The sequence below is a fragment of the Lytechinus pictus genome, chromosome 6, assembly GCF_037042905.1.
Source record: "Lytechinus pictus isolate F3 Inbred chromosome 6, Lp3.0, whole genome shotgun sequence".
NCBI classification, from domain to species: Eukaryota; Metazoa; Echinodermata; class Echinoidea; order Temnopleuroida; family Toxopneustidae; genus Lytechinus; species Lytechinus pictus.
The window spans coordinates 10,305,251-10,377,339 of NC_087250.1; the positions used below are offsets into that span (position 1 = coordinate 10,305,251).

Here is a 72,089-nt window from a genome sequence, read left to right on the forward strand (position 1 = left end):
ATTTACTGATAAATTGTTGATTAAATGATTGATAGGAAAAAGTTGATGTCCCAATTCAGAATTAATCATTAAATCAACATTCTGCTCTGGACTTCACGCGTACATGACAATAGCCATCAGTCTCTCAACAGGAGGGAGGGCGGGAGAGAGGGAGGGGGCGGGGGCTGAATGTTCTGTTGACCCTTATTCCATCAACCTACTTCTCTCACTTAAGTCCTATCTCACCCCCTATTCTCCCGACGCCCATGAACACATTGCTGAGATCCACATGATAAATTTGAAATGCTGCCCAAAAAGAGATCCAAATGATAAAGTTTAAATGCTCCCCAAAAAGTGTACCTTGTGTTCACTCATGCATTGAAGTTCAATTTAATAATTTATAAAATTTGCTTAAGCAACCAAAACTGGTCATGGTTGATCATTAATTTATCACATCGCCCTTAACTTTGCAAGTTCGAAAGGATTTGCCTCTCAAAAACTTACATAAATTGGAAGGCTAATTCCAGCCCACCCTAATTTTCATACCCTTTGTTTCAGTGGGCAGTGCTCGCTCAAGCATGAATAGTTTTCCAACTTTTTGGTGTCATTTGAAAGTTGACTTTATTGGCTTTTCATATATGTAAGTCTTTTTCCCCAAAGTGCTACATTTTTTATTTGGCAGCCATTTCAAAAGTGTATAGTTTTTTTTGGGACGCACTGTACATCATATCTAGAAAATTTTTGAACATGCATTTTAGATATGGGCATTGCTGGCTTTCCATACATGTAGTTTCCTGGGGCCCCGTCTTACAAAGAACTACGAACAGGATCCCGTCTTACAAAGAGTTACGATTGATCCAATCAATCTCAAATGTATGGAAATCCATCAATACCATAATTTTTCTTGAGGAAATTTACACAATGTCCTTTCAAAACAAAGAGAAGCATAACGAATTGTCAAGAAACAGTGAATATACGAATATACATCATTTCTAGAAAATAATTTTTAAAAATTTGCGTTTTAGATGTTGACGCTGCTGGCCATCCATAGTTGTGATCGATCAGATCAATCGCAACTCTTCATAAGACGGGGCCCTGCTGATCAACCTCAACCATATGGAAATCTAACATCAGAATTTTTCAACAGGAAATTTGCAGTGTGTCCTTTTTGTAAACAAAGAGGAGCATACTAAAATTGTAAAGAAAATTATGAATGTATGAATATACATCATATCTAGAAAACATTTTGAGCGAGCATACATTTTATGTAATGACATTGTTGGCTTTCCGCAGCTGTGGCTGACTGGATCAATCGCAACTCTTTGTAAGAAGGAGCCCTAGTCTATTCCCCCCTCCCACCCACCCCCTGACGACTCACCAACTGCTCCATTGGCTACATTGTATTTCAGGTTAGATGATTGAGCCTTATGGGAATTTCAGGTGCTATTTTTCAGTTTTCCAGGGGCAGATTGACGGAAAGGGTCTTTCCAAGGATCGTGTTTCATGTTGCCCATCTTTTATGATGCGCTGTATGTGGGATATTTCAGAAATTCATGATAAACAAATAAAATTCGTAGGCTAGCATTAGAATGAATTTTCATACAATTTCTTGAGATATCACATTATTTTATGAACAATGATTTTGTTTATTCTTACAGACGAATAAAATATGTTTGCAGGTAATTTATTGAAAATGCGTTTCACATGGCGCATCATAAAAAATGGGTGACACGAAAGACAGTTCTTTTAAAAGACCCTTTCGTGCAATCGGCCCCTGGGCTCTCAGTGGCATTTTGGGGGTGAATTCGCCCCGAACCTCCTTGTAAACCCTACCCCCCTTGCTGTGTGCAACCTATACTGGAAAGGAAAGGAGTATACACTATACATGCTAGAGCATTATACAAGAGTTGACAAATACATTTATATACATCATCTACTGAGAAATATTGCATTATAAAAATAGATTACTTGTCATTTTTTTTTAATCTGTACTGGCAGTGTGTACTTAATAACGTAAGGAAGCATCACGTATGTATACTCGTCATTGTCATGGAATAAAAACTCTTATAAAATGGTGATATGCATCCTAATTAAATGATTGGTTGAACTGTGTCATGTGACCATTCAGGCATGACTCTCACAATTGGGTGAATTCACAATAAGGCCTAACGTGCGCCAGCTATTGGATGCATCGGACAGGCCAAAATTCGCAATGTCTCATGGGTAAAAGTTGAGTGCACTGGAGTGCATGCATGTGATATGCTGCGCTGGCCGATGCGGTACGGCCGGCTTGCATAAAATTATGCTGTTTACCAGGATCCAGGAGGTGGGAGAAAAATTCTCTGCATATTTCTTTGGGAAATTTAGACTGTTTTCGGTGAATTCTTCCTCCGCTTTTAACCAATGGTTTTCATTTTTGAAGCATCACGGTCACAATACAGTACACAAGGACTGTGCGCTGCCTGCTCCTGCATGAAGTGTCGACCCCGAAGTTAGAAATTGGCCTGTCTGCTGCATCCGACCGATGGCGCATAGGAATGTGAATCCACCTAATTCACTATATGTAAAACAATACCCCAAGGATACTAAGGGTTAATACTGACTAATCAGTACTCTATGGATGGGATGCTAAATCAAAGCATCTCCAAATTGAAAAAGCAATATTTTAGAAATATGGCATTTGTGGCAATCTCATATGCCCGAATTCGCAAAGGTGGTCTTGAAAACCCACTGTTGAGTCCATGGTTTATGCAGATTTCCTGTATAAATTACGCTTAATTTGGGGCACATCGGGCACGTACATAAAAAATTCCAATGCTGATGCGGGCTTTTGTCACAGTGCGCCAAATTGACGCCTGTTACCATGGTTAGATACAGTGGACTCGTGAATAAAATAGCGTGGATAACCACGGCAACAGGGGTCAATTTGGCGCACTGTGACAAAAGCATGCATCAGCATTGGACATTTTTAATATACGCCGTAAAATAAGCGTAACTTAAACAGGAAATCTGCATAAACAATGGACACAACCGTGGGTTTTCAAAACTACCTTTGTGATTTCGGACCATTTAGTCTGGGGAAATAGTCTCCTTATTACTGTAGAGAAATCTTTACAGGCATAAGAAGGTTGCCACACATGTCACAACCTAAGAACATAAAACTTTTTTTAGCTGCTCTCAGTATTCTTAGTATCTCGAAATTTTTGAATTTTGAGACAACATCCTTGCCATGACTTGTTTCATGTATTAAATTCCCTATTCTTGTATTAAATTACGTATTCGACTATCCCAATATTGATGACTTGATGAATGGTTCAACAACGTTTGGCACAACTGTAGGCACTTTTTAGATGCAATAATTTGGTAGAGTTTGTTCAACATTCATCAAGTTACTTTGCCCGACATTTCCCTTTACTTAGAACACATTATTGTGTTTTGTTTCTGTTTTCAATCTCATTTTCATATTGTATTTCATATTTGTTCATAAAACAGACATACGGAGTACCATCAAACTACTTTTAACCCTAATAAGAGTGGGGGTGATTCAGCCCCCCTCAACATTTTTTTGCTCGCTGACTTTTTACTTTCGAAACTTGCGCAACTTTTGAGATCAAAACTGCGACCCCCGGGTACGTGGTTCCAAAATTACGCAATATTTTGTAAACGCATGCAGACCCGAAATTGCTCAAAAACATGAATTCGTATACAAATCCAATGCAAAGTGTTTTTAGACAAAATTCATAAAATATAAAATCATTTTTCCTTTTACTGTTAAAAATCAATGAATTTCATCTTGTTTACAGTCAAAATAAATGTGATGTTGGAAATTTTTAGGGTATTGATCAACTTCCTATAAAGAGTCTGTGAACCAAAATTTAGCATTTTAGGGGCATCATTTAGTTACTTAGAGCAAACTTTTGTTTTACACATAAATTAGCATTATTGATTAGCAATATGAGATTTTTCGCAAAATTTGATGTTATAGTTTTGTAGGTTATGCCATGGGTAACGCGCTTGCCAATTTTCGTCGCGATCGCACAATCGACAGCCGAGATCATAAGGGGGAGGGCTGAATCAGCACCCCCCACCCCCCGTCTTCTTAGGCGTCATAATAGCCCAGTCTATTTAGGGTTGAAATCAACTGAAAGAGAGGAAACTACACAAATTATTACTACACCAAGCCATCTTCCCATGAATCACCTACACAGAATATTGTGTATTACATGATAAGGCAGTCTGAATATCATCTCTAAGATATGACTGACTGACACAAAATGACAAATAGAAATCTGTCTTGCATTCACGATTTCAATTTCAGACAATACTAAAACCAAGGAAGATTCCTAAACACAGAAGTATTGAAATACTGACTTATACTTTTGCACGTCCATTCAAACGTTGTTTGCATGATTCTATATTCCTGTTGAACTTGGGACATTTGACAGACTTAATACGACAGAGTGATTTACCTCACTTAGTGTGGTTAAACCGAACGACCTTTGACCCTAACTTCCACAATGATGAGATGTACAAAGCAGGTTACTAAGGTCACTTTGCTTACAATGTTCATTAGGTCAAAGGTCAGAGGTCAGATAACAAAACACAGATCGTATCTACAGCAGTAGCAACCCATCTCGACCTCACATTAACTCAGAAAGGAAGAAGTAATAGATTCCTCCACGACAACAGTTGCACATTGAAGCGAGGCGCTAGGTTGGAAACAGGGATATCCTCAGGAAAAGCTTTGATTCTCCTCTCCACACAACGAGCCCCGTTTCATGTCCGTACTAGTCCCAACAAGTACTGATACCGATTCACTTTCCGCTCATGCGCATGGCATTGTACGCCATCATCTCCCCTGACATGGCAAGTGAGCCCCCTATCGCACCCTCCAAGGCCTGCATGCCGTCGGGGCCGATCAAGTTCATCTCCGGGAGCCGCTCCCGCCGCATGATGGTGTCGATGGCTCGGCAGTGGGGCGTTGGGCAGGGTTCCGGAGTGTAGGTGAACATGCGGCCCGTCGGGTAGATGATCCCATCCTGCCGGACTAGCATGATGTTGACCTGGGTCGGACGCTGTATGTACCTCCATTCGCCGCAGAGCGCCGAGATGTCTGGCACCACGCAGAACATGAGGTCGGCATTTCTAGGAGAGGAGAATAAACAGAATACACAACATATGGCTGTCAACCTTAATTGTGAACAAATCTTATTCTTTTTTATTCTGTGAGGACAGTGTGGTCCGTCGGGGCTTCGTTGTCTAGTGATTACGACTCTTGGCTTTCAATCAGACGGACGTGGGTTCGAATCCCAGCCATTGGTTTAATTTCCTTCAGCAAGAAACTGATCCACAGTGTGCTGCACTCAACCCAGGTGAGGTAAATGGGTACCGGTAGGAAGTTATTCCTTAAAAAGCTGTGTGCGCTATGAACGCCTAGCTTAGCCGGGTAATATAGGAGCGCCTTGAGCACCTAACAAGGTGGATATGTGCGCAATATAAATACCCTATATTATTATTATTCCAAGCCATGGCATGTTTTCCTTCAGCAAGAAATTTACCTACATTGTGCTGCACTCAACCCAGGTGAGGTGAATGGGTAGCCGGCAGGATTAATTTAATTTAACTTAAAAGTCGACATAGCTGGCTTTCCATAGCTGTGGTTGATCGGATCAATCGTAACTCTTTGTGAGATGGGACCCAGGCATACGTTTTTTAAAGGAGAATGAAACCCTTGAAACCAGCTGAATCCATATCAAAGAGAAAAATCAAAGAAACATATTGTTGAAAGTTTGAGGAAGATTGAATGAATAATAAGAAAGTTATGAGCATTTGAATATTGAGATCACTAATGCCATGTAGTTCCTCCCATTGGCAATGCGACCAAGATCTGTGATGTCACGCACGTACAACTCCCTCATTACTTTAGTTCTTATTTCACTTATATTCTCACTTTTATAGAGTCTATCACAAGGTGAGGTGTTCTCTTTATGAGAGGACAATTAAGTACAGAGGTTTCACAACATTATATCATTGATGAATCGTTTGTCATGATTAGAATGAGCAAAAAGAGATGTTTTGGGGTATATTTTCAGTGCCCAAAAGGGGAGAGTTGTTCATCTGTGACATCATAGATCTTGGTCGCATTGCCAATGGGAGGATCTCCATAGCATTAGTGATCTCGATATTCAAATGCTCATAACTCTTCTATTGCTAGTCCTATTTTACTCAAACTTTTGTTGATCTTATTCTTTGATTTTTCTGCTTTCACAAAAGCTAACTTGCTCCAAGAGTTTCATTCTCCTTTAAACTACATGTACGGTATCTTTGTCATTATTATAACTAGCCTTGCTTGTGATTGGCTTCTCAGCCTGGTTACCATGGTAATTGCCATCATGGCAAATTTACCACAGTTAGAACTCTTAAAGGAAACCAAAACACAAGAAGAAAAGCAATCTTATTGGAAAGAGTAAAACAAGAGGAACAATTTAAAACCAGTTTCATCAAAATTGGTTATGAATTAGGCAAGTTATGGACGTTTAAGAAGTCCTGTTTGTACTTTCTATGGGGATCCTCAAATTGGCAAACATGCTTCAAAATGGCTGATTTTGTGGACAACCTTCCATTTGATTTGTACACAAATTTTCAGATTATCCCCTTTATTCTACATATTTCACATCATCTCCTCCTGACCTTGATATCTGTGGTGTGAATTATATTTTCCCATGACATATGTTATGCTCAGAATGATCTAATATGCAATTTTAAAGATAAAAGGGAAAATCTGAAAAATTGTGTACAAAACAAATGGAGAGTTTTGGTTTCCTTTAATCAAACTGACCCTTGAATACAGACTGGTTGAAGACAAACTGATTGGAAACAAACTAGTATTAGACCATATTGGATGCGACCAACCATGGCCCAGTCTTACAAAGAGTCACGATTGATCCGATCGACCTCAACTACATTGAAATCAATCCATGTCATAATTTTTTTTCTCCAGGAAATTTTCATAATGTCCTTTATACACAAACAGAAGCACACTGAATTTTCAAGAAAACAATGATTTTACATGCATGAATATCAGGGTTCCCAGCTTTTCAAGAAAAAAAAATCCCTGATATTCATTTAAACAAATTCCCAGTTTCGCATGTTTTCGAAGTTGTTGCAGTGAACCACATGTATTTTCAGTATAAAAACTGTACTGCAGTCAAAGAGGCTACACTAAAAAACCACCATAACCAGTCATTCAATGGATGTTGTTTGGATATGCAACAAAATATAGCAGAGTCTGACTGAATACCATGCTTTTGTCTTTTGGATCGATCAAAATTAGCTGAGTTTTCCCTGACTGGAAAAAAGTAAAATAATTTTCCCTGATTTCCCCGATGGGCTGGGAACCCTGAACATACATCATATCTAGAAAACATTGTAGCTGTTGATGTTGCTGGCTTTCCATATTTGCCGTTGATAGGATTATCAGAACTCTTTGTAAGACAAAACCCACAAGGTAGACAAAGTGGGGTAGACCAAGAGGCAATTTCCCAAAGAACTTACCTATACATCGTTTCTGCTTCGACACATCCGAACCACACCCGTAGATCCGGGGCGAAGTTCTCGCCTCTCAGTTCGAGCATCGCTACATCACCGCCGCCATTAAGCTGAGAATGCAAAAGGAAAGAAACAGGTTGATGACATTTTTGTGGGGGCGTCCCATGCCTTCATAAAAGCTGTGTTCATAATTAATCTATAAAGACTGATTAACATAAAGTATATGTAAAATCAAATCTGTATACATGTTTAAATCTAAACGTAATATACATAGCTTTATAGTGTCCTTACCTGTTTGATCCTCACATTTTACATTGTATATATCTATTCATGTGATTTTTTACCTAATAAATAAATTGAAAAAAATTGAATTGAATTGAAATCTGATACAAATGGTCACAGTGTAACAGGCATTCTAACTGGTCACATGCCTTCATAAAAGCTGTGTTCATATTAATCTAATATAGGCTGAATAATATAAAGTAAGTGTGAAATCAAAGCTAAATACATACACAGAGCTGCCAACCTTGTGCAAGCAAAAAAAGGAATCATTATGGCCAAAAAAAGGAATTTCCAACAAAAAAAAGGAATGTGTTAAAACGAACCTTAAAACCACACACGACAAACATCCAATGCAAAAACTATGTATGCAGTGAACAATTAAAAAAAAATTAATCTCTAGGCCTAGTCTGGGCTAAGTAACGGAGTGTTACAAATTGGACCCTTAGTCTTGGGCCGTTTGATATAATCTACCAACTTTAATTAAGTCAGTAGCAGGGCTTGAATTAAGAATTGAGAGGGGCAAGGCCATTTTTAAATGGGCACTTTCAGCTTAAAGGCAACCGGCAAAGTGGCCTTGGATGCCCAAAAATTTCAAGGGGTATCAAGGCCATTCTAAGGGCATGAAGGCCACTTTTATTCTAGTCAAATGGGCACCTAGGCAAATTTTTCCAAAAATGACAAGTAGGCCTTTCATTTTGTAGTGCAACCTACTCCGGCACTTATCAAAGTGAGGATTTGTCGAGAAAAAATTATTTCAGGGGCACCAAAATCAGTTCTGGTGAACATTTTTAGGGCTCCATTTTTCTGGGGCTTCCTTTCCACTTCTAAAATAATTCATTGTTTTATGTTGAGTTTCCTGACAAAACTACCAAATTGTAGACTAAGAGAAATTAAAAAAAAAGTTGACATCAATTCAGACTTCTCTTCCCAAGTAACATTGTTTTTGCCAAACAGTACCCTTTAAAATTAAAGTGTCATACAATGGAAGTGTACATGTAACATTCCACAAATATAGAAAAAAATTTCATAAATTAATCTAATCTAAAATTCAAATAGATCTATAGATAAGAAGTTGAAATCATTCCACAAAAGTCCCATCGTAAATCACTTCACGATGTGCACAGCTCAGCCTCAATCACACTGCACGCACACTCAATCATCCCCAGCAGTGACAGCACTATAGAGCAGACATCTAGGCCGCCAGAACCGGGGAAGAAATCTTCCCATTCCTGCTAAACTGAATGCTAAAGTGCCGACTTTTTAAATGAATTCCAAAGGCAGGAGGACATCTCTCTAGTATAAATCATGTGAAACTATCAATAAATGTTGAATATCACCCAGAATTATTACTTCAGGGGACAATGAAGAGCTTTCCAGGTCTTCTCAAAGCCGAATTCATCGTATTTGTTTGATACGAGTTGATGAAAATCAACCAGACAGTACCGTTATCCGAAGGGAATTGATATAAATCAATTCAAGAAAATAGCCTCAAAATTTCATTTCTTTATCACTACAATTAATTTTAAAGTATATGAAAAATATATTTTGATGATTCAATCTTTAATATGTATGATGAGTATTTTTGTAAAATTTTGCAAAAGGAATAATAATTTCCCTCAAACCTCAAAATCTCCCTCCATTACAAATGGACTCTTCTCTTACTACATTTGGGGAATTACCCTACCCAATTCATCGTACTCCTCGCTCTGCGCTGCAAGAACAAACGTTGGCTCCACTCACCTGAAGAGTGTTGGCCCGTGCGTAAAGACAATGTATTAGCAGTAACGTTAGATCTAACATTCGGCGGAAATCCGATTTTCGGATTGTTTTTTTGTACATAAAACATCACTTTATAGGAAAGAAATTACATGCAAATTTAAGATAAAATATATAAAATTCAGAAATATCGTACCTTAGACCGCAGTTACTGTTATTTCCTTTCAAATGATGATCAAAACATAATCATCCTCGATCCTTTTGTTTGTCATCGTAAGTTGCCATCTTGGATGACGTCATCATCCTTACAGACGTATTTACCAGTCGCTATACATCGCGATTCGTACCATGCATGCCGCTCGCATATTCAACTAACGTATATGTACGTGCACGCTATCAAATTATTAAAGTGCGTTGGAAAACCGGCCGGCGGGCGACTACGCACGTGCAAGTACCAGGCTCATCTCGGGCTCAACACGCACGTCACATACATACAATTATGTACACACATTATCAAAATTGTCAAAAAACGTAATTTGAAAAGAAAAACCATAATGCCGTAATTTGAATGAAAAAACGTAATGATTACGGCAAAAACGTAATGGTTGGCAGCTCTGCATACAGTTGAGGCCAGAAGTTTACATACACCCAGGAAATTCAAAGAAAGGTTGACACTTGCCAAACATCATAAATTCACTGTATCTTATAAAATATTTGTGCTATCATGACAAATTTGATATCAAACAAATGAGTATGTCATGCCCCTTCATTACATTGCTTTGTCATCAGGAAAAAAAATTAGGTGTCATTTGTGCGAAAAAAATCTTCATATACTACGTTTGATACATCGTGAGACAACTGGTTATTTCTTCTACTCAATCCTTCACCACGATGAACCTCTTCCACAAATATCTTCATATTTTAGACAAATTAAAAATAAAAACTTTACAAAAACAGTTCATATTTGTGCTAGTTACTTCTCAACAAAAAATTTCAGATTACACTTTTTTGTTCAGTGGTGACATATCATGATATAAAATGTAATATACATAGATTTGACACAAATACATGTATTACTTTTTGGCACGAATATTACTTTTTTTTCTTCAAGGAATGTTCCACCTGAAATGTACTTTAATCCTAAAGGGCATCCCAATCATGTGAAAGAGCTTAATAATACACTCTGTCATTTGATACAAATTAGTCAAGTAGTTATATTTCTGCAGATATAGTAAATTTACGATGCTTGGCAGGCGACCAAATTTCATTGAATTCCATGGGTGTATGTAAACTTTTTGCCTCAACTGTATATGTAGATCTAATACCTCACTCACATTACCCTACGGCGGCCGTAAGGTGAGTTGAAAACAGCCATTTTCATTCAAACCACCTACATGTATATGCAGCTTATACAAAAATGTTAAAATGGCTGTTTTCGACTTGGCCTACGGCCGCTGTAGGGGAAATGTGACTAAGGTTTAAGCGTAAATGAACACAACCTAGTGAATGCAGTGCTTACACATAGATCTGTCACAAGGGGTACAGGTGTGACAGGCATCTTAACGGGACCCATGCCTTCATAGAAGCTGTACTCCGCCCTGTCTGTACTGATAATGGTCCACGATGCCCCGTCGTTGATGATCTCCCTTTTGGGGTCCTTCGGCGATGGCGTGGCCTTGGAGAAAATGCAAAAAAGAACAAGTTTATAGATTTATACCATTTTCAGTAACTCCGGATGAAATTTTGCAGATTCGGTGCATTGAAAAAAAATCAACAGTGTAAAAGAAAGGAATACGGCCTTTTCGTTTGGTACACACATTCATCATAATGAACAGTAATTTCTAACTCGTACTTACTTGAATTATATTCCCCCAAAATGAAACCTATTGTGTAATTATGATACATACAGTATAATAATTCGCCATTAATTTGAAGTTTGCGTGCATGATAATGATGAAGCAAAAAAATTGACTTAATTTTCCTGCCTTCAAAATTCGATGCATCGATGTTCGATCAAAATAAAGCTGTCGTACACCGGTTTACAAAATAATCGATACGACTCCGTCCTAATTCAGAGTGCATGTTAATAGCTGAAATCAATGTTTATATATAATGTAACACTCCCTTGGGGTCTGTTACACAAAACTTAGCAATCGATCACAGAACAAACACGCATGACAGACTGCATTGACTACTATGTACAAAAAATTACAAATATCAATCGTAAGATCAGTCACTGTGTTACGTGACCCTGGTCAATACCTGGAACTGTATGATTCTTTCTTGGGAGAGGCAGAGGTACATCTTGTCGGTGTCTTTCATGTAGAAGGCACATTTGTGGAGTTGTGAAACCGGGTCATCGGCGTCCATCAGAGCCATTTGCTTATCAACTTTCCGAATTATCTGGAGAAAGGCAGAAACGATCAAAGAAATGCGAAAAAATTATTGTGTCAACTTTGCGGATTATCTGGAGAAAGGCAGAAACGATCAAAGAAATGCGAAACAATTATTGTGTCAACTTTGCGGATTATCTGGAGAAAGGCAGAAACGATCAAAGAAATGCGAAACAATTATTGTGTCAACTTTGCGGATTATCTGGAGAAAGGCATTAACGATCAAAGAAATGCGAAACAATTATTGTGTCAACTTTGTGGATTATCTGGAGAAAGGCAGAAACGATCAAAGAAATGTGAAACAATTATTGTGTCAACTTTGCGGATTATCTGGAGAAAGGCAGAAACGATCAAAGAAATGCGAAACAATTATTGTGTCAACTTTGCGGATTATCTGGAGAAAGGCAGAAACGATCAAAGAAATGTGAAACAATTATTGTGTCAACTTTGCGGATTATCTGGAGAAAGGCAGAAACGATCAAAGAAATGTGAAACAATTATTGTGTCAACTTTGCGGATTATCTGGAGAAAGGCAGACACGATCAAAGAAATGCGAAATAATTATTATGTCAACTTTGCGGATTATCTGGAGAAAGGCAGAAACGATCAAAGAAATGTAAAACAATCAATCGGTTTATTTCCAATTCGTCTAATGCCGATTCGTCCCATTGCCAACTCATCTACTATCATTTGGTCTACCATCAGTTCGTTCACTATCCACATGGTCTAATTGCAAATTCGTCCACTCACCATTTCGTATAATAACCAGTTGGTCCAATAGCCATTTAGTCCTTTTACCATTTGGCCTAATTGGACTAAGTGTTAATTGTGCAAAATGAATGAAAATAAAATAGATATTAGACCAACTGGTTATGAGACGAAATGGTCTTAGATGAAGTCGTGATTAGACAAAGTGATGATTGGACCAAATGGTTGTTAGACGAAATGTTGATGGACGGAATGGCATTAGACTAAATGAAAGTAGACCATGTGGTGAGTGGACAAGTTGGCAGTAGAAGTATTGACAATTTACCACACAATCATTGTAGTGATGGCGATTGGCCTAACTTTTATCATGTTTTGTCTATTTTTTTCTTCTTTTTTTTCTAGGTAGAGATAGAGGTTGAGGCAGAGATGACGAGCTAAACTCTTATACGCAACATTTATGCAACAGTGTTTCTTAGCGATTCATACTATTGGTTCCATGATATTTGCTCCAGCGACAATTGCTCCGCGCTAAATTCCACACATGAAACGAAAAACCAGCTTGAGACCTGGGCCCGTCTTTACAAAGAGTTACAATTGATCCAATCAACCACAACTATGGAAAGCCAGCAACGTCAACATCTTAAATACATGTTTGTTCAAAATATTTTCTAGATGTGATGTATAATCATACATTCATGGTTTTCTTAAAAGAGCAGCATACTTCTCTTTGTTTTTAAAGGACATTGTGTAAATTTCCTAAAGAAAAAATTATGACATTGATGGACTTCCATATACTTGAGGTTGATCGGATCAATCGTAACTCTTTGTAAGGCAGGGCCCAGGTTTTAACACTATACCCTACCCTAAACCTAACATAAAACCCTATTGCAACCCTAACCCTACATCTCAAGACGAAATCAAGCCTGGAGCAATTGTCACAGGAGCAAATGTTGTGTCACCATACAATTACCCGGCTTTAGCACGGCTACTTTCATGGGGGGCTCGAGCGAGCATTCAAGGATTCCTAGCAGGTACCCATTTGCTACACCCGTGTCACAGAGAAGCACATGTAGATAGATAAACATCTTCCAAGTGCTGCAGGGAGATTTGAACACCAGACCCTGTGGTTCAAAGTCCGGAGACTCTTATGTGAGGCTCCCACTGCCGATCAACTCGGTTAATTCCGATTAAGATATATATATTTTTCATATTCATTTATAAATTTCTGCCGTTTGGATATAATCACCCATCTCAAGCACTAGTGAATATTCACTAGTGCCTGCGATGGCTGAAATTGTATCTTCTATGGCTAAAAAATTAAGTTTAAAAAGCCTGAATTCATGTTTTAGTCCAATACCTCAGTCACCATTTCCTCTACTGCCGCCGTACAGCAAGTCGAAAAAAAAAAATTTATCTAATTTTATTCAAACCACCCATATGTAAAGAAATGTAAAACGGCTGCTTTCGTCTCGCCGTACGGCCGCCTTAGGGGAAATGTGACTGAGATATAACAAGTGGCATCCCTTATCATAATTACATTGAGAAAAAATGTTATAAGATAACTTACCAATCTTGGTAACGCCATACCAGTTATTGTATCGACTAGTTTGATGGTAGAGCCATAATGGATATAGCCTTCCCGAACGGTAAACTCCTCACTCTCCGATTCATCATCGTCCACTACAAGAGATACATGTAAGTATTATTTTTTTTTAATAAACTAATTATTTGAAGTATTGTGCTTTACTGGGAAACGGCCCAAAGCAAATTAAAGGTAACAAACCAAATTCGTTTGCGTTTGGTCCCAAGAATTAATTCTGACCATTTTTTTTTTTTTTAATCAAACATCATCATCGTCCACTACAAGAGATAAGAATTATTTTTACAAATAAACTAATAATTTGAAGTATTGTGCTTTACTGGGAAATGGCCCAAAGCAATTTAAAGGTAACAAACCAAGTTCTTCTGGTCCCGAGATTTAATTCGGATTTTTTTTCTTTTTAGATCGAACATGCCATCTTATTTACTACATGTAGGGGCAAGTCAGTAAAGTCTTGACAGGATTCATCTTTCCTAGCATGCCTTTAAATTTGATTATGTCGTCGAGAGCAGACTGCAAATGCAAGTAAGAATACAATCAGAGAAGCTTAGGTATTTGTTCCTATTTTATCCTGACAACAGTATTTACAATTCGGTGGATTCACAAAACGGTGCGCCATCTATCGGTTGCAGCGGACAGGCTGAAATTCGCTATGGCTAATGGGAAAAGGTCGGCACCTCTTGCACACGCTGGTAATAAAGTGCATGCACGAGATTATTCAGGGCTTGCCGACGCGGTTTGACCGGATATGCTGTTTACTAGGGTCCAGGAGGTGGGAGAGAAATTTGCCCTCATATTTGTGAAATTTAGGCCGTTTTTGGTGAATTACTGCCTTACGAGCTTCTTTTTGAAGCATTACAGTACACTAGCACTGTGCGCTGCCTGTGATGTTGACCATGATGTTAGACAATCAGCCTCTTCGCTGTAACCGATGGATGGCACACCGTTTTGTGAATCCACCTAATTGGGGGCAAGCACCATAAAAAAAAGAAAGATCGTAAATGATCACCATTTCATACTTACAGAGATGAATAGTGAAGGCTCCCCACTGTTGAGAGCTTGCCTTGAAGTTATTGTTCTCTACGTGTAGATACCTGGTGCTCACGGTCTGCGATCTCAATCGATTGAAGAGGGCCACTGTCGACCCAGACTGAATACATACTGAAATTTGAAAATAAAAAGTATGATTATCTACTAAAGGCAACTTGAAGGACAACAGCTGCAACCTCAATCGATTGAAGAGAGCCACTGTCGACCCAGACTGAATACATATTGAAATTTGAAAAAAAAAGTGTGATATTATACTAAGGCAACTTTGACCCTTAACAGGTCGGGCTTTTTGGGTGTTAGCTGACCGCCGATTGGCATGATAATAGTGTGGGATGTAATCTACAAGGCTATTTTATTCATGAGTCCACTTTTCAGATGGTGGACTCATGAATAAAATAGCGTATATTCAACCATGGTAACAGGCGTCAATTTGGCGCACTGTGACAAAGGCGCGCATCAGTATTGGACACTTTTTTAGTACACACAGTAAATCATACGTAATTTATATAGGAAATCTGCATTAACCATGGGTTCAACCGATGGTTTCAAAAACCACCTTCATGAATCCGGGCCAATATGTCTGAGAAAGGCAGACAGACAGAGAACACAGAAAAAAAAAACTACAACAAAGGTTATACTTACAGTCAGCATTTTTCAGCGATTGCTTTTTCTTGGAAGGTTTCGAAATGACCTTGATCCTCTTGCTGTTGAACATGCCGATATCCTCCCCGTTTCCGTAAAACATCTTCACGCTCAGAAAGAAATGCTTTCTCTTGTCCGAGTCGGAAATGTATAACGTCTTGGCGGCACAGTAATCCTGTAATAATCACGATTAAAGATTACATATTCAAGATTAAAGTTTATTGGAGGAAACACATGTTCACAATAGAATAGCCCACCCCCCAAAAAAAATGATATTAATAAAAATAATTATCTATCCTCCCTGTTTCCGTAAAACATCTTCACACGAAGAAAGAAATCTTTTCTTGTCCGAGTCTAAAATGTATAACGTCTAATCCGTAATAATAAAGATTCAAGATTAAAGTTTTTAGACCATTGGAGAAAACACATGTTTACAATACAATAGCCCCCCCCCCAAAAAAAAAAAAAATAATAATAATAATACAACAAGTGGAACGCCTCTGGCAGTCTCGCCTGCATTATGCAATTTAATATAGCAGCAGTGCTAACTTTGAAAACTACTATAAAATAATCATTCACAAAAACATCATTCATATAATGACATAATACCACGTTCATTGACCATAAATGACATTTGAACGGAGACTTAAGACTGTCAACTACACCCATGTCCACATTTCATTCACTCTATCCATAAACTTTCAAAGTTATGATGGCACTTCAACAATTACCCCAACATGGCCTAAGTTTATTGACCTTAACTGACCTTTGACTTGGTTTTGTGACCTGAAACTCACAGGGGATGTTCAGTGATGCTTGATTACTCTTATATCCCAAGTTTTATTAACTAGATCCATAAACTTCAGAGTTAGGATGGTAATTCAACAAATACCCCCAACACGGCCAAAGTTCATTGACCTTAAATGACCATTGACCATGGTCATGTGACCTGAAACTCGCACAGGATATTCAGTGGTACTTGATTAACCTAATGTCCAAGTTTCATGAACTAAATCCATAAATTTTCAAAGTTATGATGGTAATTCAACAAATACCCCCAACTTGGCCAAAGTTCATTGACCCTAAATGACCATTGACCTTGGTCATGTGACCTGAAACTCAGGCAGGATGCTCACTAATACTTGATTAACCTTATGTCCAAGTTTCATGGACTAGATCCATAAATTTTCAAAGTTATGATAGTAATTCAACAAATACCCCCAACTTGGCCAAAGTTCATTGACCCTAAATGACCATTGACCTTGGTCATGTGACCTGAAACTCAGGCAGGATGTTCACTAATACTTGATTAACCTTATGTCCAAGTTTCATGGACTAGATCCATAAATTTTCAAAGTTATGATAGTAATTCAACAAATACCCCCAACTTGACCAAAGTTCATTGACCCTAAATGACATTTGACCTTGGTCACGTGACCTGAAACTCGAGCAGGATGTTCACTTATACTTGATTAACCTTATGCCCAAGTTTCATGAACTAGGTCCATATACTTTCTAAGTTATGATGTCATTTCAAAAACTTAACCTTCGGTTAAGATTTTGAAAATAATTTTCCCAACATGGTCTAAGTTCATTGACCCTAAATGACCTTTGACCTTGGTCATGTGACCTGAAACTCAGGCAGGATGTTCAGTAATACTTGATTAACCTTATGTCCAAGTTTCATGAACTAGGTCCATATACTTTCTAAGTTATGATGTCATTTCAAAAACTTAACCTTAGGTTAAGATTTGATGTTGACGCCGCCGCCGCCGCCGTCGGAAAAGCGGCGCCTATAGTCTCGCTCTGCTATGCAGGCGAGACAAAAATTATCTATCCTCCCTATTTCTGTAAAGCATCTTTACACGAAGAAAGAAATGTTTTCTCTTGCCCGAGTCTGAAATGTATCAAGTTTTAACGGCACAGTAATCCTGTATAACAGTGATAAAGATTCAAGAGTTATTAAAACCGTTGCAGAAAAGACTCTCTGATGTCCCGGCCTTCGAAACACAAGGCATTTTCACGTTTCCGTACCAAAAAGGTTAGCAATTAATCATATGCTTGATTTTCAGGATTGATTGTACATTGTAGTCAATGCACAATCAATTGGAGAAAAACGTTCAAAGATCATTGCTATGCCTTGTGTTACGGGCCCCAGATGAGACTGAGGAGGAAGCATTAGCGTCTGAGACTCGAGACGAAACACTCACTAATTCCAATCAAGGCACTGACTTTACTACCATCCCCCTCCTTTACTTTCCCTCACATCCCTTTTGTCCCTTCCTTGTTCTTTTAATCCCCCCCCCCTCCTTATCCCCTCTAAACAATTAACCTTTTCTTCTAATTTTGAGTTGCAGCATATGTATCTTGATCACTGTTACCGATTCCAATAATGTAACAGATGTGACCAGAGTTTCCCAACCCCTGGCCCTCCGTACCCCTCCTCCAAGCTACCATTCTGAGTTGTTGCACACCATGGCGCCCGTATTCTGAAGTCGGGTTTAACTTAAACTCAGGTTTAAAGTTGTGGTTTAAGTATGGGAAGCCAATTGTTACATAAATCACTAACGATAGAGATATCATATCTCAGCTCATTTGGCTCTCAAATCATTCATAATTGTCTAGGAAGTATATCAGATTATTGTCTTCACCATCAATGAATCAGGAAAGAGCACAGTAATCATAAGAAACATACAACTTAATTAAAAAATTGATACTTTTGGCTTCCCATACTTAAACCACAACTTTAAACCTGAGTTTAAGTTAAACCCGACTTCAGAATACAGGCCCATGAATCTTGTAAAAGGACTACCCTCTCCCCACCCCTCGCGCTCCATCCCCACCCCTTTCCCAGCCACTAACTTACCTTTCCTTCTAGGTTGAGTTGTTGCATGTCTTGATCACTGTTACCGATTCCGATGAAGGCACAGACCTGGCTTCCCGCTTCCGTCTCTCCGTCCTTCAGCATCTGTTCCCGCTTCCTCTTCCAGCCGGGATTCAGAAGATAGATACAAGGAGGGGGGCAGAAGAATCTATAAAAAAAAAAAAAACAGAAAAAATAGTTTAAAGGGGGAGTGAACTGTGTGGTCTCTCATTGACTGTGTGTTATAAATACATAGTCTTAAAATATACGTTTTCAGATATCTACTAAAAATACTTCAGAGAATAAATTGACCTATAATTGTATTTGTATATAGAGAAACTAAAATGTTTTGAGAGGAAAAGTAATTGTTTTGCTACTTGGTAACATAATTATTGCGGTATAAATGTATTGAATAGTTAAAGGAGACTGAAACCTTTGGAACAAGAATGCTTGTGTGAAATGCTTGTGTGAAAAATCAGAGAAACAGATCAACAAAAGTTTGAGAAAAATCGGACAAATAATGAGAAAGTTATGAGCATTGCGATCACTAATGCTATGGAGATCCTCATATTGGCAATGCGACAAAAAATGTGTGATGTCACTTGTGAACAACTCTCCCCATTACTGTAGTATATATTTCACTTTAATAAACTGCCTCTTTTTTCACATCTATCAGTAGAGCATATACATGTATTCTTTCTATAGGAGGGCATATAATACAGATTTTAAAGAATACATCATGAATATAGTTTGTATCACCATAATAAAAAGCAAGAAGAGACATCTTGGGGGTATTTTTTAGTCCATCAAAGGAAAGTTGTTCACATGTGACATCACACATCCTTGTCGCATTGCCAATCATAAATGTGTGATTTTTAAATAGCTGGTCTAAATGGATTTATTTTATGCTATTGTATGATCTCAAAAGAGTCCCCTATAAAGTTCATTGAAGAAACAATGAAAAAAAGTTGAAAAAACAAAAAAATACATAAGAAATTGCAAAAAAAAAAATATAATACATAAGAGATTGATCTGATATCGCAATCGCAAGAGAGTTTCTACACCAAACATTTTAGAGCTTTATTCAGGGAGTAAGGATAAAAAAATAGCAATTTGCATGACATACATTACTATAAAATTTTGTAGATTATGTCCCAGACAACCTGCGTGCCAAATTTAGACATGCAGTCAACGACCGAGATCTCAATGGGGGGGGGGGGGGGGCGTCACTGCACCCTCCCCCCCCCCCCTTTGAGATCTCAGCCATATGTTCTCATGGGCCCGTATTCTGAAGTCGGGTTTAACTTAAACTCAGGTTTAAAGTTGTGGTTAAAGTATGGATAGCCAATTGTAACATAAATCACTAACAGTAGAGATATCATATTTCAGCTCATTTGGCTCTCAAATCATTCATAATTGTCTAGGAAGTGTAAATAGAGTATCGTCTTCACCATCGATGAATCAGGAAAGAGCACAGTAAATATAAGAAACATACAACTTAATTAAAATTTTGACACTTTTGGCTTCCCATAATTTTAGCACAGAGTTAGACCATGGCCTAAGTTAAACCTGACTTCAGAATATGGGCCATGATCTCCCAAAATTCCTCAGCCTACACTGGCACTGTAACTAGATGTACATGTACTTACCTTTTCTCATTCCCGTAAGATTTCTGGGCTACTTTTGCATGCTGTATGACGACCGTCTGGTGGCACCTGTCCTCTAAGTAGTTTTTCATTGATTCTTTGGTTAATCTTTGGCCTCTATAATAATGGAAAATGATATCAAAGCAAAGATAAATATTCAGACCTGCCAACCTCTGGGAAATAAAAATTGTATTCTGTGATAAAAAAGTGTATTTATGCGCACTGCTCTTGCAGATGAAAAAAAAAACATTTAAAAATGTGTATATATCACCCAGGTTTTAACAAAATGATTGAAAAAAAAGTTACCTGAAATTACATTGATCTAATAACCATATTTGTGTAGGTTTTATGAAATAGATACATATAGAGATGATTTTTCTCAATAAATTACGATACAAAAACATATTTTTAAAAGAAAAAACGTAATGCTGTATTTTGGTTGCAAAAATGTACTTAATACGCCAAAAACATACTGGTTGGCAGGTCTGCATGTAGGCTAAAAGCAGAGCTGATTTCAGGTATTAAAATGAATTCATCATATCAATATTGCCATTATCGAGGCTCACAAGCTGTCAAAACATAAAGATAAATAAACAAGTATCAACAAATTTTGGAACAATGTGACAATATACGTTCATGAATAACCTTTGGCAAGAATTTAAATAATGATAAAATTAATATTAAAAAAAAAATGAATTATTAAAAAAAATATAGACAAATCAAAATATTAAAAGAGTACACTGTAAGAAAGGAATGATATGGAATAAACTTCCAAAAGAAATCCGCTATGTTTCTTGTCTCACCACTTTCAAAAGTTCTCTGAAAACCTGGTTATTCACACAAGCTTTTATGTAATTGTTATTCGCCCCCTCTTAGGTTTTCTATCTTCTTTTTCTTTTTCCTTTTCTTTTCTTTTCTTTATTGCGCCATGAGCATCTTTTTATGATAGATACCGGCGCATTACAAATGTTCATATTATTATAAAACAACTCTCATAGTCCAAACTATTTATTTTTAAAGTATTTTATTTCATACCTTGAAAGTAGTTCATCCGGATGCATAGCTGTCGTCCCAGCATTGGGAGGGGAAGAGCTGGGGGCGGGGCTAGGAGGGCTATGTACTGAGGTTGCTAGGGTGTTGCTATGGTGAGGGCTTGACGTCCTGGCGACCATGCTCAATGCTTGCGAGTGTGACGGGATACCGGCTGAGCCTGAATTTAAGAAAATGGATAATAAAAATGGAGATGACCATTTAATACATAAAAGTATCTGTAAATAAAATGAAATGAATATTCATGTATTGCATTATAAATACAGATATAATATTAACAATAAAAATAGTTAATAATACAATTTATTATTGATAATAATGAAAAATATAATTATTGTATTAATAAATAATAATAAATGTACATATCATAACAATAATGAGAAGCAATGTTTTTTATGATAACAATAATAATAAAAACAGGTGCACATGACAAAACCTGATTGCCCCATGTGCATTGTGCATCATTATCAACTCAAATTTATCTAATGACTTGAAAATAACAAATATACCAATTATTCAAAATGGTGTACATGTACATCATGTCACCATCTTCCCATCTACAGGTAGATCAAAAATAAATAATAAAAGTATCTTTTCTTATAATAAGTTTTACATCAGATTATTTAATTTAATTCACAATCAGGTGCGGCCCTCAATACACGCATATAAATGTACATGTACAGCAGAGGACTCCACTCCCTGATAAAGTACATTACACATGTACACCTAGCCATGGGAAATGATTTTGAATCCATAATTCTGTATCGGGTATCCCCTGTCTATGAGGCAAACTCCCTTACACAGTGTAACAAATGATGGGAAAATCGAGGCCCAATGACATCTGTACAATGCACTCATGATCATCATCACATGCCTAGTCTGATTTGCAGACTCCTTTTTGGCTGGCTTCCTACATGTACATGTACTGTATATCTGGCCTCTCAGACCTGTCCCCTTCAGAAGTTGACCATAGACACGCAATCACGTCCAAAATACTGTACCTTGCATGTTGCCTTGGACCTAGTCTAAAAAATATTATCTACATGTATTTATTGCGTGAAAATTGCTAAATTTATGCCAATGTACACTGTATGCATAATTAGTACAGTATGCTAAATCATTCTTTTTGCATAATTATTATGCAAAATCATTCTTTTTGCATAATTAGTATGCAAATACATTCTTTTTTCTCTTACATGTACAGTACATGTACCTCCAATAAAAAGCTCCAAATGTTCTCATTTTTGGTGTAGAAACTCTGATTGTTAGCCGATGTTCTTTAAAAATTGTGATATCATATCAATTTTCTATGTGCATACATGTTATTGTATTGTACTTTGCAACCTTTTGATTTTCATGTTTTTTCAATGAAATTTGTCACTGATACATGTACATGTGTACATGTGGTCCCACACAGCATCAGATCAATATTTTGAAACAGTAAAACAGGGCTCCACACTAACCCTTTGTTTCTACTGGTCCAACCTGTTCATGTCGGACTAGTTTAGATACCCAGTTTTTCCATTTTTTCTGGTCCAAACCTAAAATTTACTGGTCCCCCCAAATAAAGGAAAACTTAAATTAATTTTGCTGTCTTTTATTGCTTTCAATGCCCCCCCCCCCCCACCAAAAAGAAAATGTGCCTAGTACATACACAAAATAATTCATGAGAGCCATTTTTGTAATATACAAAAGAGGAGAAAATATTATTTGTATCAGTTTTACTGGTCATGTCGGCACAGTAAATCTAGCCATTTCTGAAGAAATACTGGTCCAACAGCAACTCTTACTGGTCTGGGTCCGCCAGACCAGAGCCAGTGTTGCGCGTTGAGTAAAAGCAAAAGTAATTCATGTTTGGTTGAAAACACATTTTGTATTTACATTGTACACAAAATTATTTTTGGGGGCAATTTTTGGTTTGACATTATAAAGCGGAACTTCAGAACCGCAAATTTGAAGGTACGGGAGATTCAAAGGAAATAGGCACAGAATATTAAGAGAGCTTTTCACATTCCAAAATATTACCCGAAAAGTCGAGGGAGGGTCTCCAAGCCGACCCCTCCCCCAAGGCAATGAAGGCATACCGGTAGTCACATGTACATGTAGGGTTCAAGATGAAAAAGAGGTTTACGAGAGCCTCCATAGTGGCAAAGCCCCATTTAATGTACATGTACCAATTAGCATATTAAAATGTTGAATGATAAACAGGGCCCCGTTGCATAAAAGTAACTTGCCATCCAACGCTAGCTACATGTACCATGGTAACAGTGATCAACAGCCAATCAGAATAAAGGATTCCATGCAAGTTGGCAAAGCATGGCAAAGTTAACATACGTGTAATGGTAAATTTAACTTTTATGCATCAGGTTCCAAGAGGTCTGTTTTACAAGACTATCCACAGGCCATTGTGTTTTGTGTTTCACCTACTGGAAATATGATCCTTTCTATATTACCATTTTTTAATTAACTTCAATGGCAAAGTGCACATGGGTGAGTTTCTACAAACTCTAGATCTACATGCATGTAACATTTTGCATCTTTCATAATGACTTTTACTTATTGTTAAAGGGGAAGTTTACCCTGACTAGTTTGTTGTAAAATAATAGCATTAAAAATTTAAAACGATAACAAATTTAAAATATTGCTGAAGATTTGAGAAAATCCATTCAATCTATTCAATAACGTGGAAGAGCCGTGGTGTAGTGGTTCTGACTCTCGCCTTGTAAACAGAGGGTCGTGTGTTCGAATCCCACCGCGGTCTAGCGTCCTTTGGCAAGGCGTTAATCCACACTTTGCCACTCTCGACCCAGGTGCTAAATGGGTACCCGGTAGGATGCGAAAGATATTGTATGTTTGATTTTGCCAGCGCCATAATGAGGCTGCGATGAATGCAAGGAATGCTCCCCAGGGAGTGGAAATTGTGCACTTTTCGTGCGGGATTGAAATGAATCCAATGACCGGGGTAATAATATGCTGTAACGCGCTTTGAGCCATTCTGGGAAAAGCGCTCTATAAAAATTGGCTATTATTATTAGGTGGTCTGTCAACGACAGATCACCTTTTATGTTTGTCCAAATTTTCTTTCTTTATTTATTAGGTGGTCTGTCTATGACAGATCACCTCTTATGTTTGTCCGAATTTTCTTTATTTTTATTTATTTCTTATTTTTATTTCCTCCATTTCTTGTGGACAGCAAATCTCAGAAAGTTCATATTCAATAATCATCAAAATATCACCACATATCAACATCAATAAGACCTCAATTCTGCAAGAATCTTAATGTCATGACGTCATCATGACGTCATCTAGACGCCATTTTGTAAAATCACATTATCAATCATATCTCCATTATCAATTATCAAAAATAAATCAAATTCACATGACATAAACTTCAGATCAAGGGTCATCAGGTCATGTCATCAAAGGTCACCTGAAGGTCACGACGCGCGCGTACGCGCGCGTCAAAATTTTAAAATGCTCAAAATCACTTTTTGACCAAAACAGAGTACGTTTTAGGTCATTTTAAGCATTTCAAAAAATTGCGCGCGCAAACGTATGCGCGCGCGTTTCCGCGCGTAACGCCTCAATGCAACTCAGAAACACCGTTTTTTTTATTTCATTGCATTGATCATATAATTTTGAGCAATTTGATACCTTGATCAACCTTCTACGACCATTAATAAGGAAATTAACACCCGTTAAAGTTTGCAGCACGTGTGCGCGCGAGCTCTCACTATAGGCCATATATGGGCAAAAACATGCCTATAGAAAATCCGCTGTAGCTCTTCAGAACGCATGGGGACCCCCAATTTTTTTTTCATATTTTGATAGAGTATGAACTAGAGATATAATTTCATGTCTCATTTGACCCTCAATTATATTATGACGTCATCAAAATGGCGTCGGAATTCAAAAAAATCCATTTTGCCTATTATGACGTCATTATAATTATGCAAATCTTGCTCTAACTCCGTGAATATTGGTCAATTTTCACCCAATTTTTGATATGTTGTAGCTTAGTTCTTACTCTTTCTGAGTTATTGCCTTTATTTTTCATTTTGATAGACAAATCATCCTCAAAAATTGCAAATAATAATGGCATGTCATTTTTACTCATTTTGCGTGTAATCTCTATGGGACATGACTTTTTCTCAAAACTAGATTCTACATTCTTCTATTTCGTAAGCCATATCTCCAATTTTTGTTGCTAGTTATCCCTGAGCTTTTAGTATGTTGTAGCTGAGATTCTAAGCTTTCGGTTGCGTTTCCTTCATTTTCCGATCAGATGTCGGGATCATGCCCGTAATTCACTTGCAAGATTGGATTTGAGATTCTGGTGTTTTGCTTACGTGTTAAGTCTATGGGAAATATTCTAGCTCAATCGGTTAGGCGTCAGACTTACTTCTCATTCCATCATGCAGGCAGGGGTTCGAGTCCGCGGGTGAACATGATTTTTTTTTTTTTTAGCTATCTTGCCCCCGATCAATTATAAGAATTCTAACAAATAATAGCTAAAATATTGCAAAATAAAACAGATTATAATTACTTTTTATATCATATCTATTTATCTGTCTGTCTATCTACCTACATCACATCTCTCTGTCTAATATATATTTTTCTGTTTGAATACGTCCCTCTCTCTCTATCTATCCATATGTCTGTCTGTCTATCTACCTACATTGTATATCTATTCTGTCTGTTTATCTATCTATCTCTCTCTCTGTGTGTCTAATACGCTATATTTATTATTTATTTATTTATTTATTAACAATATTTCAACAGGATACCCAATCAACAAAAAATTGCTCTCCCTTGGGGTCCTGCATATTAAAAAAACAATCACAATATATCTTGTTATAAACATAAAATTAACATGAGAAAATGTACATACATTATGATATATAATTATATTTAATTATTATATATATGTATCTATCTGTTTAGATATGTCTATCTATCTAGCCATCTATATATCTGCCTGTCTCTATCTATCTATCTATCTATCTATATATCTGTCTGTCTGTCTCTCTATCTAGCTATCTATCTATTCATCTATATGTCTGTCTCTCTATCTATCTCTGTCTCTCTATCAATCTATATGTCTGTCTCTTACGAGATAGCTCGTAATAGCTTCATGATATGTCTGTCTCTCTATCTATATGTCTGTCTAGATCTATCTGTCTATCTATCTATCTGTCTGTCTCTCTTTCTATCTATATGTTTATCTATGTTTTATTAATATAACCACCAATCATCTCTCTCTCTCTCTATCTATCTATATATCTATCAATCAATCTATCGATCTATAAGTCTGTCTCTCTATCTATCTATATGTCTGTGTCTCTATCTATCTATATGTCTATGTTTTATTAATATAACCACCTATAATTGATCTCTCCATTCATCACTCCATCCATCTACTATAATTATATATCTTTCTTGTATGTATCTGTTTGATTATGTAAATCTGTTTGTCTATCTATTTTTCAATCTAATATCTGTTTAAATATTTTTTTCCTGTTTATCTATCTATACGACAGACCACCTAATTCGTCCGCATGACGAATTAAAATCTAGTTAATATTAAAAGTTTTTGATCTGTGATGTCATTCATAAACAAGCAGTTTCCCCATATGATATGTAATATAAAATGCATAAATTTCAAGAACTTTTTTAATGGCTTGTGATGACTTATTTTTTTTTTTTTAATTCTTAGGAGCATACTGTATAAAATGATTTGTGTATTGATATACTGGAGGTACAATTAAAACCATTTTCAATTTTCTGAGAAAATGCCATTTATTTTTTTACCATACAAATTACAATATAGGAAAGCTGCTCAAATAATTAGAATTTGAATAACTTTTTTATTCCTTGAATTATTTTCCTCAAACCTTTGCCAACATTTGTTTTTCTTCTATTTTTTAGATTAATTTTTCATGGTGAACTTCCCCTTTATAAGAGGACAGGTCCACCCAACAAAAAGTTGATTTGAATAAAACAGAAAATTCAAATAAGCATACATGTAACACTGAAAACTTCACCCAATTTGGTTGTAAAATAAGAAAGTTATGACATTTCAAAGTGTTGATTTTCATGTACATCCTGTACACAGTATGCAAATGAGGGGACTGATGACATCCCAACTCACTATACATGTACAGTATATTTCATATGATTTTTTATGATCTCCTTATTGTCACGTGAAATAGTTTTATTCCACCCTGAACAAATGTGGGAATGTCATTGTTTTGACATTTTGTGGTTCAAGCAAAATTGTCCTTATTGTCAAATCTGTAAACTTTGATGAGATATTCTATAATTCAAACAATAAAAAATTTTTTTTAAAGATATAGTGTGTGACCAAGGAGATATCACCTTTGATATCTCCTTGGTGTGACATCACTGACTCTCTCATTTGCATATCACTGTACAGTATCAATATACAAATAATGCACGTAAGCACCTGCATGCAGGACCAAATAAATAATGAACGATGTGCGAGAAGAGCCAATGGATATACCGCACCGAGGTCCTCTATGCACAAGAATGCGTGTATTGTTTGTTCCCCCCCCCCCTCACCCATGTTACTGAGTTGCCCCGAATGCTATATTTGATCTAAATTCTAGATCATTCCAGAATCGCACTATCCTGCACTCTGATGTCAGAGTGCAGGATAGTGCATTTGATATGACATCAGAGTGCAGGATAGTGCATTGTGGATGAAATAATAGTGCAATTCGCTGAATATCACGTGCTATATTTGATCTAAATTCTAGATCATTCCAGAATCGCACTATCCTGCACTCTGATGTCAGAGTGCAGGATAGTGCATTTGATATGACGTCAGAGTGCAGGATAGTGCATTGTGGATGAAATAATAGTGCAATTCGCTGAATATCATGTGATCCGAATTGGACCAATCAGATTACAGAACATTCTTGCGAGTTGTATAATGTTGTACTGTACATACTATACATTAACTTTCTTCTTTTAAATCTGATTTTGATAAAATTTTCAGAATTATGCTCATTTGGTTGGTGCCATGACATTGCTCCGACGACAAGTGCTCTGCTGCAAATTCCACACATTAATGGAATGACCAACTTCAACCCTGGATTTAACATTATACCATAGCCTATCCTAAACCTAACATAAAACCCTTTTGCCACCGTTACCCAACATCCAAGAAGAAATAAAGCCTGGAGCAATTGTCGCCGGAGCGAATGTCGTGACACTGATTTTTTTCTGTGTTGATTCAAATCAACCTTCTTGAAAACTTGACCTTTACAATTTAATGCATTAAAGTTCAAACTAAAAAGGATCTTCTTCAGGTTAATGGGGAACAAGGAATACAAAAAGTAATACGAATGAACACAGTGCAAGAGATACATGTAAATGTAGGCAAGTAATTACATGTAGCTTTGCTTTAAGTGTAGCTTTTTAAAGGTAATTAAAAAAATTACAAATTAAGACTTGAACAATCAAAACTGAAAACAAATACATACATGTAAGTATATACATGTAGTACATGAAAGCTGAAAAATAAAAAATCAAATTGATAAAAAAAATTAAAAAGTTCATGAAAAGAGAATGAAGCTGATGACTGAATGATACTGAAATTGAAAAAAAGACAAAGTAATTACTGTTTGAAAATCTGAATTGAAATAATTTCAAAAACAGAATACATGTACCTTAAAGGTCAAGTCCACCCCAGAATTTTTTTTTATTTGAATATAAGAGAAAAATCAAACCAGCATAACGGTGAAAAATTCCTCAAAATCAGATGTAAAATAAGAAACTTATGACATTTTTAAGTTTTGCTTATTTTTCACAAAACAATTATATGCATAACTCAGTGACATGCAAATGGGTCAGTCGATGATGTCCATCACTCACTATTACTTTTGCGTTTTATTGTTTTATTGTTTGAATTATACAATATTTCATTTTTTATAGATTTGACAATAAGGACCGACTTGACTGAACCATCTGTAATGTTCAGAGAGGAATTAATCGTTGTTTCACTTGAAAATGAGGAGAAAATTAGAATATTTCATATATCATCATATAATAAACAATACAAAAGAAATAGTGAGTGGATGATGTCATCAGTCTCCTCATTTGCATACCAACCAGGATGTGCATATAACTGTTTTGTGAAATTAAGCGAAACTTTAAAATGTCATAATTTTCTTATTTTACATCCGATTTTGATGAAATTTTCAGTGTTATGCTTGTTGGATTTTTCTCTTTTCATTCAAATAAACTTTTGTTGGGGTGGACTTGTCCTTTAATGATAAATCTGTTAAACTTACCGTGATATTTCATGGAATCGTTCGCCACTTGAATGACAGTACCGTATGAGATACCCGAAGCCCCGCCCACGGCGCCCATTATGAGTTGATGTTGACCCCGTGACATCATGTGCAGGTCATCGCTCAGGTCCCTCCCACCGGCGACGCCCATACCACGTTGCGATAGGTTGAGGGCCTCGTACGACGCATGCTGATTCATACTGGTGCGTTATGAGTTGCATATATTGAGTTTCTAAAGTAGTTGAAGTCCGATTGGAGCTTCGCATGTGTTCACAGACAAACTTTAGTCCGGTCGCTATGTCAGGTCGCAATGATAATAGCTGACATGACTAGTCTTTTGTCCAAGTTTCAATTGATTTTGAGGTGAACAACTCCAAAGAGCTCCTGAAAAATATATATAGTTTTACTGCTCAGTCCAGGATGCCTAATTTTGCGTAACATTTAGCAATCTAGGCACGTATTATACAATGTTTGCTTTGACAAAAATTACTTGAAAATATCTCAAAGTGGTATAATAAAATGGAAGCAACAAGGAGAATTGGCACGGTGTTTGGTTACAAAAGATGAAAGATGAATTGCATACGGTATAACATTTACATGTATGTTTAGAAAAATTAATTTCAGTCCCACATGATCAACCTGATGTCGGCATTTTCACAGGAACGTCGGACCCACAATGTAAAGACTAGTCAAGGTTGGTTCTGACATAATGCGGTGCATGCAGGTTCTTTCTTCACTTTTGAACAGCTTGGTATCAAAGCGTCGTGTTGAGGGAAGTTGGAATGATTGACAAATGGTAGACTGACTCATAGCGTGGAGCTGACGTTGGCTTGCAGGTCTCCTTCAGTGCGAATGCCCCAGGTGCCCTGCATCCTTCGAACATCACTCGATGGGCCCATCTTGGAAGAAGAAATCCTGGAAAATAAAACAAGAATAACATGTAAGTCACACTGGCGGATGCCATCCAGGATGGACACAAAACATATGCATACAGGGGTGTATTTTCATTTGGTCCAATGCCAACTCGTCTGCTATCATTTAGTCTACTGGTGGTCATAGATTGGACGCCAGAGTGATGTAAACTTGTTTGTTCTGTTTGTTTGTTTTTCTTTGTAATATTGATGATATTTTAATTGGATATTTATTTCGTATTATGTATCTTAATTCATGTAATGTGATTTTAATATGTACGCACGGACGTTCAGAAGAACAGCCATTGGCTGAAGTTCGTTTACCGTGTTGAAATAAAATAAATGAAAATTGAAAATGAAATGAAAATGATAGACGAACTGGTGATTAGACAAAGTGATGATTTTGGACTAAACGTGATGGTTTTGGACTAAATGGTTGTTAGACAAAATATTGATGGACGGAATGGCATTAGACTTTGAAGGTACATGTAGACCATGTGGTGAGTGGATGAGCTGGCAGTGGGCGAAATGGAAATTTTATACCCATACAAGACCCAGCAGACGAGCAAAATTTCAGGGGGGGGGGGCTCCATCCGTTTTCATCCGCACCAGAAATGGACAAAATTTGTGAAAATTTGCGAAAAGGACGGACATGGGCAGTATGTAGCGGGAATGTAATAAAAGGTTGTTCAACGGTAGCATTGCGGTTGGAAGTGGATGACAGCTCCAAATGGGTCACCGGGGAATAATTGCGAAGCGGACGCATTGCGGAAAGAGCAGATGCTTTGCGGTCGAAGCGGAAATCCCCATTCATTGCATGCAATGCTGCAGCTTATCCAATGTTGCAGATTTACATGCAGGCAGTACAGGGGCCGCGGAAGCGGGGGGGGGGGGGCTTCAGCCCCCCTTTTTTTCCAAAACCGTGTACAAAAAGTCAAAAACGTAAAAAGTACAATAGGATTGTGATTTTTTGCATGGTCAGCCCCCTCCATTTTTGGCTCAAGCCCCCCCCCCCCCCACTCTGAAAACTGTTCCACAGCCCCTGCAGTATGTTGTGAAAGCAAGCCCCAAAAAATGAAAACTTAATTTTTTGCCTCCATACAGTGATGATCAGACACATACTACTCCAATTTCATGCCCCCTTCTATAAGAAAAATATTCTATTAACTCATCGTGTTCCATCATAATATTGAAATTTATATTTGGAGGAACTGCTCATAGTCATACATACATGTATGACATCACAAATTAAAAAATTAAAAAATATAAAGAAAGTAAAAACCACCTCTCTTATTCTTTATTTTTCTCTATTTTTTATTTTTTAACCAACTTTTTTTCAGGGTGAATTTTTTTTTTTTTTATTAAAAAAGCTATAGATTATTAGCTGGTCTTCCCAGATCTGTTACGAGAAAATCAGAAATTCTCGACAAGCATCAAGAAATCGCCACTTTGCAGGCAGAGGTCTTCAAAGTAAGTAAAATGTGATACCAACCGATTTTATGGCATTCAACCTCCATCTGATACGGTACAATAACATGTATGTCTCCTACTCCTAGACTTCTTTTTAATTCAAAGCATTGCAAAAGTATCAAGCGCAAATTAAAGAAGAATGAAACTCTTGGAGCAAGTTAGCTTTTGTAAAAGCAGAAAAATCAAAGAACAAGATCAACAAAAGTGTGAGTAAAATAGGAATAGGACTAGCAATAGAAGAATTATGAGCATTTGAATGTCGAGATCACTAATGCTATGGAGATCCTCCTATTGGCAATGCGGCCAAGATCTATGATGTCACAGATGAACAACTCTCCCCTTTTGGACACTGAAAATATACCCAAAAACATCTCTTTTTGCTCATTCTAATCATATGACAAACGATTCATCAGTGATATAATGTTGTGAAACCTCTGTACTTGTCCTCTCATAAAGAGAACACCTCACCTTGTGATAGACTCTATGAAAGTGAGAATATAAGTGAAATAAGTACTAAAGTAATGAGGGAGTTGTACATGTGTGACATCACAGATCTTAGTTGCATTGCCAATGGGAGGATCTACATGGCATTAGTGATCTCAATATTCAAATGCTCATAACTTTCTTATTATTCATTCAATCTTCCTCAAACTTTCAACAATATGTTTCTTTGATTTTTCTCTTTGATCTGATTCAGCTGGTTTCAAGGGTTTCATTCTCCTTTAAGGTCACACTGATTCATGACACTTTTTCAGCCGAGCGCACAAGCTGGTTGATCGCCATAGAATTTTGAGATAACGATACCAGCAAAACAATGACCTTAATCCTTATTTTATAATTCCATCGAGCAATTTCTATTTCTAGTCTGGGATCTTGCCTTTCGTTATGGTATTTACGAGTTGATTATTTATGAATTGTGAGAAATTTTCGATTGAATATTAACTTAATGATAATTTTTAAAATGTGCGCAAGTTATGGTCACCCAGAAATGCTGTAACTTTTCCTCTCTTTTTTTAATCACACTACCGTACTGCCAAAATAATAATCGTGACAGAGACTAGACAAGAATAACCCCCCGTTCTGGGGATTACTGGGGATTTATTGAACAATTTCTGACATTTTAGTACTCTCTACCTGTGTCATAGCTTACCGTATAAGGATTACCAATTGCAATGTATAAAATCACCGCCAAGCGCATTGCAGAGACCAGAGTGCAGCGTAGTTCGCTCCTGCTACAATCAGCCGCAAGCGCAAGCCAGGCCCAGTGCATAGATCACGACCACTGCGTTGCACAGGGCCTGCACTTGTCACCCTCATCGGCATCGCATCATCACCATTCGCAAGTTCATCTCTCTCATAGTTAACCCTCTAATCTTACAAAACATGATCAAACGCTCTGAACATCATCCACAACAACCATTCTTCACTTCTAACCTTATAAGCAACGATAATCATATATTTACCGCATTAAATCCAATTATGACGAAAAGTTTCTGCACCACTTTTTACGGAGTCCTCTTCCAGCTCCAGACACCAACTTCGCGTTAATTTGGGCGAATCTTCTCACCCACTCGGCAAATTCCCACGATCAATTTGCGTAATACAATTTAGAAATACATTTATAGAAATTTGTATGAATTTAAATGGCGTTTCTAATTCTTTAAATATCATAAATAATTCTTAAATTCTTGTTAATATTTTAATAATACAAGTTACTACAAGAATATGAAATATTTTAAGAAAAATAATCAAATAACCAGCTGAAAATCGTCCACGAAAATCACTTGTGAAATTGGCAACCGCTTGTTTCGGTCCTGAAAAGCACACCGTGGGAACTTTACATAGTTGATTATGAGCCGTGGGAATGGCTGTTCCCATCGAAACTACCCTCCCCCTGGATTAGATAACGGGGTCAGACAAGGGCGACTCGGCCTTTGTTCGCTGCCCTGCAGTTGGTTTCGAACAATGCGATAGACCTCCTGTTTTTCCCATGCCCTACACTGTTGTGTGTCTCGGATTAAAATCTCAAACAAAACATCGCTACCCGTTCTCGAGTTGCCATTACTAAAGATTTGCAAGGAGGATATGTTTCGACCCCAAAACAACGTTGATCTGGGAATAGCTTACAGTTTATTTCAACATCGAGTAAAAAAAAGTTCATTCCAATGTTGACCTTGGCTTCCTCAGAGGGGACATGTGGATAAAAAGGCAAATGCCTAATTTGCATACAGATTTCCCAGGCAAGGCTGGTGGACGCGTCCATTATTTTTAGGGAGAATTATGAACCTGTCGTTTTAAATGAACTTCCCTAATATCAATATTTCTGACTAAAAGAATGATTGCCTGCCTTTAAGTCTTTTAACATTCTTATCCATACAGTTCTTTATGAATTATGCAGAACAATATATGTTTTCTATTTTTTAATTTAATTCTGTGGAACCCCATAATCGACTAGTCCATGATTGTGCAGCGACCATACCCAGGCACAAAGAAACTTCTTTTACATCTTCAAATTCCCAGTACACAATGGTTTCGGAACTGCGCGACCTAGTTGACAGTCATGTTCAGGGCAAATTGAACTTGTGTAAATGGGCGGAGGCGGCCCCTTCGATCAATTCTCTGAAGGAGAAAAAAAATATGGGACATCGTATCAGGCCATTATTGTCAAAAAAATGACACCACAGAGATCACGATTTTTGTCACTTTATTCTCCTTTCTTTCTCTCTGATTCTGAATGTGAAAAAAATGTAACAAAAATAATTATTTGTGAGATTGGAATGATTAAAAATATAAGAACAAAATCCACTAAATATTAATAAATAAAGAAGAAAAACGGATGAAATATAAATGAACAGTAATTAACAGTAATCTTTCTTATATCAGTATCATTATTATCGTTCATTTAAATACGATATAATTTGATTAAACCACCTTGACGTCAAAATTATAGGGGGCACGTCAGGACGGTGAGGGGATGAGCACCCCCCACCGTATTTCATTTTCTGTTATTTTTTATGATTTATTTGTTTGAGTATTGATTTCTTGATTTCAATGATTTGTTCATTCGTTTTTTATTGATTTTTTATGTATTCATTCATTTATTTGTTCTATTATTTATCTATTAATTCATTCATTCAATTACTTGAGCCTTTTTTTTTTTGCTCGGGCAGAAAATTACACCACTGCCCCGCACACCCATTTCGAGGAACCATTACTAAATTGGCTTTCCGTTTGTTTTTTTTTAATCATATTTTTACAGGCGTGTTTCAAGAATACATGATCACTAAAATAAAATCAGGTGTCAAATTAAAAAGTTCTATAAGACAATTAAGTCGATAAAAAAGAAAACAGTCATATTATACGGCATGGCTCATAGAAGGAATGATGACATCACATGTTGTCTTCTGTCTTATTAATTGGTCTTGTATAAATGACGTCATCTCATCTGTATAGGTTATTTTGCCAACAAATATAGCACATGCCACCGCCCCTGTCGATAAATCAGTAACTGCAAATAAAAAAAATATAAAAAAAACAGAGGTAGCATTTCTGAGACAGCGGCCTGCCCGGAATAAACTGTTTCGGTATATCTGCAGACAGGATACACTATAATAAATTTCTCAAAACAACTAGCATTTCCCCCCATTTTATCACGGGGGGGGGGGGGGGCAGTCAAATGTATTGCTGTACACACGCGTGGCCAAATTATTTCCAAACACCCCCGAGTTTTTCTCTGTGTGCAAAATAATCCCCTACACAAGTTTTCGCAGGCTTTATATACACATTTTGGCCCCTAAACAAGTTGTTGCCAGAATATGACCCCGGGGAAAAAGCTTGGAGGGAAAATACCCTAAACACGTTTGGCTAGCCTTAACAAAAAAAAAAGCTTTTGAAAAAAACATTCCCTAAATTTATACATTTCACCCTGCAATTGACCATTGACCAGTCTTTCAAAACTATACTTTTTTTAATCGGTGTTTTTGATACCCTTAAAGGGATGGTCCGGGCTGAAAATATTGATATCTTAATACATAGAGTAGAATTCAATGAGCAAAATGCCCCCGGCCCAAATTTCATCAAAATCGGATAACAAATAATAAAATTATTGAAGTTTAAAGTTTAGCAATTTGACTTATTAATTAGGTGGGCTGATGATGTCACATCCCCATTTTCCGTTTTCTTATGTTATTACATAAAATCATAAATTTTTCATTATTTCATACTTGTGTGAATAATATGTCTCCCTTAAAATGAAATAAGTTGCAGCAATGAATATTAGTGCATTATTGCTGCAAGAATTGTCAATCCAATTTTTCTAGTTCTTGGAGGAAAAAATTTGAATAAACCTAATTTCATATACTAAAATACAAAAGAACAAGTGTGGATGTGACATCATCATCATTAATATTTGACACTGGAAAAAAAATGAATATGTTGAATTTATTGTAGAAGCTTATTCGTAATGTATAATTATTATTATCTATAATTATGTATTGGAAGATGTCTGATGTTGTGTTTTATTGTAACACTTAAGAAAAATAGTGTTAAATTTATGAGTTGTCAAGGTGTTAATGAATTTGTAAAGACATCAAACTTCTATTTGTTTGTTTTTTTATTTTGTATATGAATTGAAGTTGTCATTAAAAAATACTTAATACAAAAAAACTTTACTGGGGTGGACTTGACCTTTAAACATCGGTACTATAATTCTCGTCATCGAACTTCATAATGGGATTGCTCCTAAACTGTATACCGCCATCTCGTGTTGAAGATTCTAAATCATCTCAGTTTTACGATCGATGATTGCTTTGTTTTTTTCCGTGTGGAGATCTCAATGGTGTCGGGTGAATCATAGAGATATATTACTAATTTGATTTCAATACACTACTGGGACGATGGAACAGGATATTATTTTATTTCGGGGGGGGGGGGGGTAGAGATAAAAAAAAATCCTAAACAAAAGCTCATTTTATTAAATACTCCAGGCTGACAATATTCATATTCAATAAATATAAATAGAGTAAAATTCACAAAGCAAAATGCGGAAAATTTGATCAAAATCGGATAACAAATAAAACAAAGTTATTGGATATTTAAGATTTGCATTATTCCGGTGAAACAGTTCTTGGCATGTCTTCGTAAATATTCAGTGAGCAAAATGACGATGTCATATCCCCAATTGTTCTTTTGTATTTTGAAGTTAGGTTTATTCAAATTGTTTTTCTACCAAGCACTAAATCAATTGGATTGACAACTGATTAAGTGCATTAGTTATTTATTGCTGCAACTTATGATAATGGAGACACTTTATTAACACAGTCATGTAAGAGAAAATGAAACAATTATAATTTCATGTGATAACATAAGAAAAAGGAATGTGGGGATGTGACATCATCAGCCCACCTAATGAATATTCATGATGACGTGCATATTAACTGTTTTCACAATAATATCGCTAAACTTTAAATTTCAATAACTGCGTTATTTGTTATCCGAATTTGATGAAAATTGAAGCATTTTGCTTTGTGAATTTTACTCTCTTTGAAATATTTTCAGCCCGGAGTATCCCTATCGGGGGGGGGGGGCAGTGCTGTAACCTACCCCGAAAATACCTGGGAGGGGTCCCATTGCCCCAGCATAGTTCAATTACTAGTACAATAGAAATAGGTTTATCCACCAGCACTCTTGGTTTTTTTTAAGGGGGGTATGCGATTTTTTCCCCATTTTGTTTGGCATTCCTTTAGCAACCAATCCCCATCCCCCTTGATGAAGTGAGTAAACTGTTACCCCATTAATAATGTCTTCTCTAAGAAATTGTTTACAGTTCACATTTTCTCTGAAGTTTGACAAGCACCAACAAAGGAGAAAAGAAGAAGACAAAATAATGATCAAGGAAAGTTCACAAATCTACAATGGGGGGGGGGGGGGGGGGTCATTATTTTCCATCCATTGGGGAACTTAATCATATTAAGTCCTTTGGAATCACAATGAGACGTTAAATGGTATGTGATACATGTTATATAACAACTGAATATTGTTATTAATCTTATCAAGTGATGGGGGGGGGGCAAACAATAACCCAAATTTTAAAATTTTAAATTTGTGTCGTCAAAGATAAGCAGCGCATTTTTACCTTTTGTGATAGAAATTATCAAAATGCCACTTTCTAACAAAAATTGAATTTATGCAGGGGAAATATTCTGTCACATAGTCAGTCGCTTTGATAAGAAAAATGTTTTAATTCATCATGCTCCATTATTAATCAAAATTGGAATTCATGGAATTTATATTACATGATTTATGGGGGAGTTGCTCGCATAATGACATCACAAATTTAAAGGACAAGTCCAACCCAACAAAAAGTTGATTTGAATAAATAGATACAAATCCAACAAGCATAACACTTAAAATTTTATCAAAATCGGATGTAAAATAAGAAAGTTATGACATTTTAGAGTTTCGCTCAATTTCACAAAACAGTTTATGCACATCCGGTCGATATGCAAATGAGGGGACCGATGACATCACTCACTCACTATTTCTTTTGTATTCTATGATATGAAATACGAAATATTCTCCTCATCATCCCGTGAAACAAAGTTACATTTTCCCCTGAACATGTGGAATTACCAATGTTTAACATTCTATGGTTAAAGTTGGTCCTTATTGTCAAATCTGTAAAAATTGAAATGTGTATAATTCAAATAATTAAAAACAAAAGAAATAGTGAGAGAGGGACATCATCGACTCTGTCGTTTGCATGTGACTACATTGTGCATATAACTATTTAAAAAAAAAAACGGAACTTCGAAATGTCATGACTTTCTTATTTTACATCCGATTTTGATGAAATTTTCAGCATAATGCTTGTCTGATTTTTTTCTATTGATTCAGATGAACAGTTTTCTGGGGGTGGACTTGACTTTTAACAAAATTGGGATTCATGAAATTCATATTACATGATTCATGGGGAGCTGCTCTATATGTCACTGACATCACAAATTTAAGGGGGGGGGGAAATGAATTCATATCCCCCTTACTCATTGATGGATTTCCATCAAAATTTCATCGACATTTTTTCTCCAAAGTTCTCAAATTTTGTTTAACTAAATTATAAAATGGGTGAACTTCCTGTTTTATGCTTCCAGAAGCTAAACAGATGGGGGGGGGGTGGGGTGAGCATGTGTACATCCACAAATGACATCAAATGCTTCAGACAAAATCAAGTTGATATACCTTTCCTCTGTTTAATCAAAATTATTGTAATGCTTGAAATGGATACAATTTCACATCCTCTTCATAATACATGATACCTACATTGATGGAGAATGGCAGTTAAATATATATATATAAAAAATGAGCAAGAATACACAGATTATATAATTTCTTTAAATAAAATGGAAAAGCTACAGTACAAGGTCTGATTAAAAATATATATTAAATACATTACAAGGTCATATTAAACACCCTCCTACATAGTGACTTACACGACTAATAAATAATGCTGGGTTCAAACAAGATGGTGTCCCATGTTAACATACAACTGAGTACTTCAAAGTATACATTATATAAAATCATAGGGTGCTATTCTGATAATCAAACATTTAACCCCAGACTAGAACAAGAGTTTTAGTTCAAACTCTGACCTCTACGGAAAAGCTTATTTGAAATTTTCACTTCTTTAACTTTACTATTTGTATAAAAAAAATGTGCAAGATAATAATATAAAATGAACTGTATACCCACAGTATCACATACTTTTCATTTTACGGCATGATCAATTTTCTGGACAATTTTTTTGGCCGCAGAATTGGAATAATATAATAATTAGTAAAGGAGTTGATAACTGGCACTCTATAAAAGTGTAGTCGAAGTTTCATGTCATTGATGTGTTATAAACTGAGAATTTAAGTGCAATTTTTAGTCACTCAAATCTTTGTGAAACACTCCCCCGGGCATTCATACCCAAAATCCTGTCCAATATTGACGATTTCAAGCTTTTCGACGCAATCCCTGACGTTTACTCCACAAACGCATATTTTGGCAAAAGAAAATGAATTAAAAAAAAATGTTTTTGCAGAGGCAATGGTAAAAAGCATTTTTCCACACAATTAAGTGTTGGCAATTTGTCACCTATCCCATACAGCTGCAAAATAGAAATCATTTCTGTTTGTGTGTGTTTAATGCTCCGTGTCCGTGATCGTTCAGTGACATCGTAAAAAATTGTTGGTGCTAGAATGAGGAAATTTGATCACACTGCGTTAGTTAGTAACAATGTGAAAATGAAGCAAGGTGATAAAATATCATAATGCCTCTGGTGACAAAAGGGCATAACTACCATTTGAAAATGAGTAACATGTAGATAGTTTACAATACTCAGTAAGTCATAATTAACAAGGAGAGCGATACAAAATAACGGAAATAAGCCCTTTTGTTTCATAATCCACATGTTAAAAGTACACGCCACCAACATCTTCATGTAAGTAGTAAAGCCCATGATTTCCCACAATGTCTCAAAAACACTAAAATGTCAGTTATGCCCTTTGTCATGGGGGCAGTTTAGGTGGCAATAAAAAATTATATTAGAAAAATATATCCTTGATTAAGTCCTATAAGGAAGGATGTGCATTATTACCTTCATACAAAACAATAAACAAAATCAATTCATTTCAAATGCCTGAATTACATGTAGGTGGGGATTTCAAACTTGGTAGCATGATTAAATATATGTCCACTCCATTCCTGGAAAAAAAAATTCTCTGTTGAGGCTTATTAAGAGAGCATCTAGTTACTTGAACCCAAAATGGAGTGGCTCTCAAATTTGACTTCATAGGGAAACTAAATTTATATACCACAAAATATAGAGACTGAGTAGATTTGTGAGTGAATCTCTGAGTGAAATGAAAAAAAAAAATCAAATTTGAATCTGAACAATTTTGTATCCAACAAACCTCACATTGATATAAATGACTATGAACAGAATGATACTACATGTACATGGCAATACATCCCTTAATATCTAACCCATTCATTGACCATATTAGAACAAAAAAAAAATCATGTTTTCAAAATGTGGGCGCACCCATGAGAAAGTACATCAGGTTTCTAGGTAATGTTTTCTGTGTTCATCACAATAATCATTTTGGGCTCACAGGTCAACATTTAGAAAATTTACTAATATGAGATGAAAAAGAGAGCAAGTCCTTCTATATGTATGCATGTACACATAACTTCGGTCACGATATAAAACTCCATGAAGGCAGTTAACAAGGGAATACATGAACATGATAAATTATGCTGCATAAAATGAAAATAAAGATGATACAATATTCAAATTTTTGTTAAATATTAATATACTTCATGTGAAGTGTATTTGAAGAAATAAATTCATATTCAAATAGAAGTACATTCATGCAGTTTGGATATTTACCAAATAAACTGGCATCTTTCAAAAGATTTGTTTTATCGGACGATACTTCAGGTTTACCGATACCCACAATATATTTTTTTTCCTGAACATCAAACACATTGAGGTCATTGTCGACTGTCGAGTAGCACATGTAAATGTTTATTCGTGGGGACTTTTTCACAAAGATGTTTATAAAAAGTTACGAATGACTATACAAACTGGAATACAGCGAGCCAAGTAAAAAAATACATTTTATTATCCCTAGTGTGCGAACCCTTCTCTTGAGTCAAGGGTCTGAATGTGCAGCATACAATGCCTTGTGTACTGAAGGCCCTCTCGCTTGAAACGGTGTTGAGTTATGTTCTAGTCTTTGGTGAAGACCCGCTTGTTGATCAAATTTTCAATCAGGGTCTGTGCCCGCAGACTAGCTCACATCATATTCCTGTCATTTATGAACTCATTCATGAAGTCAATCGCAACTTGACAAACAGCTCTGCGAAATACCCCCTTGGCCCCGTTTTACAAAGACTTACGATTGATCCTCTCAACCACAACTATGGAAAACCAGCAACGTCACCATCTACAATGGACATACACGTGCGTTCAAAATATTTTCTAGATATGACGTATATTCATACGATCATTGTTTTCTTGAAAATTCATTGAGCTTCTCTTTGTTTTCAAAGGACATCTATAGGGCAAATTTTCTAAAGAAAAAAAAAATGACACTGATGGATTTCCATACAATTAAGGTTGATTGGACCAATCATACCTCATTGTAAGACAAGGCCCTGGTTCGATTCATCAACCAAATATTTTTTTATTTCTATGTTCATACCATTATGGCAAATTTGGTGAATTCAATCATGTCATAATTATCATATTTTCGACAGACACCATAAATACATCCAATTCCATCTAACGGTTAATGCTACCTTCTTACGCTACAACCTGTGGTGAACAATACTGACAAATACTATAACTTGGAATGGTGGATTAATACAGAAAAGGCACAACACAGATTCCATTAAAAAAACCAATAAAAAGAAGAGTTGTATGGATTTTGAATACATATAATAACAGTCAAACTCGTCTATTGACAAACTGACTATAATGAAAACTTGTCTTTAACGGCCCAAAAATTGTCTCCCAATTATAAATATAAATATGTGTTTAAAGAACCAGTCTATGAAGGTCTTCAGTGGCCACTTTCTGTGTTTCCTCTTGAATAAACTTAATAGACAGGTTTAACTGTAAATTGCTTGAAGATACTGTTTCAATATATTATTAAGCAATGGATAAATGAAAAAGCAGAATAGGATTATCATAACACTTTAATCGAGCCCATAATGTTGATTGAAGCTGCATACATTTATGAAGATATAATATCTCTTCCCTTTTTCAAATTCTTTTTTTTTTTTAACAAATCATTATTAAGCAAAATATTGTTAGTTGAACTCTAAATAATGAAGTAAAATCTGTATGAAAATACACATCTGAAACTATAAACAAAAAATCACCACAAAATAATTTCAAAGCACACGTCGGAGCTGAAAGAGCTACAATAAACACAAGAACTACATCAATGAATGAATGTGTCTTTGCATGTCACACAATATCAACAATTTAACTGATTGTTTTGCAGGGAAAAGGGGCTAGGATTTTGAATCACAAGGTCTAGGGTTCAAATCCACCACAGCACCGTCATCCTCTGGTAAGGTCTTTATGTACATTTCCCACTCTGTAGTACATGTCTTATAGACAACTTGGGCCCGTTTCATAAAGGACTTGCAACTGTTGTAACTTTGCCTTAATGGTAACTACCATGGAAACCTTAATTTTGATTGGCTGCTGAGCCCTGTTGTCAGGGAAGTTGCCATAAAGGCAAAGTTACGACAGTTGTAAGTCCTTTATGAAACGGGCCCCTGGTAGGAAAGCATTCCTTGAATGCTTAAGCATCTATTCAGGGTAGCTGAGCTTAGCTGGGGTAATCTAGACCAAAAGCTTCGGTCTCTGTTATGTTGGTTGTTCAGCTGAACTCCGTTGGCTTCACTCACCAAATACAGAGACCGAAGTTCTAGCGCGATCTGTACAGGGGACTCAATGGCCATATGTTTATGTACTTAAGATCGGATAAAACGGGGAAGTGAATTTGCGCGACAGCCGAGGTAAGTCACTGTTTTTGTTCCTTTTAACTCGATTTTTCACCGTTTCTTGGCAATTAATGCCAAGAGGGAATATCAATTTGCATTTTGGTCGCATTAATTTTCAAAATGTTTATTGATTAAAGACAAAAATTGAAGAGCCCCGACGGGGGGATTTTGCATTGCAAGTCCCCTAATGGTGGCTGCACGCTAGCGAGCCGTCTGTGTATGAGGAGAACTTAAAAAAAAAAAATGTTAAAAAACTCCTCAAAACAGACGGCTGCCAGCTGTCTAGGGTAATCATGCTGCAACACATATAAACATTGTCTTAAATAAATGTTGCATTATCATTATTACAATTATCATGATGTCCAAAAAAGTGATTTGACATTATACATTTTCAGATTAAAAGCAGGGGAAGTATATGTCACACCATCTTTTCAAACTTCCAACATTTAAATCATGACACCATTCCCATTCAATACAACTAATTACAGTTCAGTGTCTCATGTATATGTACTTGGTCTATAGTGAAATGAGAGTGAAAAAAAATTGTCAATGATTACAGAAAAAACAAAAACAGACCGTTCCGGAATGCTAGTGGCCCTGTAGGCTTTTGCACTTGGTGATGATTAAAAAATGAAGAAAAAAAAAATCAAACATGACCTATATGTATGTATAAAAATGCAGCTTATATGTCATTCGCTTTTTCTGAAATTTACGGATCATTACCAAAACCATTTGATTTATAATTCTATTATTGATTACAAAATATAAAAAGGCTGGCTTACAAAGACCTTTACAATTTTTTCAATTTAAACAATGCTTGTGGCCCTGTAGGCTTTTGCACTTGGTGATGATTAAAAAATGAAAAAAAAAAATCAAACATGACCTTTATGTATGTATAAAAATGCAGCTTATATGTCATTCGCTTTTTCTGAAATTTACGGATCATTACCAAAACCATTTGAATTATAATTCTATTATTGATTACAAAATATAAAAAGGCTGGCTAACAAAGACCTTTACAATTTTTTTAATTTAAACAAATAAAAGTCACCTAAGCAAGACCAAACTACATTTGTATGTGTAATAGCATCTCCTTTCATAGATCTGTAAAATAATGTGTCCTGCTTATAATAGCCCATAACAATAATGATAAAAAAAAAACAATCATGAAATTTTAGGCATGTTCAGACTTTGTTCCAATCTTTAAGAAAAGCGTAATCTCTAAATAAAATTCTCAACATTTCTGATCGAAAAATAGCCCTGATTTTGGTCTAAATTAGGAAAGAAATTCATAAATCCCATAAAGGTGTGTATAGCAAAAATTATTTCGAAAAATAGGAAAATCCTATCTAAAGCAATATTTGCATGTAGCTCTGTGAACTGTACGATTGTATGTACCATGAATGTACAAATTACAATTCCCTGCTTATCCCCAATAGTCCATTAGCATTATGAAAAAAAAAAATGGGTAAAAATCAAATTCATCTTTATTCATTTACTGTTCTTTTCATACATGTAGTTAACATTGCCCATCAAATAAAATGATAAACTAATATATATTTAAAAAAAATTACCCATATCAATGAAAGAAAAACTAGCTGGTACTGGCATGGATATAAAGCAAGACTGAAACATGTATCACAAGTACCTGTCCAAAAAACTCCACCTGCTCAAAGAGACCGCTATTCATGTCTCCCTTGGGAGGTCTTATATGTAGCTTTGACTGTAGTTCAAATAAAGAAAATGAATACCACTACAGACCATTTATGTCAATGCAATACAAAATACAATGCTAAAGGTGATATTACATTGGAATGCTTACAAGCTCAAATACACGTATTAACAGTAACACACAAGTACATTGTCATTACGCAGGGGTCATCTGCACTGTCTTGGAAATACTGTACTGGCCTAAATGTATTTATATGAACATGAAGCCATGTTCCTACTGGAAAAAACACACTGTTCCACAGTGTGTTCACAGTGTGGAACACAATGTAAAATCACCTTCACACTGTTGAATTTGAGCATTTCAAGTTTTCAACAGTGTGAATCACAGATTTCACATAGTCCACTGTGTGAACATGCTGTGAACACTGAACAGTTACGCTGTCGAGGTGTCCACAGTGTGAAAATATCTTCGAACTGTTGAATGAGCATTTCAACAGTGTGAACACACAGTCGACCGTGTGAACACGCTGCAAACAGTCACACCGTCGAGGTGTCCACAGTATGAAAATATCTTCACACTGTTAAATTTGAGCATTTTAACAGTGTGAAATTGTGAATGATACTTTCACATAGTCCACAATGTGAACAAACTGTGTTCACACGACATGACAGTGTGTTCTTTCCAGCAGGGGCGAGTGTGATTGCAATATATGTACATGAACACGCCTGTGTAACATATATTCAAATTCAATTGATCTCTGTCATTAGGAACAGTCTCCCTCGTGTGGAATTTCGAAATTTCAGACAACTTGAATTGTACAAATATCACCAAGCTTTTAGAGCCCCCGGAATACATTTCATTGTTTATAAAAAGCAAAATGTTCTACTGCTTGTTCCCTCAGAGAGATGGAAATTAATACATATGGGTAATTCCATAGGTTGGTGGACATGAGCTCAATGTGTCTTTGTACATACAGCCCATCAGAACCGTAACGTGAGTAACCACTTTATCTGCACCCCTAGTAAAAACCATGTGTTCTTTATTTTTTTAATTATATACAAATTTGTCTCCCTAATATACTTTTTTGAAATGGATATAATCAACTTTCCTAAACGCCTTGCATGAGGACACTTTTCACTTATGTCCACTTTTCATTTTATGCATGTCCAAATCATGTAACGTGAGTAACCGACACATTTCAAATATTTGCCAGGAGCATAATGAAATTTCCCAAGTTTTGTTTTTATACAAAGGATAGTCAGACTGCATACTATGTTGTAATAAAGAGATTTTTAGTTCCTATCAATAATTATGGAGTTACAGCTCCAAGTATGAGTCAAGGTGTCTCCAAATGTAATGTGGGTAACCGTGGAATAGCCCATATAATGTACCTGGAATACAAAAAATGTAGAGCAATGATCAACCACAATTCAACACCCATGATAAATAAAAGTACAGTTAAAGCTGAATACATGTACATTACACCAAAATCAATACACACAATGTGTGTAAATAATAGTTTTGAGTATAAATAGCATCTGTTCATACACGTACATGCATAATTACAAATTGATGTACATGCACATTAATATTGTCAAGACATCTAATTGTCAATATATTGATGATAAGGATAGATTACAAATTAACAACATAATGTTGATGCTGAATTGCTGATAGAATGCAGTTTGTTTCAAGATGTTATAATGTAACCTGAACATGGAAACAGAGGTGGCATTTTTATGTATACTTCAAAAAGCATGAGTCATAGATTTCTTTATGTATTCAGAATAATCTGGGACCTGTTCTTGAAGCAAATTTGAGACTGAAAATTCGAAGAAGAAAATGGAATATACCACATGCAACTTCAGATTCCAGAGCTCATTTGATTAAGGCTAATATAAAAAAGACCACACTAATCTTAGGTCTATAAAGGCAGACCGAGTTGTTCTACTAGCACTAGCCTGTTCCATTGGAACTATGGAATGGGTAAACAGACCCAAAACCGGCATGACAGACTCAGACCTTGTCATGCTTCATTTAAAAACCATCACAAAATCGATATTAAAGAGTCTAGCTTGAGAGATTTAACTGAAGCTCTTTACGAATTTCATCCAAGATGGCAGAGTGCTTAGGCACAGGGTCGTTGTCCTTTGGCAAGTTTTCATTACGGCTCTGCGCACCTCTTCCGTAATTATCAAGGTTCGCTGAATGCCTCTTCCAAGACGGTTCCACTGTCGATGTTCGCGTCTGTTCGTTGTAAATCTTCACCAAGTCTCGCACACCCCCTCCCGACCCGATCCCACTGTCGTTGCTTGATGCACTATTCGTTGTGCCGCTGTCGGAAAACACTCCTGTATCAATACTGTTATTACTCAGCCCATTACTGAGAGATTTGTCCGTTGGAAAACCTAGTGAACTCTTTGGTCGGGGTCGGATGTCTAGAGCATTTCGATGGTCCGCTTCGAGCCTGTAGGCCAAAACAGACGTATTTTGGGTGGACTTAGCAGCTGCGCTATGCGGATTCATGAAATTTGCATCCGGCAAGTACATGGATGACCGGAGAACATTCTGAGAGTTCCTATTACTTGTGTCAAGCATCACGCCTGGAACAGGCTTGTCCAAGTTCCGCCTGCGCATTTCGACTTTCATGAAGGACTCTGTACCCAGCGACCAATTGCTGTCCTCTATAACCGGAGGAGTCACAACAACATCCTCTTCGTCATCTCCGTCCTCAAGGTTCATGCTATCCATAATGACAGAGTCCAACAGATCCAAGGCCGCTCTCTCTGCTTGGAAACTTCCCGCTTCCTTATCCAAAGTACTGTCTGAGATGTTTAAAGGGTATTGTTCCGTTTTCCTTTTCGGTGATTCCGGTCTCTTTGATTCTGATGATTTTGTCTGGACGGATTCACTTGGTGGCAGCGGTGGGATGATTACAGAGTCCACTTCGTCCATACCTTGACCAGGAAGCGGTTGCGACGGTTCTTCCCGCTCTTCCTCCGGGATCGGTCTCACCTGGGCCAACTTGGCCTTCACCTGGTTCCGCAAGTCTTTCATTGATTCCTTTTGTTCAAGATTTCTCATCTCCTGGGCAGTGTCCGTTCCAGGAAGCAACCCTCGCGGAACATCACCATTTGACATGTCATTGTAGCGATCGGTCGGTTGAAACTCGCGCCCAAACTCACTCCAAAATGGATGCACGTCAATGGAGTTCTGAAGGTGGGAAGGGGGTCCAGTATAGGACATCTCTGTTTTTGTTCGATTAGGGAACTTGTTTTCAAGGAAGTCCAAGGTGTGGACCGTCCGACTGAAGTACCCTGGGGTCTCGGTGATACTGCCAATAAATGTTTCTGAATTGATGATGGACTTCTTATAGAGGTCCTCAGACCTCGAGTGTGTGCAACCCATGGTTATGTCTCCTGAATACTGCTTCCACTCACACAAGAAAATAATGCTTCAAGTGTCCTGACAATCTGGCTCTGCAGAATGTTGTTCTCCTTTCTGGCAGTTCTTCATGCTGACTCCTTTGGCATCTGCAGAGAAAATATCATGAAAAGGTCTGTTAACATACAATGAAGGGTCGTCAGTCAACCACTTGTATCTCAATCTATTCGGAAGACCATAGGGTTAATGGTAAATGGAAAGTTGAACCCGGCAGTTCTGCCAAAAGATAGGCTGAAATTTAACCACAAATTGTATAATTCCTACACCATGGTTAATTTTTTGCAATGCAGATGATCAGAATAGTGCGGACATGCTTTGCATTGCAAACATGTACATTCCAAATACTTCCAGGTCAAATTGCAGTTCTGTGTTGAATTGACATGAAGGTGAATAATTGAATAAAATTGCTCGAACGCTCTTATGCTGTTCATACACATGTATCATGTTGGTGTTTTGATTACTAGTAGTGATAGAGATTCTTCATGTAGTGCGGTGTTTCTATAAATATGGCCCCAGTTTTTTTTTCTATGAACACCCCATCTTCCCATTCATGATTATACAGGCAGCATTTTTATTCTGGGATTGGTCCTTGGAAATGAATACTCATAATAATTACAATAACAATATGGGTATATTACCCAGGGAAGCCACTACAGTTCTGAAAACTGTTCTCCCAGCGGGCCCTGCTATTATTTTTATCCCGGCTTTTGCTGGGCTGCCTACAGTAGGCGCTCAAGCATTCAAGGAATTTCTTCCAACCGGGTACCCATTCACCTCACCTGGGTTGAGTGCAGCACAATGTGGATAAATTTCTTGCTGAAGGAAATTACGCCATGGCTGGGATTCGAACCCACGACCCTCTGTTTCAAAGTCAGAAGACTAATCCACTGGGCCACAACGCTTCACATTCATTCATCACTAACAGAATTTATTTTGTTATTTCAAATTCAATTCTAAGATTAACGTCTATGCTGCTGAAATATCTCTTCATTTTAAATGAATTATGTTACTGAGTGTTCATTCACTTCAAAGACCAATCACAGTTCTAAATGAAAATGCTGCCTGTAATAAATGGACAGGAAAATTGGGTGTCAGAGAAAGCGGGATCACCAACTCCAATGTATGATTAGAAAGCTGCTTGAATACACCAATGGTAGTCCACTGTAGTTGGGAAATGAGCTGTATCAGAATATCATTAGCCAAATTACTAGGCCACTCCTGTACATTTAATCACCATTTAATAAACAATTGATGCAAAAAATGAAATATCTCCCCACTTTTACATCTGTACGTATTTTAAATTGTCCTCAACTATCAAAGCGACTTTACGAATGACTGGTGATCCTTTCTTGTAGTATTAATGAGTACACAAGATTTTTATTGGTGTTTATTTACTTCCCCCCAAAAAGGATCACCATTCACTCTAACTTATGAACAGCTTTATGAAATGCATAGGACCTACATGATACATGTAGACCAAGTAAAAAATATATTTCCTGTAAAAATGAAAAACAATGTATTCACTGCAAGGTAGGAATACATTCATGAACTTTTCATTTTTAGGGGCTATTCTTTCCACATTGGGGCAAGTATTCAATTTGTGGGGGGGAGGGGAGGGGGCATTTCATTTCAACTTTGAGCATGATCGGTTAAGGGTTAGCATTGAGGTGAAATTTTTTTTTATAGATATTTCTATCAAAATTGCTTTTAAGATAATCTTTGATATCTCAGGTTTCAAAGAACTCAGTTTCATGAAGATTGATAAATCCGAAAGTACTTGAATAGTCCATTTTATTCGTAGGGGTGCTATTACCTCTCATCACGGACGGACATTTTTACTCAAATTAAATTCTCTCTAGTTTTATTGTTTTTAAAGTTATTCTAATTTGGTTTGGATGTTCTTGCATTCTGAACATTAATCTATTACCAAACATAAATTAGTAGAAAAAAAATATTGGGAAGTAATTTTTTTTGGTAGGTGTGAACATTTCCATTTTGAAATTTCCGTCCGTGATGAAAAAAAAATATAAAAAGTTTTTTTATTTTTTATCAGAATAGAAATAAAAAATAAAAAGGTGTAGAGGTATCTCACTAAACACTGTACATCATTTTATTTGAACATAGCTGAAATCCATACATTTTATCCATATCATAAACTCAATCAAAAATGATCATGGACGGACAATGTAAATTCACTCAAATTCAATTCACTCTAGTTTTATTGTTTTCAAAGCTACTCCAATTTGGTTTGGATTTTCTTGTACTCTAAACATTAATCTATCATCAAACATAAATTAGTAGAAAAAATATGGGAAGTAAATTTTTCTGGTAGATGTTAACATTCCATTTTGAAATTTCCATCCGTGATGAAATTAATGGCCGTCCGTGATCATTTTTATTGAGTTTATGATATGGATAATATGTATGGATTCAGCTTTTTATTCTTTATCAGAATAGGAACAAAAATAAAAGTGTGCAGAAGCATCTCACTAGACACTACATCATTTCATTTGAATATAGCTAAAATCCATACATTTTATCCATATCATAAATCAATCAAAATAATCGCAGACGGACATTAATTTCATCACGGACAGACAATGAGCAAATACTGAGCAGATTATGAATTTAATTTTAGTTCCAATTTGCAGTGAAAAATGGTACTGAGAATTATTCAGAACTCAAATGGATGGAAACCTACAACTCTTCACAATTTTTTGTGTAATTTTTCTTTGGCTGTTATTGGGGCTTAATTGTTGTCAGGAAATTTTTTTAAAACATAATTGGAATGCAGATAGAGTTGGAAGCTACATGTATGCCAATAAGCAGGAAATGAAATAGAGCAAGAATAAGTCAAAAGCTGTATATTTCATCAATTGAAGCTTGCAGAAAGTGATGGAAAAGAAGAAAGTAGAATGCATACCGGGGTATTCTGATAAGCAGGAAAAAAAAATCATTTTTTCCATGTGCAAACCTATGGATTCACAATGCTTCTAACAGAACATGACATCACGTCCTTGAGGCTTGTGAAAAGTACATAATTCCTTTTTTTAAAGTCCATTTTGGAGCTAATTTTGAGCAAATTGCTGATCTGGTAATCTGAAAATGCATACAATTCATAAAAAAAAATTGCACTGCAGTGTTTATAAGTTTAATTGGTATCTGATTTCAATTTTGGATTTGGTCAGTGCCTAAATACATGAGGGCTGTTGATATGAAGGTGTGTCTCCACTTTAATATGGACAAAAGATGAATTTGAAGAGAGCCTGGACAAGTGTTGTGGTCATACTTGATCCACCAAACAAGCATAATGATCAGCAACCTGTGAATCTTTTGGATTTACTTAATAATGGACATAAAAAAAAAATATGTGCTCTTCGAAAATTGATGCCTAAAAATGTATGAACATTTATCATCATGATAAGAATCAACATGATCATTGATCCACTGGATGTTGATTTGGTACCAACTACAGTATTCTCTAAATTGAAAAGAAGACAATGTGCATTAGGATATTTGATTTTGAAAAGAACTGTCTTTAAAAGCAATCATATGGCTAGATTATTTTGTGTGTCTAGCATAGAAATCATGTTGCTACAACTTAAATCAAGTTGTAGCAACTTGATTGAAGTTGTAGCAACTTGATTGTGCAACTAATATTGTTTAATCATATTAAAAAAATGTACAAATCATCAATACATTAGCATTTGTTCCCCCAAACAAGTAATAAGAACTTCTTACAAGGTACTTCCAATGTATTTTATTTGTGTCCGTCCGTGATGTCCGTCCGAGATGTCCGTCCGAGATGGAAAATATTTGCAATTCTCTCAGAAGTTTGATATTGGTTAAGAATTCAATATGCTGAACATAGAAGCTAACATACCCGAGTGTAAGTTGCATTAACAATTATTTAGATAGAAACAATAAAAATGTTTAAAAGTTCTGAAAACCACATTTCTATCGTGTCCGTCCGTGATATGGCACATTTAGTGGCTACCTATGTTTGTAGGTAACCATGGCAACAAACTTTTTTCATCATTCAGCATACTTTGTCCTACCCTTCACTATAAAACACAAAGGAACCATGTTCATCTTATTCCTAATTTGTTACAAGCCTTCAAAGTTTTCAAAATCTATCAAATGTCCGTCCGTGATGAACCGATCACGCTCCTTTTCAAGTCAACTTTTTGATCTAACATCGCTGCAAAGATATATCTTATTTTAATATAGTGCTGAATGTAGAAAATTGATTTTTAAAACTTTCTAGAATATTGTTAGTGGCAGATCTTGGAAAAGTTGTTATCGCCCGAATTCCTTCAACTTTAGAGGCAATTTGGATTTCATGAGGGAAATTAAAGATTGCTCATTGCCTACATGTACAGTGTATTTCTTACACTGAACCTTTGCATTTTAAAATTCTTTATATATAGCAGGCACTTTAATGAAAAAAAAAATTACTGTAAAAATTTGTTGGTTTTTATTCTGTCCTACTCTCTCAAGAACAGGGGAAATATCTTGATAATCTGTAAAGTCATGCATTACTTTATAGTTTATACAAAGTTGAAGTACGCATAGTTCTGTGAAACACTCCCTACCACTGACTCACCATGGGCAGGAAGACAAAAAAAGTTCCAGCTTTCACAAAGCCACATCATGATTCCATTTGAGAATAAAATCCTGTATTAATAAAAAAGAAGAAAAGACAAAAATGACACACTGCACAGGCAATCATCCATTTTTTTCCTCCAATCATTGAGGTAAAAATCTGCACAATCAAAATTTCATGATAAAATACAAAACACAATGTTTCCCCAAAGTAATCCAAAATATAACTTTTGTATTCGTTGTCTCATTTTGATCACATTTTCTGTGTTTTGTTTGTTAGTCTGATTTTCCTTTTATCTGTTAATATACACTGTTGAAACATTAGATGAATTGAAAAATGTATTCAGACGGTGATAATGTACTTCTACATGTAGGTTGTATCTAGAGAGCTGATATCTAATTAATTACCTGTACAAATTTATATGTACCCTGCATACAAATTCCTTGGTAGATTGTAAATTCATAATCAACATTTCACAATTCACTTTATATATAATCCTCATCAAATCCCTTGACCTTTATACATCTCTAAACTTCAATTTTTTTTTTGAAGATTAAATAAATTTTATATGTTTATAGTAGGTAACTATTATGCAAGCAAATGGTCAATGGAATTAATATTTACACATGGTTGGTACAATAAAGATGCATCACTGAATCGCAGAGATCAAAGTCAGAACAATATTGAATCCTTCATATTTCACTCAAAATTGAAAGCAAACAAAATGCCAGACATATTTTTCCTGTGAAAGTCAAACATTCTTCACAGTGGGGAAGACACGAAGTAAAAAAGACTGCATAAGAACGTGCAAGCAGATCAATGCATTCTTTTGAATACAGATCATTTGAGTGTGATAATGCTATTGTTGCCAGTCTTTTCAAGAACTCTTTGATAATAAATAGGCTTTGATGCATAAATCTCTCGAAGGATAGGACGCATTAGTGATGGTTACATCGGAAGCAGTCAGAATTTGAGAAATTATACATTGTACATGTTCATGTATGTGATAGGGCTGTGTAATAGCTGATATACATGCCTACAGGTTGCACGGGCCTATTAACAACAGGAAGGCATTTAAAGATATTCATTCGAGCCAACCCATTCTCTTTTTTTTTTCTACATATGATTGACAAAGTGTATGAATATATGATTGTCCATCTAACACTGAATCTAGATGGAAGGTAACTACTGAACTTTCTTTTCCAATATTGGGAAAAAATAATACCAACTTTGGAACTATATTTGACTAGCAGAAGGATTAGGGCTTTTTTACAAAATTACTGTTTTGGGTGATGTCTTCATACATGTAAATGCTGATTAACTTTTAAAATAGCCAGTTGAGGGATCCTTTTCTGGTCAGATATGGATTGTCAGATATACTGTAATCCTATCCACTGGTAGTAAACATTTGACCCCCGAATTTCATCCTTATTTTTATAAGGATTTTTTTCAAAGTGCCAGTTTAACACACGAGTCTATGGGAAATGTTAAGGCCCGTGTACATATAGCCTACATATGTATAGCCTACATGTAGGTCAAAACCAATCTCCTTTTGCTTGTCAAATTGGCAACACTCATAAGTTTTCTATTCATTTTCATACATTATGGATACATCATGTCTCAAAACTACATGAATACAGTCAATGCCAATCAAAAAATCGTGATGTTGTCTTCATCACATTCGTTATTTACCCTATACATGTAATACACAGAAATGGCACCATTGTATCAATTTTTTTTTTTTTTTTTTTTTTTTGCTTCCAGTACATTTTTCACTAAAAAGGGGTAAATAAACAAATCTATAGAGAAAAAAATATCAGACAAACACATCACTGAAAAGTTATCAAAATCAGACGGAATTTTATGACATCTTAAAGATTTGCATTTGGGGTATTACACAGCATTTGCTCCTGCGACGATTGTTCCAGGCTTGTACTACATGTTGGTCCTCTAGGGCATGGAGCTTCTACATGGAGCTCCATGGTTTTAGGAATACAATAGGGCTTTGGTTTTTTTATAATAGGGATCCATGTAATCAAATCCAGGGTTGAATTAGTCGCTTCAGTAGGGCCGTCTGCACCAGCCCAAGTTTTCAAATTAGCGCGCTATTTCTGATCCGGCCAATTATCCCGATCTGAACAATCTCGAGATTATTTGTAATTGAGATGCAATCATCGTGCTAATTGAGATGCAATCCCAAGTCAACTTGGGATTATTTGCAAAATAGCGCATTATTTTACGAATTATCCCGCTAATTCGCAGGTGCAGACGCACTCGGGATTATTTATTCACGGCGTCGGACCATAATGCATTGATGCCTTGCTCGAGCATGAATCGCTCTTCTTGCGTTGGTGGAGACGGGATTTCTTGAATCTCGAGATTAATCGCGAAGAGGGCCGTGCGGGCTAAAATCTTGAGATTAAGCAAACTCAGGCTCGTGCAGCACTGACTATAAAAGTGTGGAATTTACAGTTGTCACTGGAGCAAATGTCATGGAACCGCAATTTGGTCAATCATTACGCAAATGTCGCATGATAATTCATTGATTGCTGCAAGAAATGGGTCTCTGTGTCAAGACTATTTCTGAACGAATCCATTACTCAGAAGATATAATTTCCATTGAAGCATTTAGTAAACATGCAATACAATATGGCATTCTACTCTGTTTGAGTGAGTAAACACAATTATGGCGATCCATGATTGTTCATTGCATTGAGAGTCACAGAGTGCTATTCTTTTCCCAAACTCAATTGAGAGACAATTGACAGCTAAAGTTACATGTACAGTACAAGTCTGCCCTGTAATTTCCTTTTTTTTTTGTGTGTGCGAATAGGCTGCCTCTTGAAAGTTGCATATTGTTCTGGTTCATGTGTGAAAAACAAAAGAAAAATTACAACTTTGTTATGAATCCATTACCTACATGTACATTACATTGTACGGCATAATTGTTACATGTACAAACTGTCCAATTTAAAAATCAATTCAGCTAAGTTTCCAACAATGCACTTTAAATACAGAATCATGTTTAAAGTAATTTTCATAGTATCTCGCGTCACAAATTAGCTGTACATTTTTTAAGACTTCTAATATAGAATATAAAACATCTTTTCATTAGATTTTTACAACCTTAGACAAGAGAACTCTTCTCTCTTTACATGTACATGTACTTTGATAGGCAACTTTGTATCAATTTTTATAATACAGCTTTTTTTTTGCTCCAATCTTCCCTTTCCTCCCCCTTTTTTCTTCTCATTTTAAAGATTTTTTTCACTACTTAAATAATCGGTTACACTTCGTAAAATTTTCCGAAGGTTCGTAATTCCAAAGGTTCTTTATTCCGAAGGTTCGTAATTCCGAAACACGTAAATTGCCTATACCTCAATGTTTGTTAATCCGAAAACGTAAAAGGGTTCGTTAATCCGAACATTTGTGGCATTATTCCGAAGGTTCGATAATCCGAAGGTTCGTTAATCCGAAAACGAAATAAGGTTCGTTAGTCTGATAACGAAATAATAATAACGAACCTTCGGAATTACGAACCTCATTTCGTTTTCGGACTAACGAACCTTCGGAAATACGAACCTTCGGAATAACGAACCTTCAGAATATCCGAACCTTCGGAATATCCGAACCTTCGGAATATCCGAACTTTCGGAATAACGAAGCTTCGGAATTACGAATGTATGCGGAATAATCATAGAGGGGGAAGGGGGTGTACCCCTGGAAATACGGCACCAGTTTAATATAAGAAATAAAAATAATTGGTTATTCTTGTTTTTTTTTTATTAATCTGTTCTGGGAAATAACTACTTTGTAACCCTTGAAAGAAGCTATTGACAGTATCCATCTTGAGTTCTAAGAAATTCAATCAAGTTTATAAAGGCAGGGGCAGATCCAGGATTTTCCAAAAGGGGGGGGGGGGCACATTTTTCCAAGAAAAAATATGACAAGCAAAAAAAATATTTAAAAAAAAGGTTTTTAACAAAAAATTAATGATATTTCGTCCCCAAACAATATTTGACAAGCAAGGTCATCACACTTCTGTTATAATGGCATTTTTAGTTTTACATTACAAATTTTCATTTTACTTTACAAAAGGGGGGGAGGGCCGGCTGAGCCCCCCCCCCCCCCCCACTGGATCCGCAAGTGATAAAGGTACATTTACATGTAGATCTAGATCTGGTGGGTGTTTCATAAAGCTGTTCGTATGAAAGTTTAAAGTGACTTTAAGAACAACTGGTGAACCTTTCGTACCCGCTAAATAATCACCAATGAACATTTAATGGTGAATTTCATAATACCACAAAGGTTCACCAGTCATTCTTAAAGTCACTCTTGAATTATGAACAGCTTTATGAAACAGCCCCCTGGTAAATGTGCATTATGTTAAACTTATCTTTGTGAAGTCATGAAAACTTTGCTAAAATTCTGTGCTTATTTTGCTCATTTCTCAGCAATTACGCATATTTACCCAGGGAAGAGGCTTCAGTTCTGAAAACTGTTCTCCCAGCGGGCCCTGCTATTATTACCCCAGCTTTAATAGCTTTGGCGCTCAAAGCATTCAAGGAATTTCTTCCTACTGGGTACCCATTCACCTCACCTGGGTTGAGTGCAGCACAGTGTGGAAAAATTTCTTGCTGAAGGAAATTACGCCATGGCTGGGATTCGAACCCACAACTCTCTATTTCAAAATCAGAAGACTAATCCACTGGGCCACAACGCCTTCTCTTCCAGAGCCAATTGGCACATATTTTTTACTTACAAATACAAATAGGAACACTTGGGTGGTAATTTTACTGGATTGTGTTCGAACTCATTTAGAGATCGTTACCGCAAGTTCACAACTGGAATTTATCTTTATAATCAAGTTTATAATTCATCATATTTTGCTCACAATGTTATCTTTACGTCAAGTTTTCCTCATTTTTTTGCTGCATTTACTGTACACGTGCCGAGCTTTCCATGCAGTTGTGTACATTGTATGTTTGCTAGAGAAATGTCAAGTGATACCCTTCAAGTCAACTGAACTTTAAAATCATTGGAACGCACCATCACATTTCTATGGCGACATCTGAAAACCAGAAAAACATGTTGACAGTGCTAATATTATCATTCATATTATTACTCGCATATAAACCACATTTTGACACACTCAGAGATTTCAGTTTTGGTACCGGTCACTGAACCTGCTTTAACTGGAGGGGAGGATGGGGGGGGGGGGGGAGAATGAAGGGGGGGGGGGGGCACTGCCACTACATGGGGGCCACCATACTACATGTACACAAAATCATGTAAAACTTGTGTTTTTTTTCCGGCCGGGCAATGCACAGTACTGAACACACATGCACATGTACAATTGCCAAAATCAGGAAAACACTTTAATAATCAGGACTTTGGAGATAAAGAAAATAAAATTTTGGAGGCATTATTTAAAGGGGAATGAAACCTTTGGAACGAGTAGGCTTCTCTTGAAACAGAAAAATCAAAGAATAAGAACAAAGAAAGTTTGAGAAAAATCGGACAAATAATGAGAAAGTTATGAGCATTTCAATATATTGCAATCACTAATGCTATGGAGATCATCCTATTGGCAATGCGACAAGGATGTGTGATGTCACATGTGAACAACTTTCCCTTTGATGGACTATAAAATACCCCCAAAATGTCTCTTTTTGCTTTTTCTTATGGTGATACAAACTCTTTATCCATGATGTATTCTTTAAAAATCTGTATTACATGCCCTCCTATAAAAACATGATCTACTGATACATGTGATTAAAGAGGCAGTTTAAGTGACATATACACTAAAGTAATGGGGAGAGTTGTTCACAAGTGACATCCCACATCTTTGTCGCATTGCCAATTTGAGGATCTCCATAGCATTAGTGATCGCAATATTCAAATGCTCGTAACTTCCTCATTATTTGTCCGAATTTTCTCAAACTTTCGTTGATCTGTTTCTTTGATTTTCTGTTTTCACACAAGCTATCTTGTTCCAAAGGTTTCATTCTCCTTTAAGGTGTCGTGGGGGAAATCATGTCAAAACACACGTACTGTGCATGTAGGCCTACCTGACTGTGCACTTGAATGATGTGTACAGGCATGCACCGTTATAACAAATAATTATTTTCTTGGAAATTTTAGCCTACAATGTGACAATGTACATGTATGTATACGCCTACAAGTAAACATTCAGCCTGATAATTGCTACATGTATTCAAATCTAAATTGCTTTATCAATTGAATTGATTATGTATTCAAAAGACAAACCCTGTACATTACTACCGGTACATGTATGTACTTTGTCCAATAAACCGAACAATAAATTCAGAACATGAAGCTTCATTGTATATAATTTGCACTAGTTGCATGAGTCATTCATGAGTAAACAATTGTGTGTATGTATATAGGGAGTAGGCTATACCTGTAATTACCAAAAGTTATACAAAATCATGATCCGTGACATTTAAAATTTTTAGGCCCGAATTCACAAAGGTGGTTTTGAAAACCCACGGTTGAGTCCATGGTTTATGCAGATTTCCTGTATAAATTATGCTTAATTTAGCGCGTATCTGGTGCGTGTATAAAAGATGTCCAATTCTGATGCACGCTTTTGTCACAGTGCGCCAAATTGACGCCTGTTACCATGGTAAGATACGCTATTTTATTCATGAGTCCACTCTTCAAACAGTGGACTCATGAATAAAATAGCGTGGATAACCATGGTAACAGGCGTCAATTTGGCGCACTGGACAAAAGCGCGCATCACCATTTGACATGTTTTATACACGCGCCCAATATGCGCTAAATTAAGCGTAATTTATACAGGAAATCTGCATAAACCATGGACTCAACCGTGGGTTTTCAAAACCACCTTTGTGAATTCAGGCCTTAGAGTCTATAAGATTTTATATAGCCAGGTGTATTGGACTTTGTTTCCATTGTCATGACATACATGTACATATAATAATGGGTGTATCAATGTCACTATATATTCATTATTTTTATTTAAAAAAAAAAAATCACACCCTATCTGTGTAAAATGTCATTCATATTGTTTCTCGAGAAAACTCTATGCTGAAAATGAAACTTTATATTTTTGTCAGTGATTTTATGAACTGGCTCAAAGCCTCAAACCTAATTTTCGGGCAGATTTTCTAAAAAAATTTTTTTTTGCATATTTTGAAAGCCCATGATTTACTGTATTGATTTGCCAAATTTCAGATCAAAATTTGTATCATTTATTGAATAAGAGCATATTTATATTTTTTACGAACCGGCTCAACCCCCTTCTTTGATTTTACGAACTGGCTCAAACCATTATACTTTGTGTACTATTAAGTCTCTGGAGTGGCGCGCTCAGGTCAAAGACCCGACCTAGATGCTGTGCGTACATGCCGCGTGTACATGTATGTGCTTTGTGCAGGGTTTGTGCCTCTAAAAAAATCATGCGCGTGGCATGAATGAATACGAACTGGCTAAAAAATCCCTGTATTGGGGAAAAATTAGCAGCTTCTATTTAATGCATACATCCGCTTCATTTCAAATATTTAATAGAGAACCATATGATACGAATTGTGGACAAAATTCTATATACATGTAGAATAGAATATGTTTGCTTAATTGGTACGGTATACAATAATTGATATGGTTTCTTTAATACAAAGCGTGAAGTAATGAGGGTCTGAAAAACATTCAAACTTTGAACGCCTATCAGTTGAAATCATGTTTTGGAGACCAGGCGAGAATTGAGCCAGTTCGTAAAAACACTGACGAAATATAGGCTATATGTATACATGTACATGCAGTCTACATGGAAAACAGTGCCTATAAATCAGATCATTGATTATAAAAAAGGAATTATTAACTTGTAATCTTGAAAGGTATTTTTATTTTTAAATAGTGGAGGCATTTTTTATTTATAAATATATTGGCAAATGGCATTAAAGCACTGACATGGTCCCACAATTTATACACTAGACAGTCTACAGGTACATGTATACACAAAATGCATTTACCGACCATGAAATCTCAGTGTACAAGATACACCAGAAAACTGTAGGCCAACATGTACATTGTATACTGTATACATGTATGTGTACATGTACATATATGTCTGAACACTGCTTTCAGCAATCTGTTTACAAAAATCTGCTGTTAACACTTGCACCCCCTTTCAAGCCCCTTCCGAATCACTTTTTTCAACAATTGAAACCCTTGAATAATGACAAACCACTCAAGCTTCTACTGATCACGACAATGTAGGGTCTTCACTGTAGGTTGGAATCAGGGGGGACACTTAAAATAGAAATCTTTTGATAAACTGGTCCTCATTCTCTAAGTATTTGGAGGCTCATTCGCACAGGAGCAGAATCAGTATATTCATTGCTTTTTTTCTGCTCTCTCTCTCTCGATCCTGTTATTATTATTTTTTTTTTGAGCTGTACATTATATATCATTTGTACATCATTCAATTTACCAAAATACCAGCCTTCATATAGTGTCTGCTCATCATCTGATGCTCTATTGCTCCAGACACCCAGAACAAAACACAAATGGGGGTACCATGCATTGTCTGTTATAGGACCAAAGCTATGGAATCAATTGCCTTAAGATCCAATTATGCCAAATTTCATCACCAGAAACATTCAAGTCCCAACTGAAAACTTACCGGTATTTGTTCTCCCGTTAACAGTTTAATAATAGTGTGTTCATTCAGGAGAATTCAAAATTCTATTAGTTTTCGTTTCCTATTATTGTTTGCGTGTTTATTTTTCTTAAGGCGTCATTAACACCGAAAGGTGGACGATATAGCCACCATTATTATTATCTCTAGGATATTACATGTACTGTAGGACCTTGGTTGGACCATATTTTAAATTTGTGACATCATAATGCAAACTTGTACATGAATAGCTCCCCCATATTAATTTCCAGTTTTAATGGAACATCTCTTTTTAGAAGGGGGCATAAAATGATGCGTCTGATGATGCATGTATCCCCCATGTACTGCATACATCACAAAATCAAAACTTTAGAAATTCACAAAGTTTTTTCTTTGACATATTTTCATCAAACCTTCACCAATATTTATCTTTAATTTTTTTAATGCTTAAATTTCAAAACCAATTTTTTCGTCAGGGTGAACTTCCCCATTATTACATTTTACATAATGGCAAGGGAACCAAGGAAACTCCATGATAAATGGGTATAACAGGAGGTCAAGAAGGGTGATTATCTCTTTTCATTTCTTTCCATTTCTTTTTTCTATTTTAAATCAAAACCCCCTCCAAACCCTTGATGATAACTAATCCATATTAATTCTAAAACCAGTGGCTTATCATGGAATCCACCAGACATGTACAAATACCACACAGGACTGTATTTTTGTTGACCCTCCCAAAACACCCCCCCCCCCTTTCATGGAAGACGACCCCCCCCCCCCACCCTCAACCTCAATCTCGATCATGGCTTGGCATTAAAAATGTTCTCAAAGTCTCTCTTCTTTTTTCCCCCCCGAAATTCCTTTTTCCCCTTTTCAATTCAAACTATTAAAAAAAACCATAAATAATTCATGAAAGAACATACAAAAGCAGAAAAACAGAAAATCTTACAGTATTATGGGGAAAAACACTAAATATAAAGAGATAAAAGATGATACATAACAATAAATAACATGTATTACTTCTAAGACAGGAATTGTACATAGTATACTGTACATGTACAGCCTAGAAATGACACAAGACTTGCTAGGTTTTTGTAAATTGTAGCGTCAGGTAATTAATACTGTACTACATGTACAAGCAAGGGTAGAGGTGCAGCCTCTGCCTAGCTACATGTGCATGCAAGCTCCTCAGTACACTGTAGGCTACACCTTCTGGAGAGAAATCCCCTGCTAACAGCTGGGAAGAACTCACTATAAAAGAGGTTTGGACATCAGTCCAATCGGTCAATTATCGATTCTTGTGCCTTGATAGATGCATACTATTAAAGTTGTGTAAATTGGCTATCCCAAACCACCAAGGTCAGTTGAGTTCCTCCCATTGTTCTCCATTGCGGAGAGACTTGACCGATGACAATAGATCGCTGACCACATGCCCTGACCGATGATAGGTCGGTCTATTGGTCCAGACCAATGATTTATTTCTCAGAGGTCAGTTACATTCATACTTGAGACAGTTCATCAGAGAATTTGGAAATTAAAGGTAAAAGAATCAAAGTAATTGCACAGCAAACGATTATTTCAGGAGAAAGCCTTTAAAATCAAGTTTAATTCCCACCATATTGAAATGAAATAATAGCTGAAAAACGATAATTCCGATGATAACTAAAAACACAAAAAGGCATACGTGGGAAAGTGTATTATATTGTTTGGAAAATGGAATTCCTTGCTTTATACAGTATGCATTTTGCTCATTTCTCAGCAATTACACAACAGAGCTCTTTGGCACAAACAGTATAAACACTTGGGTGGTAATTTAATGTTGGATTCTGTTCAAACTCGTTTTGAGATCGTTACCACAACTAGAATTTATCTTTATAAAGCCAAGCTACAAATTACATACATGTACAGTACATAATGAGCCAAACAAAAAAAATGTAGGGGGCATGACAAAGATATTGTACGGGGCAAATATAAAATTCTGAGGTAAGTGAGTTTCTGTACCTACACCTTAATTAAAGGGATCGTTTAACTTTGTGAGCAGCTGATTAAAAAAATTCTCAAACTGAGTTGAAATGTGCGTATGAGTGCCTGTATTTGTCCTCAAAAACCCTGAAACAGACCACAATATAGGATGAAAAACTCTAATTTAGATACAAGAAGCAATTTATTAGCCTGATTTTGAGAACCGTCTAGTAGACGGGTTCAGCTTGTGACCAGTTTTCTCCAATTCAAAAAGTCCGTTAGCTATTTTGACTGCCTTCTGTTGTGTATATCTCCTATACACACACTATTAGCTGCACTGTACATTCAGTGTATACCTTGTACACACTGTATGTAGGTCATGCTGTGTTCATCTAGAATTAATGTGTTGTGGTGCACAGATTCCCTGTATACACAATTACCCTTTTTACACAGGATTTTCTTAACCCCGGACTATCGCTAACCCCGTACTATCCTTAACCCCGTACTATTTTTTTTCCTTTTTACACATGCCAAATTGTTATTGCTAACCCCGGATAAGGAATGATTGCTTTTCACACACGAAACTCGCTAACCCCGGACTAGTGGTTTTTGTCGATCATTCGTAGTACAAGTACTTCACTCGTACCATTTAACACACGCTACAATTTCCTTAACCCCGTACTATAGGTGGGGCCAAATTGCCATTTAGCCCCACCTATAGTACGGGGTTAAGCTTAGCCCACTTTCGTTTTACACTAGCAATCTTAACCCCGTACTATCGCTCTTAGCACCGCAATTGCTGGGATAACCCTGCTTTTTTGCAGGGCCAAATAATCCCGTACTAAAGGTGGGGTTAGCCCACTTTGCAAAAATGCTGTGTAAAAAGAAAGTGGGCTAAGCTTAACCCCGTACTATAGGTGGGGCTAAATGGCAATTTAGCCCCACCTATAGTACGGGGTTAAGGAAATTTTAGCGTGTGTAAAAAGGGTAATAGTCATTGAAACCAACTCCCAATTATTTCAAACTTTGGTTTACATCTCCAAGGTTTTAAAATTGATCCTGTAAATATAATACTTTGAAACTTTTGGGATGGTATTTTTACACTATAAGCCTAATGTTTAGCCCATTTTCAGGAACCAAAAGGATAATTTTTTAAATCAGAACAAAGTGAAATGATCACTTTAATACAAAATATTTTTTTATCATAGATTTCATAACACCATTTTCCTTTCCTTTTCTCTCTTTTTCTTTGTCATAAAATTTATTGGAATTATTATTTCTATAAATTTGTATTATTATTATTTTTTTTTTTTTTTGGGGGGGGGGTCCGTGCCCCCCCCCCCAATATGTAGCCTTACATCTGTACACCAGTCAGTGCAGTATTTACATAAATGTACTGCAAACAATGATCTTTAATATTAGAAAGTCTTTATTGCAGGTTAATCGTCATCATACTTGTAAAAACTGGAAAACCACAAACTCCATTGTCAGCTATTGCAAAAATCACGAGTTGATGGAACTCCCTGATGCATTAAAATAATCCTTTTAGGTTTTGAAATGTCGGAATGTTTTCAGATTTCATGGAGCATGCGAAAAATTTGCACAATAAATCTGTCTTGCTCTTGATTACATGCATGATGCACCTGTATGTCAATAACAGCTACCGGTACATTAATTTCTATCTATTGAAACATGTCAATTGTTTACACACACACGTGATGCACAAAAAAGAAATCAAATGAATCTAAATTTGACAGAAGAACAGATATCTGTCAGTTTCTGGAAGTGGGGAAAAAAAAGACTTGCATTTTGTTTTTCAATATGCAAATGACATGTAAGTCACAAAGCTGTGCATGATCTAGTTTTTTTCCGGGGGGGGGGGGGGATGTGCTACTTGAATGGGCCGCCTTTACTGATCATTTTTTTAACTTCACATACAATGTATGGATAGTGTAAGGTTGAGAAATTTGCCAATTTGTTCGACGTTTGGGACTAAAAATGTGTGTGTGACGATGAGATTTTGAATTTTATAACAGATTCTTATTGATTCTTCTACTAGTACAGAACTTTTTTTATTATTTACATGTACATTGTAAATTGCTATTAATATCCTTAAAGTGATTGTTTAACATTGGTTTGACTTTAAAAAAATCTGAGCTAGAAGGTCACACTTGTCACCTGTGTCTGTGATATAAATGTTACAAAAATGAAGCCCAGAAAAAATTGCGTTCGAAAATAATTATTCAGTGCTTCAAAAATTGAAATATACAGTGACCGAAAACACCATCTTAATTTCATCCCATGCACTTATGTGTACTATTTAGGCGTCTATAAGACGCCTATTTACAAAATCGGGGTTTGTCTTGTAGTTTTAGCTTTTCATTCTCAATAATGGTTGTTTTTAGGGTTAATTAGTTCTAATACATGCACTTGTACACATGTTTCATCTTGGTTTGAGAATTTTTTAATCGGCTGCTCACAAAGTTAAACAATACCTTTACTGAACCGTACACGTAGTACATTGTAGATGTCCAATAAATTGGCAAACTGTACACTAGGCAGTGAAACTCTCCACACAAAATAAGCCCCCCCCCCCCCCCACCTTAGAAGTCCCTGCAATGAATGCAGATTACACCAGTATCTAAAAACTATATGGCCAAAAATCACCCCCAAAAATGAGAGCATATATGAGTTCGAACAGAAACCAATGAAATTTACCACCTGTGTTTGTATACATGTATATTAAATAAAAAATATGTGACAAATACATACATGTAGTTCTGGAAGAAAATGTACGATTGCTGAGAAATTTAATAGCAAAATAAGCACGGAATTCCATAAAATGTCCGGTATTTTTCGAAGCAATATTAATACACTGTCCCACATTGTATGCTTCTCTGTATAAAGTGATCATCAGAATTGATTTTGATTTGAGCTACATGTACATACATGTATTGAGATTTCATACAACGATACCTGTAAGTTTACTATTAATGTACAAGATCTACACTGTACATGTACATGTAGATGTTTGGTATTTTTATTTTGAACTTTAACCTTGATTAAAAAACTTTCTCAGATTTAAAAGACTTTCTAATGAAATAATTGTTTTCTATTGAGAATCCTATATGGGGAAATGCACGCTTTAGTGTATGTGAAGTGAACTGGTACCCATTGTGGTTTGTGGCACAGCTCAGTCGGTCGTGCCTGGTATAGCGTGGAAATTATTCAAGTTCAAGATACCATAGAGATTAATCATGAATAGTGCAATGACATTCCACGGATATTTCCCACAGTATGAGTGGCATTAGATGGAATGTGCGACAATGTACCAGGGTCTTAGAGCGACTTGAACTGGTTTTATGACAAAGAGTTCAACGTGCTAGAGAGAAAAGCTATTCAACAATATTAAAAAGGAGTTTTCATTTTATAATACTGGTATTAGAGATGTGACAAATTGTGGTTCAAATTTTTTTTTTTTTATGAAGGAAGGGAATTGTATATTAAATTCCTTTCATGGAGCTACATGTATGTGCAAATTTGCTGAAAAATGTTTAAAGAGTACATGAACTTGTAAAACCTGTGACTGTACAATCAAGTTCACATGTCGATCACAGAAATTACCGGGTAGTCTGCAAGTACAGACTCATATTTGACACTTAAGTTTTAATAGTTAGTTAGTTCAGTTTAGTAACATTTGTCTAGACTAGAGTACATGTATACCAGGGGGGGGGGGGGCAAATTTCACAACGAATAGTTCTTTTCATTTATTATGCTCCCCCTAATAACAACCGACTACTACATGTACCATGCCTTGAAAATATCCCTAGCTGAAGATGGTAACTCATAATATTTTAACTAAAATGGATATCTTTATGGAATGAAAAAAAAGGGAAGGACAAGGACAGGGGCTTATAATCACAAAGAATAGAAAACAAGCTTTGTAAAGGTTCAGTTCCCTCCAAAGCAAACTACTGGATCTATCTATATACCCTCCACGTACAATATGATGCATACCATGAATAGCTTGAGGAATATTCATGAAGCCATACAATTTTGCTGTTATAATAGTGTAGCCAGCTCAATGGCTGGCTTGCAGGAATTTCAATAACTCATCGGGCAAAGAATTGAGATTTATATGTTTGGTTTCTTTTTAGTCCCCAATGTCTGTGGTTTCTTTATGAACAAGTCTCTGATTGTCAAGTATTAGAAAAGTATACCCTTTTCTTATGGTGGTTTGACTGGTTTCTTAACCAATAAATTTTTTCATGTTTATGTTCCTAAACTAATTTCCTTTGTTTCCATTTGCAGCGCAGATATTACCTTTTCCATTTCAAAAAATTGTCTTTTCCGTTTCTGAAAATCTGTTTATTCCGTTTCAACTTGATCTAAAAATGGAAATTCCGTTTTGTCACTGAAAATGTACCCAACAAAAAACCTGAATTCCGTTTTGCAAAGGTGAATTCCATGAATGTTTACATTTTTTTTACCTTGATTTACCTTGATGTTGGGCATAAAGTATAGAAGACTTATTTGCCCCTCTGCATCTTCTTAGAACTTGTCCTCAGTTATAAACGTAACAATTTCACATGCATGTGTGGGTTTGGACGATTTGTGAAAATTCTGTGTCTGGGTCGAAGCGATTATACTTGGTTTTCCAGGCCTTCTCTAGATTTGATTTGAATGAATTTATACTGCTACTGTTTACGACCTCAGAAGGTAGGTCATTCCATAGGTTGATTACTCGTTGCGAGAAATCCCGTTGCCTAAGTGTTAAATGTGCTCTTAGCTTGATTATTTTTCGAGAATGTCCTCTTGTCCGAGGTTGAGTGTCAAGTTTGAAGAAATTTGTACAGTCCAAATCATCTACGCCCTGAATAATCTTAAACGTTTGATCATATCATACATGAAAAGTGTAAGAACCAAACAGAATTTCTTTTTTATTTACCGGTAAACGGAAAAATAAAGAAAAATATAAAGCTGATTCCTCAATACATACAGTAAGTTTTATTCAACAACACCCATGCTCTGGTAAAAAAAAAAATTTAATCACAGAATGTGTAGAGCAGCATGAGGTTACAGACAGTTTTGACCTCGATGATCACAAATTTTGGTTTGGGAGAATTGCAGTGTTGGGTGGTATTTTGTTTTGTTTGTTTGTTTCATTTTTTTTTTCGTTGTCTTTAGACATTTTAAGGAGAATAAAACCAAGGGAACAAATTAATGAAATTCTCAGAAAAATTGAACAGATAAGAGAATCACTAGCATTCAAATTTTGACGTCATTAATGACGAGGACATACATGTACATGTACTCCCATTCGCAATGCGACCAACATGTGTGATGTCACACAAGTGCAACTCCCCAGGCCCAATTACTTTCCCTTATAAATATTTTCCTACATGTATATAAAAAAATTCACTAATATAAACCGGTAGTAATAAAAGTCTGTTCATCATAGATCATGTGTTTGTTTTGATTTTTTTTCATGAGGACATGAAATTGAGGTTTAACAAAATTGAAATATATCATAGGCAAAGAGTTTGCTATAGTTGAGTATCACAATGAGCAAACATTTGGGGGTTACTACAGCTACATACAGTATATTATATTTTCAGTGTACGAAGGGGAGAGTTGCACTTCTGTGACATCACAATTCTTGGTGGCTTTGCCAATGAGGATATCCACCACATCATTAGTGCAGTGATTTAAACTTTCTTATTGTTTTCAACTTTGTCCAATTATTCTCAAACTTTCATTTATCCTTTTATCATTTTTTTTCTGTTTTCATACGTGTAGGCCTACCCATACTGTATGCTCAACTTTTTTCAAGGGATTCATTGATTCTCCTTGCATGTCTCGATTTTTCTTTTCTCATACTAGACTGATACCTGATACTACAGTGTACATTTAATCATCCACCTCTGGGTTTTCATTCAGTTTTTCTGGCCATTTTCTGCTTATTCCCCTCATCGAGGAGTTAGATTTTAATAATAATATGGGTTCAAACAATTTCCTCTCATCATTAATTATCATCATCATCATGACATCATCATTGAACAGTTGAATGGCAATATAAATTTAAAATCAAATGTAAAATTAAAGCTAAAAATATGATCTAACGTTACCCTACTGTACAAAATAAAATAGTATAACATTTATATTTAGTAATATTAAATGTTAGAATTGTACTCAGATCCTAATTTGAACATGTTGAATATTGAAAAAAGTGATGACACAAAAAATGAAAAAATCATCTAGATATACCAAGGTTTTTACCTGACTGCTAAGAAAGCACGAATGCCTGTGAGCAAGCAACCAGGGGACCGACGGCTTAAAGTCCTCTCCGAGGGACCTGGTAATGAGGATAAATGCCTTACCAAAGGGCACTAGCGCACCACTTGGGAATCGAACCTGGGTCACCGGAATACAAAACCCCTGCTCTACCGACTGAGCTACTATCTCATCTGAATTCTGATCATCATTTTGAGAAAGTGAGAATTTTGTCATTATTTTTTAATTGGCCTGTGCACAATGATGACCGAGTGCATCTGCTGGTGCTGTAATATTTCCATGGATTTATACAGATATTGCAGTGCAAATCAAGTGCTTAGCATCAACATTGATCAGTAAAGTCTTGAATTCAAATTAAAAAAAAGCTCGACTCATTCACACAACACAAGCACTTTTCAGCGCAGCCACAGTCACAGACATGCACACAGTCATCATTAACTAGCTCAGCCTCAGGCTCCGGCTCAGATGAGAAGACTTCGAGTTCGATTTTCAGATTCTTGTATTTTTCGTATTTATCTTTACTACTTACCATCTTACTCAATATCAGCAAGCTCGGTCCATCTTTCAATCTATTCGACTACTTAGCTTCCTTACAATGTTACTATCCCTGTATCCCAAAAGATCTTTCGACTAGTTCCAATCTCGTCCGTCGTCGTTGGGAGACGCAATTTCGTTTATGCCGACATTATTACCGCATGAGGCGTTTACATCGGATACAATTACTGCCACTAGATCCAAGATCCAATGAGCATTATGTCGAAAGTAATATCCGATATAGTATTCACTCCATCTGCATCACAGCATGACGTCATGTGGGAGGTGGTTATGTGTTTTATCGGAGCGAATCCTTTTCATAGAAGTGGTCATTGAGTGGGTGTGGCCATCCGGCGATCAAAATATATATATACTACAGAGTTAGTATTGTTTGAATAAGTCAATGTTATTAGTCACATTTCAGATATGTGACGAACTGACCAAATAATCTTTGAACTCACTGATTAAAAAAGTAAATACCGGTAATTGACTGATATCATATTGCACTATATTCATAAATAATAGCAATCCTTATCATGCTTATTTGTCATGTGTCATGTCTGGATAAACAAAATGAATTTCTTTATTAAAACAATGAAAACAAATCTGATTGAGAAGAAGGTGATCGACATATTAAATCAGTGGCATGATCGATGAGCCAAAAATCGTGCACAATATTGGCCTATTAGGCCTGACTTAGGGTATATAGTGAAGAGAGTAATATCATTATTTTGGTATTAAGGCATAAATAAGATACAATAGTTTCGTCTTTTCCTTTATTCATTTGTTAATATTTGATTTATTTCAATATGATTTCATCTATTTATTTATTTGTTTATTTATTTATTTATTCATTTTTTTTTTTGGGGGGGGGGGCGCATGGTAGTGGAACATGGGGGGGGGGTTACCCTCGATCCATGTGGGATGTGCGGGTGTGTTTATTTTCATTTTTCTTCTGTATTATAATATTTCTTAATTTCTTTCAGTGAATTGGAAAATGAATGGATTGATTCATAATTTTTATGAATTGCATTATTTATGAAGTTATTACGATGCATCGTTCATAAAGTTATGAAATTTATGGAATCAGTTTATGTTTGTATATTCACTGGAAGAAGCAATAAAAGAATACTAAAATAAACGTTTAAAAGTATATCGTCAAAGACACGTTTGA

At 36.2% G+C, this 72,089-nt stretch overlaps 2 protein-coding genes across 2 annotated transcripts; both read right to left on the reverse strand.

The window, feature by feature from the left end:
• Positions 1 to 3,856: 3,856 nt before the first annotated feature.
• LOC129263827 (recombining binding protein suppressor of hairless-like) lies at positions 3,857 to 34,006 on the reverse strand. The gene is made up of 12 exons (XM_064100881.1): positions 33,640 to 34,006; positions 29,796 to 30,710; positions 21,463 to 21,637; positions 20,431 to 20,544; positions 18,785 to 18,950; positions 15,919 to 16,093; positions 15,250 to 15,387; positions 14,194 to 14,306; positions 11,788 to 11,928; positions 11,045 to 11,200; positions 7,534 to 7,637; positions 3,857 to 5,124 (listed from the first exon to the last, which is right to left on the reverse strand). The coding sequence occupies exons 2-12, from the start codon at positions 29,992 to 29,994 to the stop codon at positions 4,794 to 4,796; spliced, it is 1,812 nt and encodes a 603-aa protein (XP_063956951.1). The 5' UTR covers positions 29,995 to 30,710; positions 33,640 to 34,006; the 3' UTR covers positions 3,857 to 4,793.
• Positions 34,007 to 42,869: 8,863 nt separating this feature from the next.
• On the reverse strand, positions 42,870 to 53,533 carry LOC129263825 (uncharacterized). The gene is made up of 2 exons (XM_054901737.2): positions 53,461 to 53,533; positions 42,870 to 48,943 (listed from the first exon to the last, which is right to left on the reverse strand). The coding sequence occupies exon 2, from the start codon at positions 48,816 to 48,818 to the stop codon at positions 47,481 to 47,483; it is 1,338 nt and encodes a 445-aa protein (XP_054757712.2). The 5' UTR covers positions 48,819 to 48,943; positions 53,461 to 53,533; the 3' UTR covers positions 42,870 to 47,480.
• Between the last annotated feature and the right edge of the window lie 18,556 nt (positions 53,534 to 72,089).

Coding starts and splice junctions, on each gene's coding strand:
- LOC129263827 (XM_064100881.1), bottom strand. CDS start 29,994: ATGAATCAGCATGCGTCGTACGAGGCCCTCAACCTATCGCAACGTGGT. Junction 7,638..11,044: donor CCCTTGTGACAGATCTATGT/GTAAGCACTGCA, acceptor TTGCATTCTCAG/CTTAATGGCGGCGGTGATGT. Junction 5,125..7,533: donor GAAGCAGAAACGATGTATAG/GTAAGTTCTTTG, acceptor CTCCTCTCCTAG/AAATGCCGACCTCATGTTCT.
- LOC129263825 (XM_054901737.2), bottom strand. CDS start 48,818: ATGGGTTGCACACACTCGAGGTCTGAGGACCTCTATAAGAAGTCCATC.